Genomic DNA, 72,089 nt, shown 5'->3' with positions numbered 1-72,089 from the left:
TCATTACATTTTGACAGGAAAATGGTCCAATTCACATACTTATCAAGAGAACATCCCTGGTCATCCCTACTGCCTCTGATCTGGCGGACTCACTAAACACAAATGCTTCATTTGTAAGTGTGCCCCTGGCTATCCTTAAATTAAATAAAAACAAGAAAATTGTACCGTCTGGTTTGCGAAATATAAGGAAGTTGAAATGATTTTTACTTTTGATACTTATGTCAATTTGAGCAATTCCATTTACTTTTGATACTTAAGTATATTTAAAACCAAATACTTTTAGACTTACTCAAGTAGTATTTTACTGGGTGACTTTCACTCTTGAGTCATTTTCTATTAATCTTTACTTTTACTCAAGTATGACAAGTTCCTTTAATTGACGTTTGCGAGTACTTTTTCTTCATCTGGTTTCTAACTAACGCATTCACACGGAGTGGGCAGTTCGGATTTGTCAGTTCGAGCCCAAATATATCATACTTTGACGAAAACGATGACTTAAAGCAACATCATGGGTAAACTCTGGCCATCGTCTTTCTACTTAAAAAATTGGTTTTCTACTGGCGTGTGCATTTAAGTTTAATAAAACATTTCAGATGTTTTTATATTATTTACATCAGTTTCAGTTTTACAACCATGTTGTTGTCATGTTGTGTTGCTACCATGCTGTGTGGTCATGTGTCGTTCTGTCCATGAACAAGGCAGTTAACCCACTGTTCTTAGGTCGTCATTGAAAATAAGAATTTGTTCTTAACTGACTTGCCTAGTTATATAAAGGTAAAATAAATGTAGCGATGTGTGTTTTGTCCTATATTTATATTGTATTTTTTTTTAAACCCTAGACCCCATCCCTGCTGGAGGCCTTTTGCCTTTGGGTAGGTCGTCATTGTAAATAAGAATTTGTACTTAACTGACTTGCCTAGTTAAATAAAGTTTAGATTCAAATAAAATTAAAATAAATTCAGTTTTATACTGAACAAAAATATAAATGCAAAAATTTCAAAGATTTTGCTGAGTTACAGTCCATATAAGGAAATGTCATTAGGCCCTAATCTATGGATTTCACATGATTGGGCAGAGGCGCAGCGATGGGTGGGCCTGGGTGGGCAGAGGCGCAGTGATGGGTGGGCCTGGGTGGGCATAGGCTCACCCACTTGGAGCCAGGTCCCACATCTGTGGTATTGTGTTGTGACAAAACTGCAAATTTTATAGTGGCCTTTAATTGTCTCCAGCACAAGATGCTTCTTGATATGCCACACCTGTCAGGTGGATGGATTATCTTGACAAATAATAAAATGCTCACTAACAGGGATGTTGTCAAATTTGCAGTGGTGGAAAAAGTACCCAATTGAGTGAAAGTATAGATAACATAATAGAAAGTTAAGTAAAAGTGAAAGTCACCCAGTAAAACACTACTTGAGTAAAAGTCTAAAAGTATTTGGTTTTAAATATACTTAAGTATCAAAAGTAAATGTAATTGCTAAATTATACTTCAAAAGTAAAAGTATAAATCATTTCAAATTCCTTCCGATTAAGCAAATCAGACGGCACCATTTTCTTGTTTTAATAATGTATGGATAGCCAGGGTTTTTGTGTTTAGTGAGTCCGTCAGATCAGAGGCACTAGGGATGACCTCATGTTATCTTGATAGTACGTGAATTGCACCATTTTCCTGTCCTGCTAAGCATTCAAAATGTATCGAGTAATTTTGGGTGTCAGGGAAAATGTATGGAGTACATTGTTTTCTTTAGGAATGTAGTAAAGTAAAAATAAAAATAAATAGTAAAGTACAGACACCCCCATCCTATAGGATAGGATAGGTTAGGTTTAAAGTGACTGCCCCGAACAACCAACTAATCCCTTTGAAAACGGCCCATGTGGCATCGATATGAGTAAGAAACATTTATTCTAGTGTCAAAATTGAGTACAAAGTGTAAATATGATCATTTTGGTCACAAAATCAGTCTCGTCTAAAATGGAATTTGGAACCTGAGTGCGTCACAATTAGTAAATTAAGGTTGCGTTTGGTTACAATTATGTCAACAAATCGCTCCTTCACGTGCAAATCGCCCCCCCCCCCACTTCACGTCCCTGAATGGGACATGATCACGGCCATTTGAAACTGAAAAGCCCTATACGGATTGTTCATGCAGTGCATGATTCCAGAAGGACACATATCCAAGAACTATGGCATGCCCTGCCAAAGGAACCTAATCACATGGAATAGGTGTTTGGAGTTTGTTGGTCCCCAGTGGTGGTTAATATAGCAGTAGTTAGACCATAGACTGCTGGTTATGTATATTGATAATCATTATCACTAACATCACTAGCATAGCTGACATTAGCTAGCTAGCTACCTAACTAGTTCGCTACCTAGCTAGCTAGCTGACTGGTAGCCTACCTCAATAAAACTCGGATTTGGGTTGGAAACACGATAACATTTCAAAGGCAAATAGCTGGTAGGAAAACCTTTTGTCATGATTGTGCTACGGTGGTACTAGATAACTCATGTCTGGCTACAACAGTGTACTACTACCTAGCAGCAACAAACTCAACCCAACCCAGGGCCATAGCAAAACATGTCACAGTTGGTTGCATAGTGTAACGACGTCACCGGCCTGAATCTAATCCAATCTGGAACAAATCGGTCTACATCTGTAAAGCATAGAATTAGCTTCCAAACGAGGTTACGTTATTTCTCAAGCTATGTTTATAACTGAGGGATGATGACAATCATCAACCCTGTTTTTCTGTGAAACAAAGTGCACAGTTGGGTGCCAGATCGATCTCCTGGTCATGAACTGATCCCAGAGGAAGCAAAGGTGGGCATCATAACATGTCCGGCAATGTGATTGCAATGGTTTAGCAACCTCCGAAACTTCTTTAATTTACTGTTCACTTGCTATTTTCACAGCTTGTCGGGCCAGACCTCAAAATAAAAGTTTGCCAGTACCCTTAACTCCTATGAAAGTCTCCCTCGACTTCTATTAAAAGGACACGCAATCATGAGGCCTCTGATAGTGACCCGAGTTAATGCCCTGATTACACAGATGGCTTCATCAACAATGAAAGGTAATGTGTGTTAAAATAGTAGGCTAATTCCCCAGCCAAGCAGATACAAATGACTAGAGTCATTTTGGTTGGGAAGTGCATTAGCAAAAAGCTTTGTCCTTTCTTTAGAACAAAATGCAATTTACCACTTGGCTGCCTATTATATCACCTTGTCACAGGCCCTCCCAGTCAACACCACCTTTGTTAGATTGCCTGCTGCAGGGCCTCCCGAGTGGCGCAGTGGTCTAAGGCACTGCATCACAGTGCTAGAGGCGTCACTACAGATCTGGGTTCAATCCCGGGCTGTGTTGCAGCCGTCCGTGACTGGGAGACCTGGTGTGGCTGGTTTCTGGGTTAAGCAGGCAGTGTGTCAAAAAGCAGTGCGGCTTGTCAGGGTCGTGTTTCACCTCTCCTGAGTCCATACGGGAGTTGCAGCATTGGGACAAGGCTGTAACTACCAATTGGATTTCACAAGGATTGGGGAGAAAAAAGGTTTAAAAAATGTAATAATAAAAGATTGTTTGAGAGATGTCCAGTTTGCAGCCAAACGTGCATTATAGAGAAGACCAGCAAGGGGGCCCTCATCAGCATCATGCAGACATGCCCTCACTGTGAGGATTCCTATGAATGGAACAGTCAGCCGCATGTTGGCAAGTATCCAGCCAGCAACCTTCACCTGTCAGTGGCAACAGCTTTCACAGGTTCACCATTTGTTCAAATACAGAAGGTAACCGTCTTCATTACTTTGATACATTTGATAAACCAATCGTGGATTTTAAATTATGACCTGACATTATTAGTTGCTTATTTTCTACTTCTGAGATGCATATAATGTCCAGGGCATAACCTAGCCTCTTCATTACTTTGATACATTTGATAGCCCAATTGTGAAACCTAATATATGTAAACTGACATTACTTGATGCTTATGTTCTACTTCTTAGATGCATATAATGTCCAGGGCATAACCTAGCCTGGCGGATCCAGTCTGATCGCTGTGTTTAACATTCTATTTCACTTCACATTTTATGACATCTGAAGTTAAATAGAAAGGTGAATGCAGCGATCAGGTTGGTTCCATCAGGCCAATCATAACCACCATTGATAATGTAATCAGTGCTCTCTCTCTCTCTCTCTCTCTCTCTCTCTCTCTCTCTCTGTGTGTGTGTGTGTGTGTGTGTGTGTGTGTGTGTGTGTGTGTGTGTGTGTGTGTGTGTGTGTGTGTGTGTGTGTGTGTGTGTGTGTGTGTGTGTGTGTGTGTGTGTGTGTGTGTGTGTGTGTGTGTGTGAGAGAGAGAGAGAGTGACAGTGACATACAGAGAGAGAGTGTGTGAGAGAGAGACCAGTAGTATCTTTGATGAGGGGCCAGGAGCTGATTTACGCTTCTATGGCTTTGGCAAAGACCTTACAAACGATCGTTGAATAGGAGAACATAATTAGGTAGGTTTAGTCTGACCTGTTCAAACTTCAATATAGTACCTGTTTGTGTGTCAGATATTACCGTACCTATCCTAACTGCCAATGGTAATAGAACAGTGACTGTGTTCACAGAAACATGTATGGAGCCAGCACAGCCAAACTTGCAAGATGAAGTCCAGACTGACAGACAGGCTTGACACTGATGTCTCTGAATGGAGAGAGAGCTCTCACTCTGCATTAACATTTTACGAGACACAACTTTTATTATTGAATGGTATCAGTCCATGTGGGGAGGGAGAAACCCCGGTATACTGAATCAGGGAACTGCGGTTGTATATGGGACTCAACACAGGTACAGTTGAAGTCGGAAGTTTACATACACCTTAGCCAAATATATTTAAACTCAGTTTTTCACAATTCCTGACATTTAATCCTAGTAAACATTCCCCGTCTTAGGTCAGTTAGGATCACCACTTTATGTAAGAATGTGAAATGTCAGAATAATAGGAGAGAGAATGATTTATTTCAGCTTTTATTTCTTTCATCGCATTCCCAGTGGGTCAAAAGTTTACATACACTCAATTAGTATTTGATAGCATTGCCTTTAAATTGTTTAACGTTTCAGGTAGCCTTCCACAAGCTTCCCACAATAAGTTGTGTGAATTTTGGCCCATTCCTCCTGACAGAGCTGGTGTAACTGAGTCAGGTTTGTTGACCTCCTTGCTCACACACGCTTTTTCAGTTCTGCCCACAAATTTACTATAAGATTGAGGTCAGGACTTTGGGGTCATTGTCCATTTGGAAGACCCATTTTCAACCAAGTTTTAAATTCCTGACTGATGTCTTGAGATGTTGCTTCAATATATCCACATAATTTTCCATGCTCATGATTCCATCTATTTTGTGAAGTGCACCAGTCCCTCCTGCAGCAAAGCACCCCCACAACATGATGCTGCCACCCCCGTGCTTCATGGTTGGGATGGTTTTCTTTGGCTTGCAAGCCTCCCCCTTTTTCCTCCAAACATAACGACGGTCATTATGGCCAAACAGTTCTATTTTTGTTTCATCAGACCATTTCTCCAAAAAGTACGATCTTTGTCCCCGTGTGCAGTTGCAAACCGTAGTCTGGCTTTTTATGGCAGTTTTGGAGCAGTGGCTTCTTCCTTACTGAGCGGCCTTTCAGGTTATGTCGATATAGGACTTGTTTTACTGTGGATATAGATACTTTTGTACCTGTTTCCTCCAGCATCTTCACAAAGTCCATTGCTGTTGTTCTGGGATTGATTTGCACTTTTCGCACCAAAGTACTTCAGCTCTAGGAGACAGAACACGTCTCCTTCCTGAGCGGTATGACGGCTGCATGGTCCCATGGTGTTTATACTTGTGTACTATTGTTTGTACAGATGAACGTGGTACCTTTAGTTGTTTGGAAATTGCTCCCGAGGATGAACCAGACTTGTGGACGTCAACAATTAATTTTCTGAGGTCTTGGCTGATTTTTTTTAATTTCCCCGTGATGTCAAGCTAATTGACATCATTTGAGTTTGAAAGTAGGCCTTGAAATACATACACAGGTACACCTCCAATTGACTCAAATGATGTCAATTAGTCTATCAGAAGCTTCTAAAGCCATGACATCATATTCTGGAATTTTCCAAGCTGTTTAAAGGCACAGTCAACTTAGTGTATGTAAACTTCTGACCCACTGTAATTGTGATACAGTGAGTTATAAGTGAAATAATCTGTCTGTTAACAATTGTTGGAAAGATTACTTGTGCTATGTACAAAGTAGATGTCCTAACCGACTTGCCAAAACTATAGTTTGTTAACAATACATTTGTGGAGTGGTTGAAAAACGAGTTTTAATGACTCCAACCTAAGTTTATGTAAACTTCCGACTTCAACTGTAGGTATGACCACTCTGACATGTTTGCCCAGCCTGGTCTCAAAGACTAGACATAACTTAGTAAACGTAAATCCGGGACACTCAAATTAGTGTGATTTGGTATGGTTACATGAAACAGAAGATTACCTAATTTAAGGCAAAAACGAATGGAGGGAGGGTGGGTGGGTATATAAAGTGAACGCTAAGCAACCCAAAGGTTGCATGTTAGAATCTCGTCACGGACAACTTTAGCATTTTAGCTAACCCTTCCCCTAACTTTAATAACCTAACCCTCGCCTAGGTAATGTTAGCTGCCTAGCTAATGTTAGCCACCTAGCTAGAGTTAAGAACAACAAATTGGAATTCGTAACACGTGATACGTTTAGCAAAATCGTAACATATTGTACAAATTGTAATTAGTAACATATAATACTAAATGGATGTCGGACATCCACAAATTAATACATACCATACGAAATGTAACATATCATACTAAATGGGATATCTCAGATTTACGTACAGAATTACATAAAATATTTTGAGACCAAGTGTATTTGCCAAGGTAGCCCCGTTTACCACCAGGACAAATGCAGACAAGCACAGTACCTGTATCGGCTGGGAATGACAATGAAAGATGAACGGTGCACATTGTTATATTAGCAGAACACTGCGTCTATGGTATTATGTAAAGGGTTGTTTATTTTAGATGGACCTGTTAATACATTTAGTTATCATAACACTTAGTTTAGATATCTACAGTACCAGTCAATAGTTTGGACACACCTACTCATTCAAGGGTTTTTCATTATTTGTACTATATTCTACATAAGTTATTTTGAACACCGCATTCATCCTGCAGCCATTTCCTGCATTGTGGGAGGTTCTGTTATCCACCAATCATTAGGGTGTGTTTGACCTACGTGAAGGTGGCCTAAGACATGACAGAAACAGGAACTTTGTTGTGATTTATGTGCAGTGGTGGAAAAAGCACTCAAGCACTCAAGTGAAAGTCACCCAGTAAAATACTATGCAAGTAAAAGTTTTAAATAAACTTAAGTATCAAAAGTAAATGTAGTTGCTAAAATAGACTAAGTATCAAAATAAAAAAAATGAAACATTTACAATTCCTTATATTAAGCTAAACAGACTGCACACATTTTTTTGTTTAGTGAGCCAGATCAGAGGCAGTAGGGATGACCAGGGATGTTATCTTGTGTGTGAATTGGACCATTTTCTGTCCTGCTAAGCATTCAAAATATAACGAGTACTTTTGGTTGTCAGGGAAAATGTAGTAAAACACACCATTTTCTGTAGGAATGTAGTGAAGTAAAAATAAAAGTTGTCAAAAATATAAATAGTTAAGTGAAATACAGATACGGACAAAAACTACTTCAGTAGTACTTTAAAGTATTTTTACTTCAGTACTTTACACCACTATTTGTGTACAGCTTGTCTGATTTATGTGCAATTTAAGAGACCTAATGGGCCTAATCATAGAACTACATATAGAACCCCTATTCATTCAATAGCATCTCTCTGGGCCTAATCATAGAACTACATATAGAACCCCTATTCATTCAATAGCATCTCTCTGGGCCTAATCATAGAACTACATATAGAACCCCTATTCATTCAATAGCATCTCTCTGGGCCTAATCATAGAACTACATATAGAACCCCTATTCATTCAATAGCATCTCTCTGGGCCTAATCATAGAACTACATATAGAACCCCTATTCATTCAATTTCTCTGGGCCTAATTTAGAACTACATTCAACCCCTATTCATTCAATAACCAGGTGGGCTAATTGAGAACTACATATAGAACCCCTATTCATTCAATAGCATCTCTCTGGGCCTAATCATAGAACTACATATAGAACCCCTATTCATTCAACAGATCTCTCTGGGCCTAATCACAGAACTACATAGTAAACCCCTATTCATTCAATAGCATCTCTCTGGGCCTAATCAACACAGTAGAACCCCTAAAATAGCATCTCTCTGGGCCTAATCATAGAACTACATATAGAACCCCTATTCAAATAGCATCTCTCTGGGCCTAATCATAGAACTACATATAGAACCCCTATTCATTCAATAGCATCTCTCTGGGCCTAATCATGATAAATGATCATTCATCTCTCTGGGCAATCATAGTACAGGTAGAACCCCTATTCATTCAATAGCATCTCTCTGGGCCAATCAAGAACTACAAATAGAACCCCTATTCATTCAATAGCATCTCTCTGGGCCTAATCAGAACTACATAAAACCCCTATTCATTCTATAGCATCTCTCTGGGCAATCATAGAACTACATATAGAACCCCTATTCATTCAATAGCATCTCTCTGGGCCTAATCATAGAACTACATATAGAACCCCTATTCATTCAATAGCATCTCTCTGGGCCTAATCATAGAACTACATTAGAACCCCTATTCATTCAATAGCATCTCTCTGGGCCTAATCAAAACTACTATAGAACCCCTATTCATTCAATAGCATCTCTCTGGGCCTAATCATCATAGAACTACATCCCTATTCATTCAATAGCATCTCTCTGGGCCTAATCATGGAACTACATATAGAACCCCTATTCATTCAATAGCATCTCTCTGGGCCTAATTAGAACTACATATAGAACCCCTATTCATTCAATAGCATCTCTCTGGGCCTAATCATGAACTACATATATAACCCCTATTCATTCTATAGCATCTCTCTGGGCCTAATCATGAACTACATATAGAACCCCTATTCATTCAATAGCATCTCTCTGGGCCTAATCATAGAACTACATATAGAACCCCTATTCATTCAATAGCATCTCTCTGGGTAATCATGGAACTACATATATAACCCCTATTCATTCTATAGCATCTCTCTGGGCCATAGAACTACATATAGAACCCCTATTCATTCAATAGCATCTCTCTGGGCCTAATCATAAACTACATTAGAACCCCTATTCATTCAATAGCATCTCTCTGGGCCTAATCATAGAACTACATATAGAACCCCTATTCATTCAATAGCATCTCTCTGGGCCTAATCATAGAACTACATATAGAACCCCTATTCATTCAATAGCATCTCTCTGGGCCTAATCATAGAACTACATATAGAACGTTCACACACTCACAACATATTTCCAGCCTCCAAACAGTGGTGAATGGAAGGAGACATACACAAAACACAAAAGTGTAATGACATTTGGTTATTGTCATTAGGCCAGAATTTATGCGTCAACTGCTGTCTCTCTGTCACCACTTGTCTCTGCCTTGGAAAAATGTCAGTGTTCTCGCGGAACCACATCGTATTTTGAAGCGTAGGAAATTCCACCTGTTTTCAAGTCCATTTCCACATTTTTCATGCATCTGACATGCGGTAATGATAAAACGAGGTGTAATAGCCTACAGTTTTCGAGACCTTTTATTTTAAGAATGTGAAATGTCAGAATAATAGTAGAGAGAATGCTTTATTTCAGCTTTTATTTCTTTCAACACATTCCCAGTGGGTCAGAAGTTTACATCCACTCAATGAGTATTTGGTTGCATTGCCTTTAAATGGTTTAACTTGGGTCAAACATTTCGGGTCCTGACAGAGCTGGTGTAACAGTCAGGTTTGTTGACCTCCTTGCTCGCACACGCTTTTTCAGTTCTGCCCACAAATAACCAATTCGATTTTTGTCCCACCCCAAAAACATGACATAAACATAATTCATGATTTTTGTTCGTTTTGGAGTCAAAGTTCATAGTTTCAGTACAGTTTTTCAAACAGGTTGTTAATTATTTTATATCAGTTTACTAAATAGTCATGATTCGTTTTCCTTTCAGTTTTTGTTTTTGATTACTATATAGTAACCTTAACACACAGACAGAAACACACAGCGACAGAAAGGCACACACACGGATGGGCCCTGACTATGAGTGCCCTTGCCCTGGGCCTGAAAACACTTCCTGCTACCTCCTGCAGCCCTTCTGCTCCCAGAGATAGTGGTCTCATTGGTAGGGAGGCTGTATAAATGCTTTATGTGTGCTATAACAGAGTAATCATTGTCAAAGTGAAAAAGATTTGTCAACATGGTGATACCCAAAGCAATTTTCCAGTATATATGGATATTGGCCCATCCTGGGCCTATTTGTGGTTTCCTTTCTGGGAAACGATAGTACTCCTGTTGATCCCCCCTCCCCTCTCTTAGATTGCCTCAGCTCTGTTTTATCCTCCTCCATGTGGTTTGAAAACAATCAAAGAAAAGTGATGTGTCTTGTTCAGTCACTAAATAGCTGTCTCGTTTCCCCACCTGAGGTGGCTGCACATCACTGCCTGCCCCATTTATCAGGTCCACGCAGGGCCCTCAAACTTCCAGGAATAAAGGTGATAAATACCTCACCCACTTCTGCCTGTACAGAGGTAAAGGGCAAGGAGAGATGGAGGGAGAGAAGGAGAGTGGGAGGGAAAGAGAAATGGAGATAGAGAGAGACCCTGAAAGTGGAACTAAAATGTCCTTAAAGCACACCTGCCTCCCCAGCGCTCAGCCTCCCTCTTCCTCCCCCTTCTGATTAAATAGCATTTTCTCCATCCTTATCTGTCGCTGTTCTTGCATGAGCGAGCTATCTGCAGCCTGACTGACAGGCGCCTGGCTGCTTGCTCTGATAGGATTCCACTTTGGTTAGATAAATAGGAACTTAACTGAACTGAAACAATTTAAACAGTCTAAATGCAGAGATTAAAACTGGTCAAACAGTGACTGAGCACACGGCAGCATCATTTTCAGGGCAGTTGCAGCATTGCCCGAGAGAAACACAAACATAGATACACTCTGACAGAACCAACACCAGAATAGCCTGGGAGACCTTGGATGTTTTTGAGGCCCTAGTGACCCCTGATCCGGGTCCACTCCAGTTCATCCCCATGCCTGTCCATGTCCACCATCCCCATTCCCAAACACATAAAGGGAGAGGGGCAGGCAGGATGAACCGCAGGACAAGTTTCCGCTTGGACGCCCCACCACAGCCAGCTCTGCCCAGAGGCCTTCCCAGACAGGCCGCTCGAGTGAGCGACCTTACCCTGACTCTAACGCTGTGTGGCAGGGGGACCGAAAGACAGATGTTCTCTGCCACTGGCATGGTACTGGAGAGGAGATTTCAGCATGTGTGAGTGAGTGTGTGTGTACATGTGTGTGTTGCTTGGCTTTGTGCTTGAATGGCAGTGTGGTGAAGGGGGATGGTGGTGGTATAAGAAGGAGAAATAAATCAAGTCAAAGCAATTTGCGCCCAGGACGGCTGCAGTGTCATTAGAAATCCTGTCACGCAGCCTTACTGACAGATCACGCTGCTTACGCAGGTCGACAGTGGGCCAAAGAGGAATTTTAATTTCCCCTCCAACACCGCCATTCCTGCATTAAAGATGTCCTGGGCTAGATGGAGGGGGTTGTGGAGACAGTGTTATGTAGAGATATGCATCGGTATATCAAAGATTGATCTATTATATATAACGCTTACGTACAAAAAACAACAAACACTCACACTCTCCCATACAGATACAGGAATGCACATGCACACAAACAGTATCAAAACACAGGAGATGAGAGTGACCAAAACGTGTGTTCCATCAGTGCTCTGGTACTGTGTGTGCGTGCGTGCGCTCGTCCTGCATTGTGGAGAGGAGATTGTGGTAATGATCCTGGCTATTGCAGCACAATGCTGCATATTTCTCCTCCCAGCTGCCACTTTAATGAGCAGATAAAATGGGCGCCGCTGAATAATTAATACCTAGACCCATTAACGAGGCATTAGAATGCATTTTTACCTCTTATTGATTTTCCTTTTCTTCTTATTGAAAAGTAAAAACCGTTGACTTGGTCCGTGGTCCACTTTGGGTCTGGTGCTGGGCTGGAGAGGAGAGGGATGAAATATGGCTGGTCCTGTTTAAATGTCAGCTTTGTAATTACACATAGAGTGCCAGTGTGGCGATCTCAATGCCCCCTCTGATTTATGATCAGGACTAAACGACAACCCACCCGGCTCGGCACAGACACTCAGCTCAGGCTTAGTGGAGAGAACAGGCATGACATTACACATTAAGAGGCACAGCCCATGACTCATAACCATGGACAGTCACACAGCCAATCTGCACTAAGGCCTTGGACATTGTGAGACCCACATAATATCCTTGCAGTTTTCTCTGGAAGATAATAATACTCAATCACATGCACCAATCCTTCATGTATCCCTTACCCCAGGCCTGCCTGAGCACCTTACTGAAGAGACTGTCCTGCCCCTGGCCTTACTGGCTGTATGTCTGAGGAACAGAACAAGACTAAACAGGACTGGGGCTCCTGTATCATGCTCTGAGAGCAGGACCCATCAGTCAGATACCCCACACAGATAGCTGCACAGAAAATCAATTCATATCTGGATGGATGAGGACGAGAGGCCAGATCAATGTACAGATATTGATACACGCACCCATGCAAGGAGCTGCTACCTACATCTCCTCTACTCATTTTCCCTCAAATACAGATTGTGAATCTAGATTAACTGCTGAGTAAGGGAGGAACGGGTGTTGAGAGAGAGTTGTGGGAGATAGATGTTACCAACACAGAGTTTAGTATCAGTGCAAACGGGTCAATAAGGAATAGCTCCCTCCCATTTCTCCAGTCAGTGTGTGTGGCGTTACTCCAGCACCTGCTGACTCCCAGATTTACCAGCAGATTTGTCCTGTATCTGTTCATCAGCCGACAATGATCCTCACAGTGGGCGCCTCTTCTACACAGCAGCACACCCAGAGACACAGCCACACAGCAGTCTAGATTAACCACTAGAGAGAGAAACAAAATGACCATTTCTTTCACACACTAAAGGGATTCCACACCACAGCCATCTGCCCAGCAGGTTGGTCTGATAGAGACGCCTGTTTGTTTGTGAGGTTTTTTGATTGGACTGAAGAGGATACTGAGAGGACAGGAGCGTCTCTGACCAGGCTAGCTCACCTTGGGGCTGGGGACGACGGGACAGCCAGGTGTTTTATAGTATTTGTGGCTGTGATCATCCATCAGAGCGATCGATCACGCTCCCAGCAGCTTTTATTAATGATCTTGTCAGCCGCCCAGCTCCTGGGTGCCTGCGCTTGTCCAGAATGATAGATCATTAGCTAGTCTGCCTGCTATTTATTCTCCCATGACCTTGTCTTTCCCCATTGTTGAGTAGACCGAGTTATGAGTGCTGGAACATGATAATTCGATATTGATCCGTTTTGCTCCTCAAAAAGTTTGCAGCCCAGATCCTCTGTCCATTACAGATAAAAACTGCAAACCCACACAGACGCATTCGGGCACAGAGGCACTTGCAAACACACACCCTCTTGAATGCTCACATATGCAGAAACGAGAAGTATGGAACTGGAAACAATTAACCTCTAGAGTCGGATGATGAAGAAAACATAAAAAACAAGATAATACAATTGTATCATGTATATTTGTATATATTTTGTTGCAGTATGTATATTTTGTTACAGTATGTGTATTTCCTTTACAGTATGTATATTTTGTTCCAGTATGTGTATTTCATTTACAGTATGTATATTTTGTTACAGTATGTGTATTTCCTTTACAGTATGTATATTTTGTTACAGTATGTGTATTTCCTTTACAGTATGTATATTTTGTTACAGTATATGTATTTCCCTTACAGTATGTATATTTTGTTACAGTATGTGTATTTCCTTTACAGTATGTATATTTTGTTACATTATGTGTATTTCCTTTACAGTATGTATATTTTGTTACAGTATATGTATTTCCTTTACAGTATGTATATTTTGTTACAGTATATGTATTTCCTTTACAGTATGTATATTTTGTTACAGTATGTGTATTTCCTTTACAGTATGTATATTTTGTTACAGTATATGTATTTCCTTTACAGTATGTATATTTTGTTACAGTATGTGTATTTCCTTTACAGTATGTATATTTTGTTATAGTATATGTATTTCCTTGTCCTTTCAGGACACTTTATTCTTGTAATAAAGTATACTTCACAGCCAATCCCCATGAGAGCTGAGCCAGTTGTAACATTGTGTCAGTGGTGACGAAGAGTCGATTGCTCTCTGTCCCTTTAAAAGAGATCCCAAGTCAGCAGGAGTTGAATGAAAACCAAGCCTTGGGCAGAGCCACAGAGGTAGAACAGAATAAACATTAGCATGCAAACAGCAGCACTGTACTGCCTGAGTGAGCTGGCTTCCACAGCACATAGCCCAAGAAGACACTGGGGGGTGAGCGGGGGGGTGAGGGGTGTGTGCCCCCACCATGTCCCGTGGGTGGAAAGCGGCTGAGAGATAACATGAGGCCTGTCATCCTTCCATCCCTCACTCCACTACGTTTTATTAGCTCTGTCACATTAATCAATTAGCCACCGGCTTGGCATTCGGGCACTGCAATGTTCATTTGAACACAGCCTTTTGTTATTGTCAAAAGTGTGTACGTGTGCACGTTTGACTGTATATGTTTGCAGGCTGTTGTTTTCGCCTCCTCTCCCTCCCAGTACATACCATTTATGTATCATGTTTTTAATACATTTCATTCCCTGTATCTCGCAATTACTTCAAACAGTCAGACCTGTTTACTCTGCAGTAGGAGTGTTCAAAGAGGATCCAGCATGAACCTCTCTCTCTCTCTGAATCATTTATGATGGATCCCTTTCATGTGCCGAGTGACTTAGAAGACTCAAAAGAGAGAAGTTTGAAAAAAGAAACATGGAGAGAAAAATGAAGAAACACCTTGAGCTCAACAACTGAGTGGAAATACAAAAGCTCTCAATTAGCCAGGTATCCATACAAAGCAGCAGGGCATTCTCTTTGAAAGCCCACACCCTTTCAAATATTAAACCCCCCTCGCTCATTTCAATTCAGTGTTAGATTGCGATGACATTTGGCTTGCTCTAGTCTCCTCCCTCTCTTTCTTCTCGCCGTGTGTTAGGGGAGAGGCTGTCTGTCTTTCTGCATGCAGCTATAGCAGTATTCATCGCAGGCAGGCAGGCGTGCAGGAGACAAGATGAGCCCAGTGAAACGCGGCAGAGGCGGGCAGCGCTTGCCCTTCTCCCTGCCTCCTCTCCCTGGTGGCCCCTCTGGGCCCTGGGGCCCAATAAGCAGCCATCTGCAGACAACCTCGACCACCACGCTCCAGCGGCTACACAGCCAGTGGGGTGGGGGTGTGTGCATCTGTGTGTGTGTTTGGGAGAGAAGGGGGGAAAAGAGGAGGAAGTAGTCCAAGGGCACAAGCACTCCATCACGAGTCCTGGAAGTGACCTCCCACCACCTGAATGTTGGGCCCACCCTGAGTGACTGCCATGCCGGCCAGGACCAGCCACGGTGTGGGCGCTGCGAGCACAGAGCCTGTCCACTGGTGCCCCAGCAATCCTCCCAGCACATCCATCCTGCCCTGCCAGCCCACAGATCGATAGACCTGCTCTTTTAATCAGGTCTCTGGTGACTGTGGGTGGAGGAGGAAGAGGAGGGGGCTCATTCCTTCCACTCTCTCTTCCCACCTCTTTACCACTCTCTTGTTTTCCTCCCTTCCTGTCCATTTACTCCATACTTGTTTTATTCCTATTTCTCTCCTTCTCGTCCTCCCTCTCTCCATCCTGTACTGTAGGTGTGTGTTGTCTTCCTCTCTCTACTGTACCTCTCTCTCCATGCTGCACTGTAGGTGTGTGTCTATGTTAGCAGGTTGCCAGGTTTCAGGGAGCCAGTATCCCAGGTTGGCCCAGCAGCACCACTGGCTCCCAGCCTGATGCTGCCAGGCTCCAGCCCTGCCTGCCTGCTGCTTGACACACACACTGTAATTGTGCTGATTTATTGATATGGAGCTGCGCCATACCGTAACATCATTTATACAAGATCACTCCCAAAGATGCAAACACAAAGAGAAGCAATGTTGGGGCTCTGATACATCGGCTAACTACACAGGTCTCCCCCTGCCTCCGACACCTCCAACTGAATTTTACTCTGCTATTTTCAAGGGTGTGTACAGACTAACAAATTGTATATTAAATGATACACAAACTCTATATTCAAATTGAACAGGATGTTGCCTCTGGCTGCTCTTAACAAGCCAACACATCAATGGTAGGAGTACTATAGAGTCTGTCTTTCTCAGAATCCATGGAGTCATTATGTGTAGTTGTATTACTATAGACAAAAATATAAACGCAACATGCAACAATTTCAATGTTATTAAGTTACAGTTCATATAAGGAAATTAGTCAATTGAAATAAATAAATGATGCCCAAATCTATGGATTTCACATGACTGGGAATACAGATATGCATCTGTTGTTCACAGATACCTTAAAAAAGGTAGGGGCGTAGATCAGAAAACCAGTCAGTATCCGGTGTGACCACCATTTGCCCCATACAGCATGACCCATCACATTGTCCCACTCTTCAATGGCTGTGCAAAGTTGCTGGATAATGGCGGGAACTGGAACACGCTGTCGTATACATTGACCCAGAGCATCCCAAACATGCTCAATGGGTGATGTCTGGCGAGTATGCAGGCCATTGATGAACTGGGACATTTTCAGCTTCCAGGAATTGTGTACAGATCATTGTAACATGGGGCTGTGCATTATCATGCTGAAACATGAGGCGATGGCGGCAGATGAATGGCACAACAATGGGCCTCAGGATCTCGTCACGGTATCTCTGTGCATTGAAATTGACATAGATAAAATGCAATTGTGTTCATTGTCCGTTGCTTATGCCTACCCATACCATAACCCCACCGCCACCATGGGGCACTCTGTTCACAACGTTGACATCAGTAAACCACTCATCCACACAATACCATACACGCTGTCTACCATCTGCCGGGTACAGTCGAAACCAGGATTCATCCCTGAAGAGCACACTTCTCCAGCATGCCAGTGGCCATCGTAGATGAGCATTTGCCCACTGAAGTCGGTTACGACACCGAACTGCAGTTGTTCAAGACCCTGGTGAGGACGAAGAGCACGCAGATGAGCTTCCCTGAGACGGTTTCTGACAGTTTGCAGAAAATCTTTGGTTGTGCAAACCCACAGTTTCATCAGCTGTCTGGGTGGCTGGTCTCAGACGATCCCGCAGGTTTCGAAGCCGGGTGTGGAGGTCCTGAGCTGGAGTGGTTATGTGGTCTGCGGTGTGAGGCCAATTGGACGTGCTGCCAAATTCTCTAAAACGACCTTGGAGGCAGCTTATGGTAGAGAAATGAACATGAAGTACTCTGGCAACAGCTCTGGTGGACTTTCCTGCAGTGAGCATGCCAAATGCACGTGTCCTCAAAACTTGTGTTGTGTGACAAAACTGCACATTTTAGACTGGCCTTTTATTGTCCCCAGCACAAGGTGCACCTGTGTAATGATCATGCTGTTTAATCAGCTTCTTGATATGCCAGACCTGTCACATGGATGGATTACCTTGGCAAAGGAGAAATGCTCACTAACAGGGATGCAACCAAATTTACACACAAAATTTGAGACATTTTTGTGCATATGGAACATTTCTGAGATATTTTAGCTCATGAAACATGGAACCAACACTTTACGTGATGCGTTTATATCTTTTACTCAGTATAGAAATGTCACCGTTCTGCTAAGAGGGAATGCTCAAGTTATCCGTTCTTGACCCATGATGACGGTGGCAAACAATGAATGGCGTAGTCACTATCTCTCACAGTAGCCTGTAGGAGAGATGAAGGGAGAGGCGGATAATGGAGAAGAGAGGGAGGAGGTTGGAGGATTCCCAGCTGTGGGACACTTCTCTATCTAGACCCCTTCCTCTCTGCCTCTAGGCTCTCATCACACCTGTGTAACCACAGCTGCACACACCTACCTGCACACACACTCGATAAGTCACCCCTTACACAGTAGCTGAATATTAAGCAAGGCTGCAATCAATAAACCAAACACCAAAAACGGCCTTTCCATACATCATCCATTTTATTACATTAAAATAAACTTCATTGCCAATTCAAGGGTATCCAACTGGATTGTAATTATAAGCAATTTAAGAATGCACTGTACTCCCCTCTCTTCTTCTGTGTATAATGTCAAGGATCTCTTGCTGCTCTTATCATTTTCACGGTTTCTTAATGTACTTGTGTGTTGGCATAATTATTCATGCCATGATCCCCAGTCATGCTAATGATCGCAGCACTCAGTCTTTAAAGAAGGCACCACAGCCTTATCGTATTAAATCAGTTCTCTGTCATGGCAGCCAAACTAAATATATCTCCACAGCAGTTTAATCACGTGTAAGACAGCACTGTTGAGCTCAGTGCCTCCAGGCCCAGCAGTGAACAGTCCTACGGTAACTCTGAGCTGAGTGGGGTCAGTGGTGTAGTTAGTGGGATCCTCAATGAGGTCTCTTCATTCTTCCCCAGACCACTGTCTGGTGAGTCAGTCACTTGGAGCTCATCTCGATGGTTTACTGTAGTATGAGGAGGGTCTCTGCTCCTGCTGGAAGGAGGTGTCGTGGAGGAGGTGGGCCATGAAGGAGGTGCAGGCTTCTCTACTAGTTAGCTGGGGAAGAAGTGCTTGAGTAGGTCCTTCTTGTTGACCTTCCCCATCTGGTTCCTTGGCATCTCCTCCACAAGGACCAGGCCTGTAGGGATGGTGTATGGAGCCATGTGCTCTCTGAAACACAACACATGACAATTAACACACAGGACTGAAACACAACACATGACAATTAACACACAGGACTGAAACACAACACATGACAATTAACACACAGGACTGAAACACAACACATGACAATTAACACACAGGACTGAAACACAACACATGACAATTAACACACATGACTGAAACACAACACATGACAATTAACACACAGGACTGAAGCACCACACATGACAATTAACACACAGGACTGAAACACCACACATGACAATTAACACACAGGACTGAAACACCACACATGACAATTAACACACAGGACTGAAACGCCACACATGACAATTAACACACAGGACTGAAACACAACACATGACAATTAACACACAGGACTGAAACACATATAAAGGCATGCACATATTAACTCTTCTACTGCTTAACACACAGGCACGCACACACAGGCAGGCACACACAGGCACGCACACACAGGCACGCACACACAGGCACAAAGCCACGAGACACTACTTGAGTGTACACACAATAACAATTACAGTGGAACAAAGGCTGAGCCTCTGGTGTTGCAGTCAGTTTGAGAGATAAGAGAACGTCCTTCATACACACTAGAGCGTCTCTCTCCCACGGTAATATCCCCCAGACTGCTTCAAGACATTTCCTATTTGGTTAATACAAAACAATGTAATCAGCATGAAATAAAAACAAAATAGTCAAGGCAAAAACACAAGGCTGAGCTAATTAAATGTCTGCCATTTTGAATGCATGGTTGTTATGTTGAGCCGTGAAGCCTGAAGCGTTTTTATTATCTAATGGCTGTGTTGTGGCGATAGACAGAGAATAGTCAATCAATAAATCATACTTCTGTCCCTCGCAGCAGATGGGTCTGTCTCTCTCTCTCTCTGCATTACTCGCTATACATATGACTTCATGACTGTGTCACACAACTATATATGTGTGTGTGTCTGTCTAATGGGGCTTGTTCACACACCCATCTCTTGGAAGCTCTGCCTGTTGTGTATGTATGTGTGTGTCTGCACTAGCCAGTGAGGAACACAGCGATTGACAGAGATACAGGGTGACAGCTGAAGCCGGGGCACTGAGGAGTGAGCATCCATGCACTTTTTTGCCCCCCCCCCCCTCCCTCCTCTCCATCTCCTTCACCCTGGCTGGCCCTGCCTTGGCCCTGTTCTTGCCCGTCCGCAGGCAGCACCTGTGGGTGGGGGGGCAGGGTCATTGGCAGACAGGCAGCGCTGCTAATCCACCATGCAGGACCAGCAGGGCACAGCAGTAGGGCCTGCACACCCCCACACCATATGGAGCCCACAGCACACACACACGAGCACACACACTCGAGCACACACACACGAGCACACACACACACGGGGTGGGCAGAGAGTGATAGAGAGAAAGACAAAGACAGATGGAGGGAGAGAGACAGAGAGGGAGACAAAAATAAAGAATATAGACAGCGAGTGAAAGAGGGAGGGGGGGCACAAGGAGAGAGAGAGATAGAGAGATGCCCTGAGCCACTCCACAGAAAAGGACATGTGTCTTCTGCCAATGTTGGGGGGCAAAATAAACCACAGTGACATTTAGAGAAAAAAGAAGCCAAGACCGAAACAGCAACGGCTTGCCTGCCAGACAGACAGTCCTCCATCAAAATCCCTCATTTCCTCATCCTCACTCTCTCTCTATTCTCTCCTCAGCTCTCTTCATCAGTCCACATCTGCCCTTGGCCCCTTCAGTTAAATGAGAGTGGTCTCTCTCTCTCTCTCTCTCTCTCTCTGTCTCTCCAGTAGTTAGATTGCTATTGATTTTGAGGCTTCAGCAGCAGTTACTATAAACAGGTCTGGATGACTCCCCGGGGGACTGAGCAGTGAAGTCTTCCTCTAATTCAATAAATGCGGTGGACGCAATTCTATTTTCAAAAACACACAATTTAAGGTTTGTCGCATGTTCCCAAAGAGTAAAGCCACAGAACCCTGAACACCAAATGTTTGATGGAATGGAGCAGCATGACAAAGCACAGCTAGCTAGCAGACATACCAATAAATGGAATATCTATTAGAATTTGGTCTGGCACACGTCTGTAATACAGTGGATCTACAATTTATAAGCACCTTTATGGATGTGGTACAATGAATGGTTTTGAAATAAATACTTCTACAGTTATTGGGAGTTATAGTGTTTATAAATGGTTTTAATAACGCTGCTTTATGGTGCTATAAAACTAGTGTGACATTAATGTCCTTCGTGTTGCCTGTTACCTGGCCCAGGTCTTCAGCTCTGACAGGGTCATGCTCCGCCCCCTCTTCAGCTGCACCACCGCTGTCACCTTCTGTCCCCAGGTGGCGTCCCGAGCACCAATCACAGCCACATCTGAGAGGTCAAGGGTCACCACACATCAGCATAACACCCAGAAATAAGATACATCCTGAAAGCTAGTGTAATATTTCAACGAGTAAAATTATGAATGTTGTTTAAACCCAACCAGTCTAATGGTGCCAACCATGGGAACACAAAAGCCTGAGTCTTCAGGCCAGGCGCCGGTGTAAGTCACTGCAGTGGAAAAGCACCATAAAGGAGCCAATAGAGGGTGTGTTTACCTGTGATATCAGGGTGGGCTAGCAGGTGTCGCTCCACCTCCAGAGCACTGATCTTATAGCCTCCACTCTTTATGATGTCCACTGAGGTGCGGCCCATGATCCAGTACACTCCATTCTTATAGACCGCTGTGTCCCCTGCAGGACACCATACAAGCACAGGGAGACTGGGCTTCAACGTAGGAGAAACACAGCAAAACAAAAACAAAAATTGCCTAACAGTCCTCGTCTATCATAGGTGTGCACATCTACCATGCACGGAAAAACACACACTCCATCATTCAACCCCTACTCCCACCGGGTTGTCACATGACTTGGCATATTGTATGTAACACAGGCTTGTGTGTGGAGGAGGGAGAGAGGGTGGGTGGCATAGTGAAGCAGGCCTGCTCAGTGTTTCAGAGAGTCACAGTACCACAACACAGGCTTGCTTCATTAGTGTGTCAGAGACTCAGAGGAACCACAGTAAACAGACCACAGTCCACAGACCATAGCAGAACAGCTGAGACGGAGAGCTCCATCAATCAGCAGGTGAATGGCAATATACTGGATGCTGCACACATAGGCTGCTGATGCATTCAACCTGCTTTGCCTCTATCTCTTGGGCAAATAGCTGAGAGGAGAGAGAGCGAGAGAGAGAGAGAGAGAGAGAGAGAAGCTCAGCTGGAGTTCCCCTTAATTACCTCCCCCATGCCCACCACTGATTAGCAGCACAACGCCAAGACTTAGGTGTGCCGGGCCGTCTCTGTGGCACTGTAAAAACAGCAGCATATATAATATAGGAAAACACAAACATCCGTGGACCATATCTGGGAACTGGCTGACATCCAGGCCACCTGACACCTCATCACTAGGTAACACTTTCTCTCAGTGGAAACGCCACACCTACCAGCCAGGGTTCAGAGAGAGGCTGAGGAGAGGAACACTGACTGACTGGCATACTGTGACCTCAGACAGAAGAGCCATGATAGACACCTACTGGTGTGACCACGGGGGAGTACTGGAGGGGTGTGTGGGTGTGCCTGTTTGGGAGTGGTGTGTGGAAGGGGGAGTTTATGTGTGTTTTAGATGGTTATTGAGTGTGATACACTGGTTGGGTGTGATAAGGGCTGTATTGACCAATTGGTGTAAGGTGATAAGGGGCTGTTATTGAGTGTGATACGGGGCTGGTTATTGGGTGTGATAAGGGGCTGCTATTGAGTATGATAAGGGACTGGTTATTGGGTGTGATAAGGTGCTGTTATTGAGTGTGATAAGGGGCTGGTTATTGAGTGTGAGGGATCAGCTGGGGCTGGGGGGTGATGAGGAGGGGAAGTGGGTCATTGTGGAGGATGAGTGTGGGACTGAGATGTGGCGAGGGGGAGGTGTGGAGAGAAGGCGAGAGTTCTGGTGGATCATTACAGAGTTCCCAGCTGAGGCAGAGAGAGGGAAATGAAGGCTGTGTGAGAGGTGTCGGGGTGTATTAGGGTGTGTGAGAGGTGTAGGGGTGTATTGGGGTGTGATACATGTGGCTGGTTATTGGGTGTGTAAGGGGCTGTATTGGGGTGTGAGAGGTATGATTGGGGTGTGTGAAGGGACTGTATTGGGGTGTGTGGAGGTGTAGTGATTGAGGGTTGTGAGGTGGGTGTGTGAGAGGTGTGGGCTGTATTGTGTGATAGGTGTGTGGGTGTATTGGGGGTGTGAGAGGTGGGATTAGGGTGTATTGCTGGGGCTGTGGGGTGATGAGAGGGAAGTGGGTCATTGTGTGAGGATGGGTGTATTAGGACTGAGATGTGGGGTGTAAGGGTGGGGGGTGTATTGGGGTGTGTGAGAGGTGTGAGGGTGTCTGGGGTGTGTGAGAGGTGTGGGGAGTATTGGGGTGTGTGAGGAGTGTGGGTGTATTAGGGTGTGAGGCAGAGGTGTGGGGGTGTATTTAAGGTGTGTGGGTGTATTGGGGTGTGTGAGAGGTGTCGGGGGGTGTATTGGGGTGTGTGAGAGGTGTGTATTATGGTGTGTATTGTGGGTGTGAGAGGTGTGACATGTGTATTGGGGTGTATTGGGGTGTGTGAGAGGTGTAGGGCTGTATTGGGGTGTGTGAGAGGTGTAGAGGCTGTATTGGGGTGTGTGAGGTGTGTGGGCTGTATTGGGGTGTGTGAGTGTAGGTGTGTGGGTGTATTGAGGGTGTGTGAGAGGTATGGGTGTGTGAAAGGTGTAGGGCTGTATTGGGGTGTGTGAGAGGTGTGTGGGTGTATTGGGGTGTGTGAGAGGTGTGGGGTGTATTGAGGTGTGGTGTATTGGGGTGTGTGAGAGGTGTGGGGGGGGGTGTATGAGAGGTGTGGGGGTGTATTGGGGTGTATGAGAGGTGTGGGGGTGTATTGGGGTGTGTGAGGTGTGTGGGTGTATGAGAGGTGTGGGGGTGTATTGGGGTGTGTGAGAGGTGTGGGGGGAGTGTGTATTGGGGTGTGTGATTGGGTGTGGGGTGTATTGGGGTGTGTGAGAGGTGTGGGGGGAGTGGGTGTATTGGGTGTGTGAGGTGTGTGGGTGTATTATGGTGTGTGAGAGGTGTGTGGGGGTGTGAGAGGTGTAGGTGTATTGGGGTGTATTGGTGTGTGGGGGTGTATTGGGGTGCGTGAGAGGTGTGGGGGGAGTATTGAGGGTGTATTGGGGTGTGTGAGGTGTGTGGGTGTATTATGGGGTGTGTGAGAGGTGTGTGGGTGTGTGAGAGGGGTGTGTGAGAGTGTGTATGTGAAAGGTGTGGGGGGTGTATTGGGGTGTGTGAGAGGTGTGGGGGTGTATTGGGGTGCGTGAGAGGTGTGGGGGGTATTGAGGGGTGTGTATTGGGGTGTGAGAGGTGGGGGGTGTATTGGGGTGTATGAGAGGTGTGGGGGTGTGGGTGTATGAGAGGTGTGGGGTGTATTGGGGTGTGTGAGAGGTGTGGGGGTGTATTGTGAGAGGTGTGGGGGTGTATTGGGGTGTGGGTGTATTGGGGTGTAGGTGTGGGGGTGTATTGGGGTGTGTGAGAGGTGGTGTATGGGGGTGTGTGAGAGGTGTGGGGGAGTATTGGGGTGTGTGAGGTGTGTGGGTGTATTAGGGTGTGTGAGAGGTGTGTGAGAGGTGTGGGGGTGTATTTAGGTGTGTGAGGTGTGTGGGTGTATTGGGGTGTGTGAGAGGTGTGGGGAGTATTGGGGGTGTATTGGGGTGTGTGAGGTGTGTGGGTGTATTAGGGTGTGTGAGAGGTGTGTGGGTGTGTGAGAGGTGTGGGGTGTATTGGGGTGTATTGGGGTGTGTGAGAGGTGTGTGGGTGTATTGGGGTGTGTGAGAGGTGTGGGGGAGTATTGGGGGTGTATTGGGGTGTGTGAGGTGTGTGGGTGTATTAGGGTGTGTGAGAGGTGTGTGGGTGTGTGAGAGGTGTGGGGTGTATTGGGGTGTTGTGGGGTGTGTGAGGTGTGTGGGTGTATTGGGGTGTGTGAGTGTATTAGGGTGTGTGAGAGGTGTGTGGGTGTGTGAGAGGGTGTGGGGGTGTGTGAGAGGTATGGGGGTGTATGTGAAAGGTGTGGGGGTGTATTGGGGTGTGTGAGAGGTGTAGGGGTGTATTGGGGTGTATGAGAGGTGTGGGGGTGTATTGGGGTGTGTGAGGTGTGTGGGTGTATTGGGGTGTGTGAGAGGTGTGTGGGTGTATTGGGGTGTATGAGAGGTGTGGGGGTGTATTGGGGTGTATGAGAGGTGTGGGGGTGTATTGGGGTGTATGAGAGGTGTGGGGAGTATTGGGGTGTGTGGGTGTATTGGGGTGTGTGAGAAGTGTGTGGGCGTATTGGGGTGTGTGAGAGGTGTGGGGGTGTATGTGAGAGGTGTGGGGGTGTATTGGGGTGTGTGAGAGGTGTGGGGGTGTATTGGGGTGTATTGGGGTGTGTGAGAGGTGTGGGGGTGTATTGGGGTGTGTGAGAGGTGTGGGGGTGTGTGAGAGGTATGGGGGTGTATGTGAAAGGTGTGGGGTTGTATTGGGGTGTGTGAGAGGTGTGGGGGTGTGTGAGGTGTGTGGGTGTATGAGAGGTGTGGGGGTGTATTGGGGTGTGTGAGAGGTGTAGGGGTGTATTGGGGTGTGTGAGAGGTGTTGGGCTGTATTGGGGTGTGTGAGAGGTGTAGGGCTGTATTGGGGTGTGTGAGAGGTGTAGGGCTGTATTGGGGTGTGTGAGAGGTGTAGGGCTGTATTGGGGTGTGTGAGAGGTGTAGGGGTGTATTGAGGGTTGTGAGAGGTGTGGGTGTGTGAGAGGTGTAGGGCTGTATTGGGGTGTGTGAGAGGTGTTGGTGTATTGGGGGGTGTGAGAGGTGTGGGTGTGTATTAGGGTGTATTGGGGTGTGTGAGAGGTGTGGGGGTGTATTGGGGTGTGTGAGGTGTATTGGGGTGTGTGAGAGGTGTGGGGGTGTATGTGAGAGGTGTGGGGTGTATTGGGGGGTGTATTGGGGTGTGTGAGAGGTGTGGGGGAGTATTGGGGTGTGTGAGGTGTGTGGGTGTATTAGGGTGTGTGAGAGGTGTGTGGGTGTGTGAGAGGTGTGGGGTGTATTTAGGTGTGTGGGTGTATTGGGTGTGTGAGAGGTGTGGGGGTGTATTGGGGTGTGTGAGAGGTGTGGGGAGTATTGGGGGTGTATTGGGGTGTGTGAGGTGTGTGGGTGTATTAGGGGGTGTGAGAGGTGTGGGGGTGTATTTGGGTGTGTGAGGGTGTGGGGGTGTGTGAGAGGTATGGGGTGTAGGTGAGAGGTGTGGGGGTGTATTGGGGTGTATGAGAGGTGTGTGGGTGTATTGGGGTGTGTGAGAGGTGTGGGGGTGTATTGGGGTGTGTGAGAGGTGTGGGGGAGTATTGGGGTGTGTGAGGTGTGTGGGTGCGTGAGAGGTGTGGGGGTGTATTGGGGTGTGTGAGAGGTGTGGGGGTGTATTGGGGTGCGTGAGAGGTGTGGGGGGAGTATTGAGGGTGTATTGGGGTGTGTGAGGTGTGGGGTGTGGGGGTGTATTGGGGTGTGTGAGTGTATTAGGGTGTGTGTGAGGTGTGGGATGTTTTGGGGTGTATTGGGGTGCGTGAGAGGTGTGGGGGAGTATTGAGGGTGTATTGGGGTGTGTGAGGTGTGTGGGTGTATTAGGGTGTGTGAGAGGTGTGGGGGTGTATTTGGGTGTGCGAGGGGTGGGGGGTGTGAGAGGTATGGGGGTGTATGTGAGAGGTGTGGGGGTGTATTGGGGTGTATGAGAGGTGTGTGGGTGTATTGGGGTGTGTGAGAGGTGTGGGGAGTATTGGGGTGTATTGGGGTGTGTGAGGTGTGTGGGTGTATTAGGGTGTGTGAGAGGTGTGGGGTGTATTGGGGTGTGTGAGAGGTGTGGGGTGTATTGGGGTGCGTGAGAGGTGTGGGGGTGTATTGGGGTGTGTGAGGTGTGTGGGTGTATTGGGGTGTGTGAGAGGTGTGGGGGTGTGTGAGAGGTATGGGGTGTATGTGAGAGGTGTGGGGGTGTATTGGGGTGTATGAGTGTATTAGGGTGTGTGAGAGGTGTGGGGGTGTGAGAGGTGTGGGGGTGTGTGAGAGGTATGGGGGTGTATGTGAAAGGTGTGGGGGTGTATTGGGGTGTGTGAGAGGTGTAGGGGTGTATTGGGGTGTATGAGAGGTGTGGGGGTGTATTGGGGTGTGTGAGGTGTGTGGGTGTATTGGGGTGTGTGAGAGGTGTGGGGGTGTATGAGAGGTGTGGGTGTATTGGGGTGTATGAGAGGTGTGGGGGTGTATTGGGGTGTGTGAGGTGTGTGGGTGTATTGGGGTGTGTGAGAGGTGTGGGTGTGTGAGAGTATGGGGGTGTATGTGAGAGGTGTGGGGGTGTATTGGGGTGTATGAGAGGTGTGTGGGTGTATTGGGGTGTGTGAGAGGTGTGGGGGTTTATTGGGGTGTGTGAGAGGTGTGGGGAGTATTGGGGTGTGTGAGGTGTGTGGGTGTATTAGGGTGTGTGAGAGGTGTGTGGGTGCGTGAGAGGTGTGGGGGAGTATTGAGGGTGTATTGGGGTGTGGAGGTGTGTGGGTGTGGGGGTGTATTGGGGTGTGGAGTGTATTAGGGTGTGTGAGAGGTGTGGGGGGTGTGAGAGGTGTGGGGGTGTGTGAGAGGTATGGGGGTGTATGTGAAAAGGTGTGGGGGTGTATTGGGGTGTGTGAGAGGTGTAGGGGTGTATTGGGGTGTATGAGAGGTGTGGGGGTGTATTGAGGTGTGTGGGTGTATTGGGGTGTGAGAGGTGTGGGGGTGTATTGGGGTGTATGTGAGAGGTGTGGGGTGTATTGGGGTGTATGAGGTGTGGGGGTGTATTGGGGTGTGAGGTGTGTGGGTGTATGAGGGTGTGGGGGTGTATTGGGGTGTATGAGAGGTGTGGGGAGTATTGGGGGTGTATTGGGGTGTGTGGGTGTATTGGGGTGTATTGGGGTGTGTGAGAAGTGTGGGGTGTATTGGGGTGTGTGAGAGGTGTGGGGAGGAGGGTGTATTGGGGTGTGTGAGGTGTGTGGGTGTATTATGGTGTGTGAGAGGTGTGTGGGTGTGTGAGAGGTGTGGGGTGTATTGGGGTGTATTGGGGTGTGTGAGAGGTGTGGGGGTGTATTGGGGTGCGTGAGAGGTGTGGGGAGTATTGAGGGTGTATTGGGGTGTGTGTGGGTGTATTGGGGTGTGTGAGTGTATTAGGGTGTGTGAGAGGTGTGTGGGTGTGTGAGAGGTGTGGGGGTGTGTGAGAGGTATGGGGGTGTATGTGAAAGGTGTGGGGGTGTATTGGGGTGTGTGAGAGGTGTAGGGGTGTATTGGGGTGTATGAGAGGTGTGGGGGTGTATTGAGGTGTGTGGGTGTGTTGGGGTGTGTGAGAGGTGTGGGGTGTATTGGGGTGTATGAGAGGTGTGGGGGTGTATTGGGGTGTATGAGAGGTGTGGGGGTGTATTGGGGTGTGTGAGGTGTGTGGGTGTATGAGAGGTGTGGGGGTGTATTGGGGTGTATGAGAGGTGTGGGGGGTGTGTATTGGGGTGTGTGGGTGTATTGGGGTGTATTGGGGTGTGTGAGAAGTGTGTGGGTGTATTGGGGTGTGTGAGAGGTGTGGGGGTGTATGTGAGAGGTGTGGGTGTGTGTGAGAGGTGTGGGGGAGTATTGGGGGTGTGTGTGGTGTGTGGGTGTATTAGGGTGTGTGAGAGGTGTGTGAGAGTGTGGGGGTATTTAGTATTGGGGTGTGTGAGAGGTGTGGGGAGTATTGGGGTGTATTGGGGTGTGAGGTGTGTGGGTGTATTAGGGTGTGTGAGAGGTGTGTGGGTGTGTGAGAGGTGTGGGGTGTATTGGGGTGTATTGGGGTGTGTGAGAGGTGTGTGGGTGTATTGGGGTGTGTGAGAGGTGTGGGGGAGTAGGGGGTGTATTGGGGTGTGTGAGGTGTGTGGGTGTATTAGGGTGTGTGAGAGGTGTGTGGGTGTGTGAGAGGTGTGGGGTGTATTGGGGTGTATTGGGGTGTGTGAGGTGTGTGGGTGTATTGGGGTGTGTGAGTGTATTAGGGTGTGTGAGAGGTGTGTGGGTGTGTGAGAGGTGTGGGGGTGTGTGAGAGGTATGGGGGTGTATGTGAAAGGTGTGGGGGTGTATTGGGGTGTGTGAGAGGTGTAGGGGTGTATTGGGGTGTATGAGAGGTGTGGGGGTGTATTGGGGTGTGTGAGGTGTGTGGGTGTATTGGGGTGTGTGATGTGGGGGTGTGTGTATGAGGGTGTGTGGGTGTATTGGGGTGTATGAGAGTGTGGGGGTGTATTGGGGTGTATGAGAGGTGTGTGGGTGTATTGGGGTGTATGAGAGGTGTGGGGAGTGGGGTGGGGGTGTATTGGGGTGTGTGAGAAGTGTGTGGGCGTATTGGGGTGTGTGAGGGTGTGGGGGTGGGGTGTGGGGGTGTATTGGGGTGTGTGAGAGGTGTGGGGGTGTATTGGGGTGTATTGGGGTGTGTGAGGGTGTGGGGGTGTATTGGGGTGTGTGAGAGGTGTGGGGGTGTGTGAGGGGTATGTGTGTGAAAGGTGTGGGGTTGTATTGGGGTGTGTGAGAGGTGTGGGGGTGTGTGAGGTGTGTGGGTGTATGAGAGGTGGGGGTGTATTGGGGTGTGTGAGGGTGTAGGGGTGTATTGAGGTGTGTGAGAGGTGTTGGGCTGTATTGGGGTGTGTGAGAGGTGTAGGGCTGTATTGGGGTGTGTGAGAGGTGTGGGCTGTATTGGGGTGTGTGAGAGGTGTAGGGCTGTATTGGGGTGTGTGAGAGGTGTAGGGGTGTATTGAGGGTTGTGAGAGGTGTGGGTGTGGTAGGGCTGTATTGGGGTGTGTGAGAGGTGTTGGTGTATTGGGGGTGTGAGAGGTGTGGGTGTGTATTAGGGTGTATTGGGGTGTGTGAGAGGTGTGGGGGTGTATTGGGGTGTGTGAGTGTATTGGGGTGTGTGAGAGGTGTGGGGTGTATGTGAGAGGTGTGGGGGTGTATTGGGGTGTATTGGGGTGTATTGGGGTGTATTGGGGTGTGTGAGAGGTGTGGGGGAGTATTGGGTGTGTGAGGTGTGTGGGTGTATTAGGGTGTGTGAGAGGTGTGTGGGTGTGTGAGAGGTGTGGGGTGTATTTAGGGTGTGGGTGTATTGGGGTGTGTGAGAGGTGTGGGGGTGTATTGGGGTGTGTGAGAGGTGTGGGGAGTATTGGGGGTGTATTGGGGTGTGTGAGGTGTGGGGTGTATTAGGGTGTGTGAGAGGTGTGGGGGTGTATTTGGGTGTGTGAGGGTGTGGGGGTGTGTGAGAGGTATGGGGGTGTAGGTGAGAGGTGTGGGGGTGTATTGGGGTGTATGAGAGGTGTGTGGGTGTATTGGGGTGTGTGAGAGGTGTGGGGGTGTATTGGGGTGTGTGAGAGGTGTGGGGGGAGTATTGGGGTGTGAGGTGTGTGGGTGCGTGAGAGGTGTGGGGGTGTATTGGGTGTGTGAGAGGTGTGGGGTGTATTGGGGTGCGTGAGAGGTGTGGGGGAGGAGGGTGTATTGGGGTGTGTGAGGTGTGTGGGTGTGGGGGTGTATTGGGGTGTGTGAGTGTATTAGGGTGTGTGAGAGGTGTGGGATGTTTTGGGGTGTATTGGGGTGCGTGAGAGGTGTGGGGGAGTATTGAGGGTGTATTGGGGTGTGTGAGGTGTGTGGGTGTATTAGGGTGTGTGAGAGGTGTGGGGGTGTATTTGGGTGTGCGAGGGGTGTGGGGGTGTATGTGAGAGGTGTGGGGGTGTATTGGGGTGTATGAGAGGTGTGTGGGTGTATTGGGGTGTGTGAGAGGTGTGGGGGAGTATTGGGGGTGTATTGGGGTGTGTGAGGTGTGTGGGTGTATTAGGGTGTGTGAGAGGTGTGGGGTGTATTGGGGTGTGTGAGAGGTGTGGGGTGTATTGGGGTGCGTGTATTGGGGTGTGTGAGGTGTGTGGGTGTATTGGGGTGTGTGAGAGGTGTGGGGGTGTGTGAGAGGTATGGGGGTGTATGTGAGAGGTGTGTATTGGGGTGTATGAGTGTATTAGGGTGTGTGAGAGGTGTGGGGTGTGTGAGAGGTGTGGGGGTGTGTGAGAGGTATGGGGGTGTATGTGAAAAGGTGTGGGGGGTGTATTGGGGTGTGTGAGAGGTGTAGGGGTGTATTGGGGTGTATGAGAGGTGTGGGGGTGTATTGGGGTGTGTGAGGGTGTGGGTGTATTGGGGTGTGTGAGAGGTGTGGGGGTGTATGAGAGGTGTATTGGGGTGTATGAGAGGTGTGGGGGTGTATTGGGGTGTGTGAGGTGTGTGGGTGTATTGGGGTGTGAGAGGTGTGGGGGTGTGTGAGAGGTATGGGGTGTATGTGAGAGGTGTGGGGGTGTATTGGGGTGTATGAGAGGTGTGTGGGTGTATTGGGGTGTGTGAGAGGTGTGGGGGTTTATTGGGGTGTGTGAGAGGTGTGGGGGAGTATTGGGGTGTGTGAGGTGTGTGGGTGTATTAGGGTGTGTGAGAGGTGTGTGTGCGTGAGAGGTGTGGGGAGTATTGAGGGTGTATTGGGGTGTGTGAGGTGTGTGGGTGTGGGGGTGTATTGGGGTGTGTGAGTGTATTAGGGTGTGTGAGAGGTGTGGGGGTGTGTGAGAGGTGTGGGGTGTGAGAGGTATGGGGTGTATGTGAGGTGTGGGGTGTATTGGGGTGTGTGAGAGGTGTAGGGGTGTATTGGGGTGTATGAGAGGTGGTATTGGGGTGTGTGAGGTGTGTGGGTGTATTGGGGTGTGTGAGAGGTGTGGGGGTGTATTGGGGTGTATGAGAGGTGTGGGGGTGTATTGTGTATGAGGGTGTGGGGGTGTATTGGGGTGTATGAGAGGTGTGGGGGTGTATTGGGGTGTGTGAGGTGTGTGGGTGTATGAGTGGGTGTGGGGATGTATGTGAGAGGTGTGGGGGTGTATTGGGGTGTATTGGGGAGATGAGAGGTGTGGGGAGTATTGGGGGTGTATTGGGGTGTGTGGGTGTATTGGGGGTGTGTGGGAGGTGTGGGGGTGTATTGGGGTGTGTGAGAAGTGTGTGGGTGTATTGGGGTGTGTGAGAGGTGTGGGGGTGTATGTGAGAGGTGTGGGGGTGTATTGGAGTGTGTGGGAGGTGTGGGGGTTTATTGGGGTGTGTGAGAAGTGTGTCGATGTATTGGGGTGTGTGAGAGGTGTGGGGGTGTATTGGTGTGGGAAGTGTGGCGGTGTATTGGGGTGTGTGACATGTGTAGGGGTGTATTGGGGTGTGTGAGAGGTGTAGGGCTGTATTGGGGTGTGTGAGAGGTGTAGGGCTGTATTGGGGTGTGTGAGAGGTGTAGGGCTGTATTGGGGTGTGTGAGAGGTGTAGGGGTGTATTGAGGGTTGTGAGAGGTGTGGGTGTGTGAGAGGTGTAGGGCTGTATTGGGGTGTGTGAGAGGTGTGTGGGTGTATTGGGGGGTGTGAGAGGTGTGGGTGTGTATTAGGGTGTATTGGGGTGTGTGAGAGGTGTGGGGTGTATTGGGATGTGTGAGAGGTGTGGGGGTGTATTGGGGTGTGTGAGGTGTATTGGGGTGTGTGAGAGGTGTGGGGGTGTATGTGAGAGGTGTGGGGGTGTATTGGGGTGTATTGGGGTGTGTGAGAGGTGTGGGGGAGTATTGGGGTGTGTGAGGTGTGTGGGTGTATTAGGGTGTGTGAGAGGTGTGTGGGTGTGTGAGAGGTGTGGGGTGTATTTAGGTGTGTGGGTGTATTGGGGTGTGTGAGAGGTGTGGGGGTGTATTGGGGTGTGTGAGAGGTGTGGGGGAGTATTGGGGGTGTATTGGGGTGTGTGAGGTGTGTGGGTGTATTAGGGGGTGTGAGAGGTGTGGGGGGGTGTATTTGGGTGTGTGAGGGGTGTGGGGGTGTGTGAGAGGTATGGGGGTGTAGGTGAGAGGTGTGGGGGTGTATTGGGGTGTATGAGAGGTGTGTGGGTGTATTGGGGTGTGTGAGAGGTGTGGGGGTGTATTGGGGTGTGTGAGAGGTGTGGGGGAGTATTGGGGTGTGTGAGGTGTGTGGGTGCGTGAGAGGTGTGGGGTGTATTGGGGTGTGTGAGAGGTGTGGGGTGTATTGGGGGTGCGTGAGAGGTGTGGGGGAGTATTGAGGGTGTATTGGGGTGTGTGAGGTGTGTGGGTGTGGGGGTGTATTGGGGTGTGTGAGTGTATTAGGGTGTGTGAGAGGTGTGGGATGTTTTGGGGTGTATTGGGGTGCGTGAGAGGTGTGGGGGAGTATTGAGGGTGTATTGGGGTGTGAGGTGTGTGGGTGTATTAGGGTGTGTGAGAGGTGTGGAGGTGTATTTGGGTGTGCGAGGGGTGTGGGGGTGTGTGAGAGGTATGGGGGTGTATGTGAGAGGTGTGGGGGTGTATTGGGGTGTATGAGAGGTGTGTGGGTGTATTGGGGTGTGTGAGAGGTGTGGGGAGTATTGGGGGTGTATTGGGGTGTGTGAGGTGTGTGGGTGTATTAGGGTGTGTGAGAGGTGTGGGGTGTATTGGGGTGTGTGAGAGGTGTGGGGGTGTATTGGGGTGCGTGAGAGGTGTGGGGGTGTATTGGGGTGTGTGAGGTGTGTGGGTGTATTGGGGTGTGTGAGAGGTGTGGGGGTGTGTGAGAGGTATGGGGGTGTATGTGAGAGGTGTGGGGGTGTATTGGGGTGTATGAGTGTATTAGGGTGTGTGAGAGGTGTGGGGGTGTGTGAGAGGTGTGGGGGTGTGTGAGAGGTATGGGGGTGTATGTGAAAGGTGTGGGGGTGTATTGGGGTGTGTGAGAGGTGTAGGGGTGTATTGGGGTGTATGAGAGGTGTGGGGGTGTATTGGGGTGTGTGAGGTGTGTGGGTGTATTGGGGTGTGTGAGAGGTGTGGGGGTGTATTGGGGTGTATGAGAGGTGTGGGGTGTATTGGGGTGTATGAGAGGTGTGGGGGTGTATTGGGGTGTGTGAGGTGTGTGGGTGTATTGGGGTGTGTGAGAGGTGTGGGGGTGTGTGAGAGGTATGGGGGTGTATGTGAGAGGTGTGGGGGTGTATTGGGGTGTATGAGAGGTGTGTGGGTGTATTGGGGTGTGTGAGAGGTGTGGGGGTTTATTGGGGTGTGTGAGAGGTGTGGGGGAGTATTGGGGTGTGTGAGGTGTGTGGGTGTATTAGGGTGTGTGAGAGGTGTGTGGGTGCGTGAGAGGTGTGGGGGAGTATTGAGGGTGTATTGGGGTGTGTGAGGTGTGTGGGTGTATTGGGGTGTGTGAGTGTATTAGGGTGTGTGAGAGGTGTGGGGTGTGTGAGAGGTGTGGGGGGTGTGTGAGGTATGGGGGTGTATGTGAAAGGTGTGGGGGTGTATTGGGGTGTGTGAGAGAGGTGTAGGGTGTGTATTGGGGTGTATGAGAGGTGTGGGGTGTATTGGGGTGTGTGAGGTGTGTGGGTGTATTGGGGTGTGTGAGAGGTGTGGGGGTGTATTGGGGTGTATGAGAGGTGTGGGGGTGTATTGGGGTGTATGAGAGGTGTGGGGGTGTATTGGGGTGTGTGAGGTGTGTGGGTGTATGAGAGGTGTGGGGATGTATGTGAGAGGTGTGGGGGTGTATTGGGGTGTATTGGGGAGTATGAGAGGTGTGGGGGAGTATTGGGGGTGTATTGGGGTGTGTGGGTGTATTGGGGTGTGTGGGAGGTGTGGGGGTGTATTGGGGTGTGTGAGAAGTGTGTGGGTGTATTGGGGTGTGTGAGAGGTGTGGGGGTGTATGTGAGAGGTGTGGGGGTGTATTGGAGTGTGTGGGAGGTGTGGGGGTTTATTGGGGTGTGTGAGAAGTGTGTCGATGTATTGGGGTGTGTGAGAGGTGTGGGGGTGTATTGGGGTGTGTGGGAAGTGTGGGGGTGTATTGGGGTGTGTGAGAGGTGTGGGGGTGTATTGGGGTGTGTGGGTGTATTGGGGTGTGTGAGAGTTGTGGGGGTGTATTGGGGTGTATGAGAGGTGTGGGGAGTGTGAGGTGTGTGGGTGTATTGGGGTGTATGAGAGGTGTATTGGGGTGTGTGAGGTGTGTGGGTGTATTGGGGTGTGTGAGAGGTGTGAGGGTGTATATGAGAGGTGTGGGTGTGTATTGGGGTGTATTGGGGTGTGTGGGTGTGTATTGGGGTGTGTGAGAGGTGTGGGGGTGTATTGGGGTGTATGAGAGGTGTATTGGGGTGTGTGAGGTATGTGGGTGTATTGGGGTGTGTGAGAGGTGTGGGGCTATATGTGAGAGGTGTGGGTGTGTATTGGGGTGTGTGAGGGGTGTGGGGGTGTATTGGGATGTGTGAGAGGTGTGGGGGTGTATGTGAGAGGTGTGTGGGTGTATTGGGGGTGTTTTGGGGTTTGTGTGGTGTTGGGGTGTATTATGGTGTGTGAGAGGTGTGTGGGTGTGTGAGAGGTGTGGGGGTGTATTGGGGTGTGTGAGAGGTGTGTGAGAGATGTGGGGAGTATTGGGGGTGTATTGGGGTGTGTGTGGTGTGGGGGTGTATTAGGGTGTGTGAGAGGTGTGTGGGTGTGTGAGAGGTGTGGGGGAGTATTGGGGGTGTATTGGGTTGTGTGTGGTGTGGGGGTGTATTAGGGTGTGTGAGAGGTGTGTGGGTGTGTGAGAGATGTGGGGGTGTATTGGGGTGTGTGAGAGGTGTGGGGATGTATGTGAGAGGTGTGGGGGTGTATTGGGGTGTGTGAGAGGTGTATGTGAGAGGTGTATTGGGGTGTGTGAGAGGTGTGGGGGTGTATGTGAGAGGTGTAGGGGTGTATTGGGGTGTGTGAGAGGTATATGTGAGAGGTGTGGGGTGTATTGGGTGTGTGAGAGGTCTGGGGGTGTATGTAAGAGGTGTATTGGGCAGTGTGAGAGGTGTGTGGGTTTATTGGGATATGTGAGAGGTGTAGCTGTGTATGTGAGAGATGTGGGGTGTAGTGGGGTGAATGTGAGAGGTGTGGGAGTGTATTGGGGTATGTGAGAGGTGTGGGGGTGTATTGGGGTATGTGAGATGTGTAGCGGTGTATTGGGGTATGTGAGAGGTGTAGGTGTTTTGGTGGGGGGGGGGTTAAGCAGGTGCTGGAGAACAGGGCCTGGTCCAGGGCTGGTGGGTGGTGACTGGTAGAGGAGTGCAGTGGAAGAGGCAGCTGTTGACACATCCACAAGGTCACCCAGCCTCTCTCTGTCTCAAGGTCACCCCTCATTCATTAGAAATACAGCATCAGGAGAAGAGAACTACGACATTACCTTCTATTCAGTCTCACTTCTACCAGACCTCTACATTCTATAACTGATGTCAGTGTACATTATCATATGCATAGTACACACTTGCCATCGTATATGGTATCAAGGTAAGGAAATACTAGATAAAGACTTAAGCATAAATCAAAACCAGTTTAGTTACAGTCTCATCTCCTCTCTATCACTCGCGCACTTAATCATCTCAACCTCCCAAAATACATTCATCTATCCTCTCAACTCTTCTCTACATCCCTCTATCCCATCCTGCCTCTTTCAGTACTGCGACTCCTCCATCCCCTCCTCTCCATCTCCCCTTTCTCTCTCTCTCCTCTTGCTCTCTCTCCCCCCTCCCCCCTCCTTCATACAGTGTCTCTTCCTCTCCCATTGCCTGCCCTCCTCTCTCTCTCTCTCTCTCTCTCTCTCTCTCTCCTCCCTGCCTCTGTCGAGCACAGCATCAATAGAGGGCCCATCTGTTCCCATACATCACGCACTTCATTTCAGTTTATTAGCCGGGATAAATCATAAATATTTCATTATACATCACGGGCGGCTGTCGCAGGGACGCCGCAATTTATCACCGCTGCCCTCTCTCCCGGCTCCGCGCCGGAGCAATAAGCTTTCCAGTCTATTAAACAAGATTGATACAGTGTGTAAATTTAGATATTGGGAATTTCTTCACAGACCACTGCTCTGCACTGATAGACCGGGGCAACGGGGGAGGAGAGGAGGATTGGGGGAGGAGGTGGGGAGCAGAGGAACTGGATGGGTGTTAACATCAGTAATAGTGTATTTACAGTTTCCCCTTCCTTCCCTTCGGTTTTAAGGAAGAAAACCCCAAAAGCCAGGAATAATTGAGTCACAGGCGTGTAGCCCCGTTCTCATGTAAATAGAAAGTAGAATGAGAACATGTTTTACATTACTACAGATAAGTGGGATGCCATGGGGTTGGAGGGGAATATATGCAAAGCTTTTCACTTCACCCTTCTTTACGGCTCCATGATGTCTGAGGGGAAAGGGGACTACACAACACAGCAGACAGACACATTACTAACATTCAGTACAGTCAAACACTCTTCAGCTGACTTTGACACACTTGGTGCTCACTTGACGATGGCTGTTGTGACCTTATATCTTTGAGGAACGGGAAAATAAGGAGAGAGAAACAGCGCCTGTTTGGAATTAGGGACCAGTGGGAATAGTGATTGGAGAAGACACTGATAAAAATGGAGAGGGCGGCTTTTGGACACACTGAAGAATACTTGTGATTTGACATCCCAGTCTCAGTCTCTGTACTGTTGTGGAGGACAAGTGGAGGAGGAGTGGAGATATGGACGATTAAAACGATAATCGATAAGAAGCCTACTTGCGCCGGGCTTTCATCTCCTTCGTAGGCATGGGAAAAAAACGATGGATGGCACGGAAGAAATGAAAAAACGTGGAATAGAATAGAAGATGGTGGCGCAGAGAAAGTCTCCTGGTCTGCAGTGACGTGTCTCCTCTCCTTTCTCCTCTCAGCACCTTGCCAGTGTCTGTCTCCCCTGCCTGCCACCATGATCTCAAGCCAGGCTGGAAGTCAGACAGGGAAAAGGCAGGGAAGTGACAGTCAGCACTGCCCAAAGCCAAAACAAAAAACGCAGAGGCACAAACATACACTAACACTTGTCTTTGAGTGCTCTGGGCACACTCAGTGGTAAGGTTACACTGTGGGAGGTTTTGGTGAGGGGGGGACTCTAGAAAGGGCAGAGTGAGACAAATGACAAAGGCCACGCTCAGCGTCACACACACTTCCTGTCAACTCCAGGCGCCGCTGCTCTAGGTGTTAAAAGAGAGAGACACATGGAACACGTGGTACATTTTCTGTGCCAGTTGCAAGTTTAAAGACATCAAGTTGGTCCTGTATCAGTCAGTCAGCATTTTCACCTCACACAAGACGCCATCAACTAACTAAGTAACGCAGTGATGAAGATAAGCCAGTAGCCATGTTCTCAGTGAGAACATCCAGCATCACAGCAAGAGGAGAAGGCCTTATCGGAGCTGGATGAATGGGGGGTCTGCTACTCTGTTTACAGCCATCTCTCTTTAAGAACAACAGTCAACACAAAGCAGGGAGACATTAATATTAATGCCAACATTAAAACCCAGGCGGCTAAATGGAACAGCTAATGAGGATGAATAACAGACAACCGCCGACAAAAATCACCAGCTCTGATGTTATTTATCATCCTTAACTTTTGTCACAGCTCCTTTTTTTTGCGTAATTAATATCATACAAGAAAGCGGCTTGGCACTCGGATGAGTGATCTCATTTGTATAGTACAATGCAATTAAAGGGAGAGAATTGCTTTATGTTAATGTTCCTGACTACGTTGCTCGCGGTTGATTGTCGTCTTGGCGAGATAGCGAGCAAACTTTTACGATTGATAACCTCTCCCGGGAGATCTGGCGTGTACTTACTCTAACTACTTGACTACAGTTTGCATGGAACTGTTCACCATGTTTGACACACAGAGCTGGTGCAGAAGCTCCCTAGAATCTAAAAAGTTGCCATTTATGCCAAGACATAGCAGAGATCAACATGGCAGCACACTGCCTACACTGTAGCGGTAATGCTGGTTTGCCAATCAATGTACTGTAGGCATTATCCTGCCTTATCAGTGAGTCTAAAAATACTTACAGCCTGTTCCGTCCATCCTACCTATATCTCCATCCTCCCCTCTCATCTCATGGCCAACTCTAGCAGAACAGCACAGAGGTCCCTCCCCCTCCATCCCCTTCCATCTGCCATCAGCCACAGCATGTCTACAGTTGACAGCCAGCTCAGAAAATATTCACTATTTATCTATCAGTCTTTCCACTAAAAAGAGAAAATCAATGCCAAGACAAAAGTAGAGTAGGTCAATAAATCTAATGTGGGCTGTCTTTGTTTCTTCTTGGGGCACACAGAATGTTAATAGCATTTCAATGTAGAACTGGTGGTTTACCACATATCCTGCTCCACATGTCAACACCTTGATTGGAACACTTCATTGGAATGGAAGTGTAGCCTTACCATAGGGGAAATGGAACAGGGGAGGCTGGGTGGTAGAGCCGTGAGGGGAATGTGACATTGGCGGGGCGCCGCGTTGTGACCGGAGGTGAAATGTGACATTGGGGAGGGTGGGAGGGGAGGGAAGAGGGAGGAAGGGAGAGGGAGGTAAAGAACACTGCTGGGAGCAATGGAGGAATGCTTAAATCACTAGTGATGGCTGCCTGCCTGGAAAATAAGGCTGCCGACTGTCCTGCAGACACTAGTTTCACCTCAGCTGAGAGGTTAAGACTGACAAAACTTTAAAACCTAACACGCACTGAGCACACACACACAAATGTAACAAATATTTGCAGATTGAATGCAAAATCCGGCCACAGTACAAACTAAACACAAAATCAACGGCCCACAGACTAGTGATCGGGGGTAAAAGAAAATGACACGAGAGTATTGCAATACTATTTTGGATTATATTATATAAGTATCATAAAACAAATCAAATATACAGTATCTACAGTGCAGTTTGATACATTACAGCCTTATTTAAAAATGGATTAAATCGTTTACAGCCTTATTTAAAAATGGATTAAATCGCATCAATCTACACACAATACCCCATAATGACAAAGCAAAAACTGTTATTTTTAGATATTTTAAAAATATATATTTTTAAAACCATTTACATAAGTATTCAGACACTTCACTCAGTACTTTGATGAAGCACCTTTGGCAGCGATTACAACCTTGGGTCTTCTTGGGTATGACGCTACAAGCTTGGCACACCTCTATTTGGGGACTTTCTCCCATTCTTCACTACAGGTACTCTGAAGCTCTGTGCAGAGAGGTTCTGCTCTCCTCTCTGCCCTGAGATGAGCTCCACTCCACTCCTCTCACTCTAGTTAGCATTCTCCCCACTCCCTTCAGTGGCCTGCACACCCACATCCAAGCCTGCCTGTTATTACGAGCACAGCAAGGCTAATGTGCAGTCCCCAAACAGTGCTTACCTGAGAACTGCCAACTTTTAGGACCCCTCCATTATTCATAGGTATGTGCACGCAGCATTTGGAAAATTGCTAATGCTTTCCCTCCCAGTCATCTTTATTTATTGATAGGTATAATTATTTATTGTTTTTCAGCGTATAATCCATTCCCGGGGAAAAAATGTCAGCTGTCCTGCTGATCCCCACTTCTCCCAGTCGTTCCCTCTTTCTTCCTCTACCTCTCCCCCTTTCCATTTCTATCTCCGCAGCGCTATGGCTAATAAAATTAATGGTCTTGTTTACGAGGGACAGTCTTAAGGTCTGCACTGGCACAATGGAAAAACCTTATTCGTTAGAGCCTAACCACACAGGCAGGCAGCCTGCACACAAACACCAGAGGCAGAAGAAATCTGACCACAGTCAATATTTTATGGAGGGAGTCGAAGATAACGATCCATCTACAACGCTGGTTATGAATTCATGATGGCGTTAGGCCTTGGCAGCATTCCTCACACCGTCTGGGTGCTTGTGTGTCACCATGGTTGTCCCGAGGTTGAAATGATGTTAAGATCCCTATAGAGGGATGTGGAGGCAGGTTTCAGTTACTATGTCCAGAGACTGGCTCATCATTAGTGCTGTATACTTGGGAGGCCATTGGCATGGTAGAACCCAGTCAAACAGTCAGTAACTCTAAACCAGTGTGAATGATCTGCTCAATAGGTGGCCTGGAGCCCCTGGCCAGTTAAGGAGACTGACACACACTCTGTCCCCCTCCCTGGTAGGTAATCTAGCAGACACAGACAGCTGAAAGGGAGCTACTGAGGAGTATGTTGAAAAGCAGGGCAGATTGGAGAGAGGAGAGGCCGAGCGAGTGAGTTGACACAAAGAGAATTGAGGAAAATCAATGGGAACAAACATGGTGCGGAGATGGGCGCAAAGTGAGCGCTCAACAGGGTGACAGCTTATCCATAGAGGTGCCAGTCAGGCTGCTGCAGGGCCACACTTACCCAATTAAAGAGACCGCCAGGCAAACAGAAACCATGTTGAGCTCTTGGCTCTCCCTGTTCTTTTCTCTTCATCTCCCTCATCCTCTCTCCTTACCCCTCTCTCTCTCTGAGGGAGACTGTGTGTATGGTAAAGGGTGAGCACACGGGGTAAAATCCAGAGTGGCACAGCGGTCTAAGGCACTGCATCTCCGTGCTAGAGGCATCACTACAGACTAGAGGTCGACCGATTCTGATTTTTCACCGCCGATGCCGATTATTGGAGGACCAAAAAGGCTGATACCGATTAATCGGCCGATATTTATTTGTAATAATGACAATTACAACAATACTGAATGAACACTTATTTTAACTTAATATAATACATCAATAAAATCAATTTAGCCTCAAGTAAATAATGAAACGTGGTTTAAATAATGCAAAAACAAAGTGTTGGAGAAGAAAGTAAAAGTGCAATATGTGCTATGTAAGAAAGCTAACGTTTCAGTTCCTTGCTCAGAACATGAGAACATATGAAAGCTGGTGGTTCCTTTTAACATGAGTCGTCAATATTCACAGTTAAGAAGTTTTAGGTTGTAGTTATTATCGGAATTATAGGACTATTTCGCTTATACCATTTGTATTTCATTAACCTTTGACTTTTGGATGTTCTTATAGGCACTTTAGTATTGCCAGTGTAACAGTATAGCTTCCGTCCCTCTCCTCGCTCCTCCCTGGGCTCGAATCAGCAACACAACGACAACAGTCACCCTCGAAGCAGTGTTACCCATGCAGAGCAAGGGGAACAACTACTAGAAGGCTCAGAGCGAGTGACGTTTGAAACGCTATTAGCATGCGCTAACTAGCTAGCCATTTCACTTTGGTTACACCAGCCTCATCTCGGGAGTTGATAGGCTTGAAGTCATAAACAGCTCAATGCTTGACGCACAACGAAGAGCTGCTGGCAAAACGCATGAAAGTGCTGTTTGAATGAATGTTTACGCGCCTGCTTCTGCCTACCACCGCTCAGTCAGATACTTAGATACTTGTATGCTCAGTCACATTATATGCAACGCAGGACACACTAGATAATATCTAGCAATATCATCAACCATGTGTAGTTAACTAGTGATTATGATTGATTGTTTTTTAATAAGATAAGTTTAATGCTAGCTAGCAACTTACCTGGGCTTACTGCATTTGCGTAACAAAAGTCTCCTTGTGGAGTGCAACGAGAGAGAGGCAGGTCGTCATTGCGTTGGACTAGTTGTAAGGTTGTAAACTGTAAGGTTGCAAGATTGGATCCCCCGAGCTGACAATGTGAAAATCTGTCGTTCTGCCCCTGAACAAGGCAGTTAACCCACCGTTCCTATGTGTTCTTAACTGACTTAAATAAAGGTATTTATAAAGGTAAAAAAAAATATTAAAAAATCTGCAAATCTGCGCCCGATTTCCGATTGTTAATAAAACTTGAAATCGGCCCTAATTAATCAGCCATTCCGATTAATCGGTCGACCTCTACTACAGACACCCTGGTTCAAATCCAGGCTGTATCACAACCGGCCGTGATTGGGAGTCCCATAGGGCGGCGCACATTTGGTCCAGCATCGTCTGGGTTTGGCCGGTGTAGGCCGTCATTGTAAATAAGAATTTGTTCTTAACTGACTTGCCTAGTCAAATAAAAAAAATAAAAAATCCAATAGGAAGATGAGAGGGTTAAAAATGGAGATGGTGAGAGACAGACAGCTAGTTCAGGTGAGGGTAAAGAAAGAGAGAGAGGGAGGAGTGTTAGATGGAGACGTGAGCAGGCGGAGAGGGGGAGAGTGTAAGAGGGGGAGCAGGTGTGAGGGTGAAAAGGGTATGAGTGTGAGAGGAAGTCGGTGGAAGTGAGGGAGAGTTTAAGTACAGTGCCTTGCGAAAGTATTCGGCCCCCTTGAACTTTGCGACCTTATGCCACATTTCAGGCTTCAAACATAAAGATATAAAACTGTATTTCTTTGTGAAGAATCAACAACAAGTGGGACACAATCATGAAGTGGAACGACATTTATTGGATATTTCAAACTTTTTTAACAAATCAAAAACTGAAAAATTGGGCGTGCAAAATTATTCAGCCCCTTTACATTCAGTGCAGCAAACTCTCTCCAGAAGTTCAGTGAGGCTCTCTGAATGATCCAATGTTGACCTAAATGACTAATGATGATAAATACAATCCACCTGTGTGTAATCAAGTCTCCGTATAAATGCACCTGCACTGTGATAGTCTCAGAGGTCCGTTAAAAGCGCAGAGAGCATCATGAAGAACAAGGAACACACCAGGCAGGTCCGAGATACTGTTGTGAAGAAGTTTAAAGCCGGATTTGGATACAAAAAGATTTCCCAAGCATTAAACATCCCAAGGAGCACTGTGCAAACGATAATATTGAAATGGAAGGAGTATCAGACCACTGCAAATCTACCAAGACCTGGCCATCCCTCTAAACTTTCAGCTCATACAAGGAGAAGACTGATCAGAGATGCAGCCAAGAGGCCCATGATCACTCTGGATGAACTGCAGAGATCTACAGCTGAGGTGGGAGACTCTGTCCATAGGACAACAATCAGTCGTATATTGCACAAATCTGGCCTTTATGGAAGAGTGGCAAGAAGAAAGCCATTTCTTAAAAGATATCCATAAAAAGTGTCGTTTAAAGTTTGCCACAAGCCACCTGGGAGACACACCAAACATGTGGAAGAAGGTGCTCTGGTCAGATGAAACCAAAATTGAACTTTTTGGCAACAATGCAAAACGTTATGTTTGGCGTAAAAGCAACACAGCTCATCACCCTGAACACCTATCCCCACTGTCAAACATGGTGGTGGCAGCATCATGGTTTGGGCCTGCTTTTCTTCAGCAGGGACAGGGAAGATGGTTCAAATTGATGGGAAGATGGATGGAGCCAAATACAGGACCATTCTGGAAGAAAACCTGAAGGAAAGACCTGAGACTGGGACTGAGATTTGTCTTCCAACAAGACAATGATCCAAAACATAAAGCAAAATCTACAATGGAATGGTTCAAAAATAAACATATCCAGGTGTTAGAATGGCCAAGTCAAAGTCCAGACCTGAATCCAATCGAGAATCTGTGGAAAGAACTGAAAACTGCTGTTCACAAATGCTCTCCATCCAACCTCACTGAGCTCGAGCTGTTTTGCAAGGAGGAATGGGAAAAAAATTCAGTCTCTCGATGTGCAAAACTGATAGAGACATACCCCAAGTGACTTACAGCTGTAATCGCAGCAAAAGGTGGCGCTACAAAGTATTAACTTAAGGGGGCTGAATAATTTTGCACGCCCAATTTTTCAGTTTTTGATTTGTTCATAAAAGTTTGAAATATCCAATAAATGTCATTCCACTTCATGATTGTGTCCCACTTCTTGTTGATTCTTCACAAAAAAATACAGTTTTACATCTTTATGTTTGAAGCCTGAAATGTGGCAAAAGGTCGCAAAGTTCAAGGGGGCCGAATACTTTCGCAAGGCACTGTAGTACTCGTCTTGAAACTCACACCTTTTCACCCTGCCTACCAACAGAGCCAAGATCACACACAGTGACAAACAAAGAACCAGGCACTGGACAGGAAATAGCACTGTGAAAACTGACACTGTGTCATGAGTTGATCATTACAGTAAGGCCCTCCGCGCACATTCTCCAGCCTCTCTATTCAACTATACGAACTGGCCACAAGCCTTCAGATGAGGTGACAACATATCTGACACTCCTAACACCTCCAGTGGGGGGTGGGCAGCAGAATATAGTGAATAGGCCTGGGCATATAAGGTATGTCAAAGTAAAGGTAAAGTAGTGCTGTAGTGAGCAGAGGAGGCTGCTGGGACAAGCTACAGGAGGACAGGCTCATTGTAATGGCTGGAATGGAATAAATGAAACGGTACCAAACAATTCCAACATATGTTTGACTCCGTTCCATGAATTCCAGTCCAGCCATTACAATGAGCCTGTCCTCCTATTGCTTGTCCCACCAACCTCAGCTGGTAGTGAGGATATAGCTGCTTTTGGAGCTGGTGGATGCAGGGTCGCCATGGCAAGCAGGCTGCCTGAGGTGATGGTGAGTGTGACTGTGTGTATGTGCATTTGTATGTAGGATGGAACAGGCAGGCAGGCGGGTGGGCAAGCAGGCAGGGTGCTTGGCAGTAGCAGTGGCTGGCTATGGGACTGACTGGCTGGCTGGTTTGTCTGCTGGGAGCTGATTGTGCTGGCTCTCATTATCCGGCCAGTGGGCCTAATGGAGTGTGACAGCAGCGTGCGGCGCACTGGAACTCTGTCCTTCCAGCCCTAAAAGCCAATTAAACCCACTCCACCCTGCCAGCTCTCCCTGACTCTCTCCCTCTCTGCCCCTGCAGCCCCCTCTCCTTCCTTCCTGCCAGCTCTCCCTGACTCTCTCCCTCTCTGCCCCTGCAGCCCCCTCTCCTTCCTTCCTGCCAGCTCTCCCTGACTCTCTCCCTCTCTGCCCCTGCAGCCCCCTCTCCTTCCTTCCTGCCAGCTCTCCCTGCAGCCCCCTCTCCTTCCTTCCTGCCAGCTCTCCCTGACTCTCTCCCTCTCTGCCCCTGCAGCCCCCTCTCCTTCCTTCCTGCCAGCTCTCCCTGACTCTCTACCTCTCTGCCCCTGCAGCCCCCTCTCCTTCCTTCCAGCCAGCTCTCCCCGACTCTCTCCCTCTCTGCCCCTGCAGCCCCCTCTCCTTCCTTCCTGCCAGCTCTCCCTGACTCTTTCCCTCTCTGCCCCTGCAGCCCCCTCTCCTTCCTTCCTGCCAGCTCTCCCTGACTCTCTCCCTCTCTGCCCCTGCAGCCCCCTCTCCTTCCTCCCTGCCAGCTCTCCCTGATTCTCTCCCTCTCTCCCCCTGCAGCCCCCTCTCCATCTGTACATCCTCCACTCTTTCTTGCCCACTTCTCTCCATCCTTTATCCCTGCCCATCTCTCTCTCTCTCTCTCTCTGAGCAGCTCCTCTCTCCATGTAGCCCTCTACTAAAGCGGGACTCCTTGGGGGAATGCACTGGGCCAGAGAGGGCCTAGTCGGCCTCTGCACCACTGACGGCTCTGCTCTTCCTCTCCCCAACCCACAGAGGAGTCACAACCACTTAGAGAGAAGAAATGCCTCCCAGCACCAAAAACACACATCCTCCATTTATCACAAGCCAGTCACTGAAGGGGAGCGAGACGCCTTCTTCCTAAATGTTTAAAAACAGCTCCTGGAGAAAGAGAGGTCATGACAAACATAGTTCTGACAACGTGCCTCATCCAGTGTTCTGGGTGTAATTGTCGAAGTAGAGAGAACATGGTGAACCCCAGCCACCACAGACCTGGTGGTCATGTGAAACATTCACTAGTCTCAAGTTATGAGCCTGTTTAGCTGCATACCAGTCAATAAATCATGAGATGACGGTGTGTTCCTGACAGACAGTGTACTGTACCCGTTTTGAACCAGCCGTCCTCAGTGAAAGACTCCCTGGTGGCCTCTGGTTTGTTCCAGTACTCTGTGAAGACCTGGTCTCCTCGCACCATCAGCTCCCCCTCCTTCCCCTCCAACCCTGGTCGCACCTAAAGACAGACACACACACTACAGTGGGTGGCTAAGACAGACAGGGTCCTGGACATGCTAACTGTATATGTTTTTTAACAACATGAATACACTCTTTAGAAAGATATTTTTCCACAGAATCTGGGAGTCCTACTGTATCTCTGGATGTGAGTGTTTCGGACTGCTGAATACCTGAGTTTCTCTGCTGTTGCCCTCGGCGATGGTGGTGCTGGTTGCGTTCGTCATGACAATACGAACCTCCACTCCTGGAAGAGGGACACCGACTGCACCTACACACACACACACACACACACACACACACACACACACACACACACACACACACACACACACACACACACACACACACACACACACACACACACACACACACACACACACACACACACACACACACACACACAGGTAAATACTCACATCATGTATACAAAATGGAACTAATTACACTATCACAATTAATGCTAATGGTTGTAAATAAAACCATTTTCACCCCCAAAATATTTGCATCAACAAATAAAAATAAAAATATAGTGATTTAATGACAATCCTTCTCCTACATGTGACCACCAACACATATGAATGCACACAGATTCCCCTCTCCTGAGGCATTTTCTCCTTCTGTCTGTGTGACCTATAGAGAGATAAGCTCTAATGACTGCCACCGCCAAAAGAGAAGGAAACCTTTGTGAAGCCTGCTCTCTGTGTGACACTGTGGGCCATGTCATTTCACAGGCCACTGCTCTCCCAATAAAGAACAGTGCAGACAGGCCATAATTACAAAATAACTCCCTGCTTCAAATTTATCTAATCAACTTTAGCCCTGATTGGCAATGCCAATCAAACACACTCCATTTCCACTTCATCAGCAGAGCGAGAAACACAGAGATACAAACTTTCCTCCCATTGTTTCAAAACCAGACCAGCCTAGTTTATCTCTGTCTTCTCTCAAAAGTCACTTCCTGTCCTATCCCTCCTGTCCCCTTCATTTTAGTTTTTTTTGTGTGAGAGGATGACGTCCATCTCGGTCCCTGTCTTTTAGTTTTTCTCCCAGGGTTGTTTCCCAGTGTGCTGGGTAATCGTCAGCGTGTCCTCATTCCTCCTCACCCTCCAAACACAGCAGAAAGCTGCCAACGACGGGGGTGATAAAAAGAGCTTTCTCTCCTCAATCACAAAACTAACCAAAATCCATTTATACTTGAGCCCGAGCAATCTCTCTCTCTCTTCCCCTCTCCGTCTCCCTCGCTTTTTCTCTCCATTCAGGAGGGTGGCCAGACATATTTTGGAGCCATGTAACATTCAGGTCACCGTTACTTTACTGAGAATTGAGATTGACTGCCACTTCAAAGGCTACAGGCAGAACAGAAAGACTGGAGGGGAATTACAAAAAGGGGAAGAGGGCTAAACGAGTGACTAGAAACTCTAAATAGAAGACAGGAATATTACAGAGCCGTGTTCTACCCACATTCCACACAGGGTACAATTACTAACCATGCAGGGGAATGAGGACAGCACTGAGAGGGACATAAGGTCGTTGAGTGACAGCTGGAAACGACTAATGAAATGATACGCCCAACAGCAGCCCTCAAAAATAATCAATTCAAACAATAACAACAACAACATTCCAGTGGTATTAGGAATAAGATAACATCTTATTATGCAGACGTCCTCATTACTGCCCTTTTCTTCACGCCTATTAAAGCAGAGTTGAATTAATATAGCTTTACAGATATACAGTAGGTGTGTGTGTGTGTGTGTGTGTGTGTGTGTGTGTGTGTGTGTGTGTGTGTGTGTGTGTGTGTGTGTGTGTGTGTGTGTGTGTGTGTGTGTGTGTGTGTGTGTGTGTGTGTGTGTACGTGTGTGTGTGTGTGTGTGTGTGTGTGTGTGTGTGTATGTGTGTGTGTAGTGGAATGTAGCCGGCCCTGTGGCGACAGCCCTGTCAGAAACACAATGGCTCCCCTGACTGCACAGAGGCCCATTAACAAGGCTCCATCAGTGGGCCCATCTGAACCTCTAATTACGACTGCAGCATCAGCCATGCCAGCCAGCCACACACACAACCTGCCAGCTAGAGTTTTCAAATGAGACCAGCCAGGCAGAGAGTAGGAGGAAAAGGAGAGGATGGAGGAAGGGAGAGGAGCAGAGAGCTGTGTGCGGTGCAGCTCCACGCCTGCCTTCCCCATGCATAATTCAGCAGCCTTCCTTCACACTGTGCTCTCTCTGGACTGCCCTGGGGAGCTGACAGCCCTGCGCCCCCTGGTGCCCTGCTGGAGCACTGCTGCTCAAACCCCCCAACAACCTCCCCACAACCTCCCCTAAACACAAAGCACAGGGAAGGGAGAAAGTGAGATGGAGAGGGGAGAGAGAGGGGGAAAGGGGAGAGGAGAGAAGGGGGAGGGTGAAAGGGTGTGAAGTGAAAGGGTGGAGGTTGAGATGCTCAAAGTCATTCTGCTGAAAGGGGACATGTGTCTCCTGCCAGGGCTGGTGTTAGAGGGGGGAAACAAAAGAAGGGGGGGGGGAACAGGATGAAAGAAAAAAATACAAATGAGATGGAGATGAATAGCTTAAGAGAGAGATAGCTTTAGGGTATAGCCTGCTCCTCAGTGTGAAGCCAAACATGAATCAAATTACAACCACCAACACGATACAAATATGACCATTATTTGTGTATTATTACACAACTGTGTGTATACTCACTCATAAAATAACAATACATGTCTTCAATAGATTGTCATAAATAAATTCATAATAAAACACTGTTTGATTGGTTAACAGTTGACAGTTGTTTTGAAGGGGCGGCGTGCGGTGGAGGAAGAGTGTTCTTTTCTGAGAGCTCTGTGGTTGTTATTGATTTGTTTAACCTACTTTAAAAAGGAGACGGCATCACATGCGCTCTTCCACAAGCGTCTCATAGACTGCTGCTGGAAAGACGTCGATACGACCGCAGCGTCTCAGAGCTGGTCTTAATAACCACCTCCCAGGATTAAATAGAACCTGCCTCTTTATTTCAAACAGGCGCTCACAACAACAGAGACCGCATTAGCTGGGCTACAGACAGTCAAAATTAGCCTGCCTTGTCATACCGCTGCTTTGAAGATCCTCCACTCAAAAGACTAGAAGGGGAACGGAAAGACTGAAGAAAGGAACACAGCCCTCCAGTCACCGGAGGATGGAACCAGAAACAACAACAACAGCAGCATAGAGCTTTGATACTAAACCACCTGGAATAAGAACATAGGTAAACCAGACAGAAATAGTCTGATCCACACCATGTTCCTCAGACAACTGAGACAACTGTCAGACAGGACAAAAAGACAGCGCTCCAACAGAGCCTAACAACTGTCTGCATGTTGTAATATGAATTAAAGACAGTCTCACTGTCATACAGTTTCTGGATGTGTGTGAGGTTATGACATCACTGTACAAAGGAAAATGGTGGTGGTCAATGGTGTGTGTGTGTGTGTGTACCTGGGATGCGAGGACCCTTCAGGGGGTTGGACAGGGCCATGCCTATCTCTGTCATGCCGTAGCGCTCCAACAGGGTGTGTCCTGTGATCTCCTCCCAGCGTAGCAGGGTGGGCTGGGGCAGGGCGGACGAGCCAGACACCATCAGCCTGGGGACAGAGGGGCCAGTCTGGGTCACACTCAGTAAAGCCCCAGGCTCTGATGAAGCCATCTCTTTTCAATGCCCTTAGCATTGACTGGAGTAGCTTCAGGTAGTTTGCATAGGGTTGCAAAGGGAGGGTATATTACTGTAAACTTTTTAAGTTTACTGGTCAACTACCAGAATGTTGGTGACTTTCAAGTTTTTGGGTGAATTTTACAAGATGACATCTAGTGGCCTTTTGGAGTACTTCAGATCATTACAGGTGTCTAATGATCTCTGGCCCTCTGTGTGGCCTTATCATAGGTCAAATAAACAAATAAGATGATTTTCAACAACAACAAACATTTGACAAAGCTGTAAAACTTTATCCCAGGATTCCCCAACTGGCAGCCTATTTTTAAAAATGAAAAAGCGATTACCCTTAAACGCTTTGAAAACAGCCAAGTGGCATTGATGAGTCAGAAACATATATTCCAGTGTCAAGATTGACTACAAAGTGTAAATAGGATCATTTTGGTCATAAAGTCAGTCTCATCCAAAACAGAGATTTGCGAGATGATGGGATAAAATGGTATGTGACGGAATGAAGGCTACTATACCAGTTTTCCTTAGGTTTATTTTAATCTTGCCCAAATGCCCACAGCATGCAAGTAATCATTCATTCGGAGAGCAGCTGTACGCGACCCAATCATAATACCCATGGCCAATTTGGTTTGACGTTCCCTATGGGGCTAGTGAAGGACCATCAGTAAATTACACAATGTACATTGGACAATATTTTAAAATGACAGAACCTCAAACCAACTTTAAATTGTAGAAATTCATATACAATATTGAAAGCATTTAATGTGCAACATGATAATTTTGTCCTACTCACATTGTGTAATTTATTTTAAGGTCCCTAACTAGCCCGACAGATAGGCTATCCAATGTCAAACCTACTTTGCCACGGTCGCACACCAGCCGGCTGAAGCTAATTGGAGAAAGAAATTGTCTAGTACAAGCTAACCTATGTGACTTCAAGACCTGGTTTGACTGTTTCAAGTTATCTAGAAAGGTGAGCGACTGCAACTGTGTACTGTTTTGAATGTGAATGTACAAACACTTGTCACCTGCAAACACACAAAGACAACTCCATTAAACCACACCCCTTGACACCTCCATTAAACCGCACCCCTTGACATCTCCATTAAACCGCACCCCTTGACACCTCCATTAAACCGCACCCCTTGAGATCTCCATTAGACCGCACCCCTTGAGATCTCCATTAGACCGCACCCCTTGACACCTCCATTAAACCGCACCCCTTGACACCTCCATTAAACCACACCCCTTGACACCTCCATTAAACCACACCCCTTGACACCTCCATTAAACCACACCCCTTGACACCTCCATTAAACCGCACCCCTTGACACCTCCATTAAACCGCACCCCTTGACACCTCCATTAAACCGCACCCCTTGACACCTCCATTAAACCGCACCCCTTGACACCTCCATTAAACCACACCCCTTGACACCTCCATTAAACCACACCCCTTGACACCTCCATTAAACCACACCCCTTGACACCTCCATTAAACCACACCCCTTGACACACCTCCATTAAACCACACCCCTTGACACCTCCATTAAACCACACCCCTTGACACCTCCATTAAACTACACCCCTTGACACCTCCATTAAACCACACCCCTTGACACCTCCATTAAACCACACCCCTTGACACCTCCATTAAACCACACCCCTTGACCACTCCATTAAACCACACCCCTTGACAACTCCATTAAACCACACCCCTTGACACCTCCATTAAACCACACCCCTTGACACCTCCATTAAACCACACCCCTTGACAGCTCCATTAAACCACACCCCTTGACACCTCCATTAAACCACACCCCTTGACAGCTCCATTAAACCACACCCCTTGACACCTCCATTAAACCACACCCAACCCTTGTTTGGCTTGTTTCAGTCAGTGCCGCTGCATTTCTTATCGAAAATCAAGGCCAAATCAGAGGGGATTTCAGCAGCAATATTTATTTATTTACTATGTCAATATGTCTTTGTTGTAAATGTTTTGGCGCCAAACTGGTGGCAATTGTGAAAAAAGTAAATCGTTTCAAGAGTTGCAGAGTTCATTAAAAACAATGCCATTGTTGATTAGATGCTTTTTTCTTTAATTAGGCCATTTTCTCTTGAACCAAATGGTCTATCTGCTAGAAGCATAAAAACATGTATACTTTATATGAACATTTCAATAAATAAAAAATGTTATTCAATTATACATTATCAAAGTTACCTTAAATGTTCTGTTAATTACCAAAATCACAGAAGATTCAGGTCACTTTGGTAAATGACCGGTAGCTTTACAACTTTAGGTTGAGGTAACATAAGTGCTGGGCTTTATATAGAGTTTATAACTCTATTCCATCTACCACTGCTTTCTTCACTCTCTCTCTTGAACATAAGCCCTGGTACATTTGGAGAAAGCGTCTGTCACATCTCACTACAAAGCCCCGTCTCTCTTTAAAACCCATCCCTTTGATCTGACACATATCCCTTCTCCTTCAAACTATCGCTTCCCTCTCTGACGGAATGAGAAACCACTGTCCAGATTCATGAGAACCCATTCGCTCTGAAGATGTCTTGTAAGTATGCAATTTCATCACAATAGATAAGCAATGAGCTTGTTAAAGATATTAGTCCACTTATATGAATATTATGATACTGCTACTGATGGCGATCTACTCCTTTCCTGTGGTATTGACACTAGTACAAGTAGACTACAAGGTTCTTGTTACCTGATTCTCTCCTTGCAGGCAGCCCTGACAAAGTCCTGGACGCGTGGCTGGGTGAAGTGCTGCTCATAGTGCTGGATCAGCTTGGAGTAGATGGTTGGAACAGCCATGAACACAGTCACCATAGGAGCCTTGGAGCTGAGCAGGACCTCCCATACCTGAGGGGGAGGGAGGGAGTCATAAAAAGTCTCTTACATTGTGCGTAGATGGATTAGCCACCCCATATTAATGCCAACAAAACCATCACATCCAGATCACAATATGTAAAGCAGATGGATAGGGTGCCATGGTATTGTGTGTACATTATTTACAGTGAATGAAGAGCGAGGCGAGGGCCTGGCTGAAGATGAAAACTGTCAACAGGCGAGTTTATTACAAAAACGTTGACAGGATCGGCAAAGGTCAGTCTAACAGCTTCTTAGAGAGGAATTCAACAGGAATGTTATTGAGGTCAGTCGTAACGCTGGGTCACGTTTGCCTTTTAAAAATACCCTTTACATGTATTTTTTTCATATTTTTGTTCCAAGAGCATTTGTGAAGAAGCCCAGGGGCAGTCGCCCTCCTCCTCTTTCTCAGTCGTACACAGAGACAGATGCACATAAACAGAGAATAACTGATACATGGCTACACATTTATACATAAGCATCTCGCATACACTCACGCAAGGACAAAGCTACTTACACAGTATGCACACATACAAACACATACACACAGATATTATGAGTCCCTCATACACACCCCCGGCACGCCTGGCTGCACCCCCAACACACAGTGGGAGGACAGTGTGAATTAATTGAAGGTGAACGACAGATTCTCCTTGGCTCTGTCCCCCTTGGGAGGCATGTGCACGTCTCTCCCTCCTAGAACCTCCTCCCTCATTCTTCCTCCCTCTCTCACACACTCTCACTCTCTCCATTTCATAATTTCCTGCTTCACTGCCCCTACTCTTATCAGTCTTCCTCTGTCTGTCCCTCACTCCATCACCCCCCCACACAGATTCCCTCCTCATCTGCCACCAATTTCTCAACTTCCCCTCCTCCCTGTCCTCTTAACTCACCCTATTCTACTTCCTACTCCCTTAAGCTTTCTCCCCCTTCTCAACTTACCTGCTTCGTCGCTCCTCTTCCCTTCATCAAGCTCTAAATATTGCAATATCAAAATAGATGAAGGTTTAAAAATTATGTATTAAATAAACAGGCAGAAGTGTGGACTATCCCACAGAGACCCATCTATTCACACAAACTCACAAAACTTTATCTATCTGCTCAGCCACACACATCCACAACCACGCGCACACACGGACAGACTAGATAGCGGGGTTCAGAGGGGAATATTATTTCCTGTGTCTGTTCTGGGCATTCTGGGCCGTGTCGATCAAGCGCAGTGGAGCGCTTCCCCCAGCAGCCACTCAGGAGGGGGGAAAAGCCAATTTATGTCCGTCAAAGAGCTGCCCTCCACCTGGGGGAGTGTATATTGGAGACCCTCGGCTGCAGCCTGCATCCCAAACAGCCCTTAACCCAGCAGCACCCAGCTACTCTCTACTAGCCCTGTAGTCAATACCTTTTCTCCACCACCACCACATAATGTTGCAGTCAGTTCAGTTGTGTGAGGATGGATCATGAACTCTCCGCCATTAACCTCAAGTCCTCTGCTCTCCTGGCCTCTGGTCCATGATTCCAGTCCTGGTATGTTCTGTTATCTCTCCTACTGTACTCATGGCTGGAGCCCACTGACATTACAACCAGTAGATAGTGCTAGCACTGACGTCATCCATGTATTCCTATGGAAATCTCCCGATGGCGCACGAAGCCAGAAGTATTTGAAGCCCGCCATATTGCTGAATGAGGCTGAATGGCACCCCCCCAAAAATCGCTAAGAATCATGGTTAAAGTGACCATAACTAGCAAAGGATCATGGTCGATGTAATGCTTTTAATCCTGCCTGAGAGAGTCAACCTTAATGTCTATGGCATTTATTTAAAAAAAATGTTTTACCTTTATTTAACTAGGCAAGTCAGTTAAGAACAAATTCTTATTTTCAATGATGGCCTAGGAACATTGAGTTAACAGATTTGACAGATTTTTACCTTGTCAGCTCAGGGATTTGATCTTGCAACCTTTTGGTTACTAGTCCAACGCTCTAACCACTAGGCTACCTGCCGCGAGCCTCCTCATAGCCTGTCGGACCATAATTGGTCTGTGTCAGCCCGTGGTGTTGCCAACTGTCCTAAAAGTCGCTAATTAATATTTTCACCTCATTTGCATAATTGGCCAGGTGCATGTAATTGTGATGGACGCTGTAGGAGAGAGGAATAACGTCGTGGGAGAGACAAAAAGTGAGTAAAAAACACCCTAAATATGTTTAGAACTACAAATGAACTTTCTTCTGTCGATTCTTGTTTTTTTTAATGTCACAATTCCAACCCTCCTCGTTTATCCGGGCTTGGGACCGGCAAAAGTGATCCAAAAGAGACACTCTGGCGGAACTACTAGTTTTTTTATTAAATTTTTTATTTAATTACATTTTTTTTATTTCTGTTTTTTTGTTTAGTTTTCTTAATTTGGTTTGGTTTTTAACCTTATGGTCCGCTTAGGAGCCTACAACAAGTCACAGTAAAACATTAACATTTTTAACCATAACATTTTTTACATTTTTTTGTATAAAATCTACATTAACCATCTAAATGGACCAAAAAGAGACAATAGAAAAAACTGTCAATGGCAATGTGAGAAAATTAGGTTAACTAATCTGGCCCTAATTCAGGTTAATTGTTTTTTTTTCCAGACCCCCCTCCATACACACACAGGCTGTGCTGGCTCACAGAAAGAGTGGGCCATCGTCATTTTCGTCAGGGCTTTCTATGGCAGGTTCAGCAACTGAGGGAGCTGACTTAAATGAGTAAGCAGCTGATGTGCCAAAAAGCTGCAAAACATTATCAGGCAGCTGGTGCTCATAGAAGCCTCACCAAACAGCTTCAATCCATATCGAATGTACAGGATGGAGTTAAGGGTCTGCAAGGACATCCGATTTCTAAGTTTGCTTTCTACCACATTCATCTGGCTGAATACTCTCTCGACTTCAGCATTCGAGTGTGGCAATGACAACACAGACACAGCAGCCATGGCAAGTTCTTGAAACGGGTCAATATCAGCTGCATCCCTGAACTTCCAAATCTCACTCCAGAAGCCCAGTGTGTTTTTGTCTCATTCCATTTACTAAGATGGATGGCACGCTATTGCTGGACAATCTTGTCTATCTCTGTAGGGGAGTAGCCAAGGAGCTTGGCTATTTTTTTCTATTTCTCCAGGGCTATTATTGTGCTTTAGAGTTTCCTCCACATTGAAAACTGACATGTACTGCAATGCTTTGATATTGTCCGGCAGTCTCACCCTCAACTCATTAGTGATGGGGATGGTGAAGGCTACTTGCCGCTTTTGGACATTGTTTCATCCTCAGGCGAGGTGGAGCTCAGCTGCCTCAGACTCAAAAAGGTAACCAAGGTACGGTTTGGGACTGATGTATCCATCTATTGGCCCTTTGAGAACATCAACATTTGCCAGTGGATTCAGCACCCTGCTGCTCACAGACTTGATCAGGCTAACCAAGCTGTCAAGTTGCTTAAGAGGAGCTACTTGCTCTCCCCCAAAAGCCTTGATGGCCAACTGTACCTCACCCAGCACTGACATCAAAAAAGTCATATACAATATGTTTTGAGGATCACTGTACATGGAGTATAAAACCTCAGCCATGTTGCAGTGTTCACTGAACTTGGTGACTGCGAAATGCAGCCTAAGCTCCTCCCACTGGTCCAAAATGCGTGAAACCGCGGGTTCAATGGAGAGCCAACATGTGGCACACACCTTGGTTATCTGTAAAGGTTTCCCCCCACAGTTGATGGTCTCATATATGGCCTTGTAGGCCTCCCTGCGCTTTGGAGACACTGAAAACCAGTTATAAGTCTCTTGTACCAAGTACCCCACACTACGGGGGATGGCGTCATTGGAAGCATGACTTACAGCAAGCTGCAGAGAGTGGTACACAGCGAATAAGAACCAGATATTTGAGGCCATACTCCTTTAGCACTTTATGGACCCCATTGTTAATCCCCATCATAACAGAGACATTGTCAGTCCCTATCCCCAGGAGTTTCTCTTTTTTAAGACAACACTTCTAGAGGAAAGCACGGGCATAGATTTAGGCCACAACAGCACGTGCTATAGATCCTCCCTCCAACTCAACAAGCCCCAGAAATGTTGATACAATTGTCTGCTTGGTGTCACTAAAGTACCTTTTCACAACCCCCAGGTACTTAGAAACACTTACATCTGTGGACTCATCGAGGAGGAGGCTGAAACGCTGGTCACCCACATCCGCGACCAACTTTTTCAGAAAGTATGGAGCTAGAACACCATTTCTGTGCACTTTGAAGTGGGTAGCAGCAGTAGAGTCTGAGAAAGCAGGGGTGAACATCTCCTGCTCTGACTGCTGCGCAAGAACTGGGCCGCCTGTGGGTGCTTTGGGACAGGGGTGGGCCCCACGGCAGCACCCGCTGCTCATTGAGAAGAGTAAGAACGATACATGCTTTCACCTGAGTCTCCTAAAATCTCTAATAACACCACAAAAAGTTGCTAGATATGTCGATAGTCGGTTTTTTGATAATGTGTCGCTAGAAGGGTCTGAATACTCGCTAAATATACCGACAAAGTCGCTAAGATGGCAACACTGTCAGCACGTGATCCTATGTGATGACAAATGTAGTAGTCTGAATATAAAAATATCTTGATTTGTTGCGAATTTGCGAAAAATTATTCCCCGTAGGGGCGATCATAATTTACATAGGCTTTTTAAGGCAGACCAGGGCTTTTGGTACCGACCAGCAGAGCTCGACATTTCACGCTCCAGACCGGACACTGGGGGCCTGCTGGAGCCACACACCCACTCCTCTGCTTGATCAACCGAGCAGAGCAGTCCTTCCTTCCTCTGGGGTCAGAGACAGTCATGCACAGGGACTTCCAACCATTCCTCCATCCACTCACACAGACACACCAGGGTTTCCGTTAGGAACATGTTGCGCCGGACAACGTGACCGGGAAGATTTGAATTTACTGGCCATTTGAGAAATTTACCGGACCCATATGAATTGGTTGTGTAACCAATTAGGGTGTCTACCCACTGTGCTCAGAAATAAATAAATCACATTTAGATCATGGTAATTCATCTGAACAGAACATGCAATTCCTGTAATGAAGAAGCCAATAAAATATTTGCCAAAATGCAATTAGTGGGAAAACACCATTCTAAACAGTTCACCTGATGAGAGCTGTTCCATATGTGACAGGAATGAAAATCTCAGTTAGAAACTTAGAGGGGGAAATCTAAAGATGCAACAACGAGGATGGGTTGTTAATATGACTGGGATTGTGCTTTTGGCTTCTGCATGGACACGAAAATAAAGATGATATGAACACCAGTAGAACAGGAAGGAAATGGCAAATACATTTGCCAAAATGAGGCTATATAGGCCTATTTACAGTCTATACAGAAATAAATCAAATCATTCAAAATACTTCACCAGAAAACATGACTTCGCCACAGAAGCGTCGAGGATCATCAGCTTCCTCAATTTTTTTTGCTGTTGATTGTTTCAAATCATAAGCTTTTATAGGCCTCTGCCTATTTGGGAAGCCTGCAATTTGGGCAGTGCACATGGCAATAGGCCTAGTTGATGAGTTGTGGCTGTCGGTGAAAAGCAACTAAAATATGTGTGAAGATAATGTGTCTTGAGTATGATTTAAAATGTTGAGACAAGAAGGGAGAAGTGTGTGGCGAAGACATGGGCGAGATCCTTTTAACACGTACATTTGGATAGCCACGCTTGCTTCGCCCTCATGTTGGTGCTAGCAAGCAGGCTAGGTAATGCTAGGTATCAACAGCCAAACCAATAGTGGCTGGAAACTATAGAGAGCTTCGATTGATCAATAGCGACACGATTTCTCTGAGTATTAGTATAAAGTTCAACTTTCCCCAACTGTGGTTCTGGCCCTGTTCACACCCCAGGCTCGCATCGCCCAACGGTCCCCAAGCCCACTTCGCTTCCTCAATTGAAAATGAGTGGACTTCCGTTGTTTCATCGCCCCCAACGTGATAGAAGTACCTGGCCTGCTGCGGGGAAATGTAGGAAAGTGCCCATTTGGGATTGTCTGATTGTCTTAACTCACCAGGTAACCACTATTAAGTTGAGCTTCAAAGTAATTTTTTCTTCACACAGTAAGTTAATTAAGTCCGTTTTTTTATATACCCATTGCTAATGATAATATATTAAAGCCAGGGACGCAACTGTCACTGGAGACGGGTCATGTCCCCCCTACATTCTGAAATTGCATTTTTGCCCCCCCCCCCCATTAAAAATCGTACAATGTGATTTTCTGGATTTTTTTTTCTCATTTTGTCTGTCATAGTTGAAGTGCACCTATGATGAAAATGACAGGCCTCTCTCATATTTTTTCTGACTAAATACTTTTTTGCCCCACTGTATGTAGTTTGAAGAGAGCAGAGTTGGAGAGACTTGAGCTATTTTCATAGCATACCTTTTAGAGGAGGGAAGATTTTCAGACGGACAAATATATGTGATTAATATTTACATCTACGCAGTGTAGTAAACTATACCCTAATCATATAACTATTTAGGAAGTACATTTTCTTGGACAGATAACTGCCCCGTGATTCTCTGCCCATTTTCATTTGTTTAACTACATGATTCCATATGTGTTATTTCATAGTTTTGATGTCTTCGCTATTATTCTACAATGTAGAAAAGTGTACAAATAAAAACCCTTGAATGAGTAGGTGTGTCCAAACTTTTGACTGGTACAGTATATATATATATATATATATATATATATATATATATATATATATATACACACACTGCTCAAAAAAATAAAAGGGAAAACTTAAACAACACAATGAAACTCCAAGTCAATCACACTTCTGTGAAATCAAACTGTCCACTTAGGAAGCAACACTGATTGACAATACATTTCACATGCTGTTGCGCAAATGGAATAGACAACAGGTGGAAATTATAGGCAATTAGCAAGACACCCCCAATAAAGAAGTGGTTCTGCAGGTGGTGACCACAGACCACTTCTCAGTTCCTATGCTTCCTGACTGATGTTTTGGTCCCTTTTGAATGCTGGCGGTGCTTTCACTCTAGTGGTAGCATGAGACAGAGTCTACAACCCACACAAGTGGCTCAGGTAGTGCAGCTCATCCAGGATGGCACATCAATGCGAGCTGTGGCAAGGTTTGCCGTTTCTGTCAGCGTAGTGTCCAGAGCATGGAGACGCTACCAGGAGACAGTTCAGTCCATCAGGAGACGTGGAGGAGGCCGTAGGAGGGCAACAACCCAGCAGCAGGACCGCTACCTCCGCCTTTGTGCAAGGAGAAGCAGGAGGAGCACTATCAGAGCCCTGCAAAATGACCTCCAGCAGGCCACAAATGTGCATGTGTCTGCTGAAACGGTCAGAAACAGACTCCATGAGGTTGGTATGAGGGCCCGACGTCTACAGGTGGGGGTTGTGCTGACAACCCAACACTGTGCAGGACGTTTGGCATTTGCCAGAGAACACCAAGATTGGCAGATTCGCCACTGGCGCCCTGTGCTCTTCACAGATTAAAGCACACTGAGCACATGTGACAGACGTGACAGAGTCTGGAGACGCCGTGGAGAACATTCTGCTGCCTGAAACATCCTCCAGCATGACCGGTTTGGCGGTGGGTCAGTCATGGTGTGGGGTGGCATTTCTTTGGGGGGCCGCACAGCCCTCCATGTGCTCACCAGAGGTAGCCTGACTGCCATTAGGTACCGAGATGAGATCCTCAGACCCCTTGTGAGACCATATGCTGGTGCGGTTGGCCCTGGGTTCCTCCTAATGAAAGACAATGCTAGACCTCATGTGGCTGGAGTGTGTCAGCAGTTCCTGCAAGAGGAAGGCATTGATGCTATGGACTGGCCCGCCCGCTCCCCAGACCTGAATCCAATTGAGCACATCTGGGACATCATGTCTCGCTCCATCCACCAACGGCACGTTGCACCACAGACTGTCCAGGAGTTGGCGGATGCTTTAGTCCAGGTCTGGGAGGAGATCCCTCAGAAGACCATCCTCCACCTCATCAGGAGCATGCCCAGGCGTTGTAGGGAGGTCATACAGGCACGTGGAGGCCACACACACTACTGACCCTCATTTTGACTTGTTTTAAGGACATTACATCAAAGTTGGATCAGCCTGTAGTGTGGTTTTCCACTTTAATTTTGAGTGTGACTCCAAATACACATTTCCATTGATAATTTGTGTGTGATTTTGTTGTCAGCACATTCAACTATGTAAAGAAAAAAGTATTTAATAAGAATATTTCATTCATTCAGATCTAGGATGTGTTATTTATTTAGTTATATATAGTGTTCCCTTTAATTTTTACACATACATACACTACCACACTACCATTCAAAAGTTTGGGGTCACTTAATAATGTCCTTGTTTTTGAAAGAAAAGCACATTTTCTGTCCATTAAAATAACATCAAATTGATCAGAAATACAGTGTAGACATTGTTAATTATGGAATTTCTACATAGGCGTACAGAGGCCATTATCAACAACCATCACTCCTGTGTTTCAATGGCACATTGTGTTAACTCATCCAAGATTATAATTTTAAAAGGCTAATTGATCATTAGAAAACCCTTTTGCAATATGTTAACCCAGCTGAAAACTGTTGTGCTGATTAAAGAAGCAATACAACTGGCCTTCTTTAGACGTGTTGAGTATCTGGAGCATCAGCATTTGTGGGTTCGATTACAGGCTCATTAGAGTGTCTAGTTTGAGAAACAGAAGCCTCACAAGTCCTCAACTGGCAGCTTCATTAAATAGTACCCGCAAAACACCCGTCTCAACGTCAACAGTGAAGAGGCGACTCCAGGATGCCTGCCTTCTAGGCAGAGTTGCAAAGAAAAGCCATATCTCAGACTGGCCAATAAAAATAAAAAATTAAGATGGGCAAAAGAACACAGACTCTGGACAGAGGAAGATTGGAAAAAAATGTTATGGACAGACGAATGTAAGTTTGAGGTGTTTGGATCACAAAGAAGAACATTCGTGAAAAGATGCTGGAGGAGTGCTTGGCGCCATCTGTCAAGCATGGTGGAGGCACTGTGATAGTCTGGGGGTGCTTTGGTGGTGGTAAAGTGGGAGATTTGTACAGGGTAAAAGGGATTTTCCTCTTACAACAGGACAATGACGCAAAGCACAGCTCCAAACTATGCAATAACTATTTAGGGAAGAAGCAGTCAGCTGGTATTCTGTCTATAATGGAGTGGTCAGCACAGTCACTGGATCTCAAACCTATTGAGCTGTTGTGGGAGCAGCTTGACCGTATGAAGTGGCCATCAAGCCAATCCAACTTGTGGTAGGTGCTTCAGGAAGCATGGGGTGAAATCTCTTCAGATTCATTCAACAAATTAGAATGCCAAAGGTCTGCAAAGCTGTAATTGCTGCAAATGGAGGATTCTTTGATGAAAGCAAAGTTTGAAGGACACAATTATTGTTTCAATAAAAACTTTTGAAGGGTAACACTCACACTTCCGGTCAAACGTTTTAGAACACCTACTCATTCAAGGGTTTTTCATTATTTTTACTATTTTCTACATTGTAGAATAATAGTGAAGACATCAAAACTATGAAATAACACATATGGAATCATGTAGTAACCAAAAAAGTGTGAAACAAATCAAAATAGATTTTATATTTGAGATTCTTTAAATAGCCACCCTTTGCCTTGATGACAGCTTTTCACACTCTTGGCATTCTCTCAACCAGCTTCCAACAGTCTTGAAGGAGTTCCCACATATGCTGGCTGCTTTTCCTTCACTCTGCTCATCCCAAACCATCTCAATTTGGTTGAGGTCAGGGGATTGTGAAGGCCAGGTCATCTGATGCAGCACTCCATCACTCTCCTTCTTGGTAAAATAGCCCTTACACAGCCTGGAGGTGTGTTGCGTCATTGCCCTGTTGAAAAACAAATGATAGTCCCACTAAGCCCAAACCAGATGGGATGGTGTATCGCTGCAGAATGCTGTGGTAGCCATGCTGGTTAAGTGCCCCTTGAATTCTAAATAAATCACAGACAGTGTCACCAACAAATCACCCCCACATCATAACACCTCGCTTTACGGTGGGAAACACATGCGGAAATCATCCGTTCACCCGCGTCTCACAAAGACATTTCCACCGGTCTAATGTTCATTGCTCGTGTTTTTTGGCCCAAGCAATTCTCTTATTATTAGTGGTGTCCTTTAGTAGTGGGTTCTTTGCAGCAATTCGACCATGAAGGTTTGATTCACAGTCTCCTCTGAACAGTTGCTGTTGAGATATGTCTGTTACTTGAACTCTGTGAAGCATTTATTTGTCCGATTTCTGAGGCTGGTAACACTAATGAACTTATCCTCAACAGGAGAGGTAACTCTGGGTCTTCCATTCATGTGGAGGTTGAAGGTTTTTGCGACTGCACTTGAAGAAACTTTCAAAGTACCTTGAAATGTTCCGTATTGACTGACCTTCATGTCTTAAAGTAATGATGGACTGTCGTTTCTCTTTGCTTATTTGAGCTGTTCTTGCCATAATATGGACTTGGTCTTTTACAAATAGGGCTGTATACCCCCCACCTTGTCACAACACAACTGATTGACTCAAACGCATTAAGAGGGAAAGAAATTAACAGGTACACCTAACAGGCACACCTGTTAAGGAGTATTGTTATTGACCAAATACTTAGTTTCCACCATAATTTGCAAATAAATTCATAAAAAATCCTACAATATGATTTTCTGGATTTTTTCCCCTCATTTTATCTGTCATAGTTGAAGTGTACCTATGATGAAAATTACAGACCTCTCTCATCTTTTTAAGTGGGAGAATTTGCACAATTGGTGGCTGACTAAATACTTTTTTGCCCCACTGTAGATACTTTTGTACCTGTTTCCTCCAGCATCTTCACAAGGTCCTTTGCTGTTGTTCTGGGATTGATGTGCACTTTTCACACCAAAGCACGTTGATCTCTAGGAGACAGAATGCATCTCCTTCCTGAGTGGTATGACGGCTGCGTGGTCCCATGGTATTTATACTTGCGTACTATTGTTTGTACAGATGAACGTGGTACCTTCAGGCATTTGGAAATTGCTACCAAAGATGAACCAGACTTGTGGAGGTCTACAATTATTTTTCTGAGGTCTTGGGAGATTTCTTTGATTTTCTCATGATGTCAAGCAAAGAGGCACTGAGTTTGAAGGTAGGCCTTGAAATACATCCACAGGTACACCTCCAATTGACTCAAATTATGTCAATTAGCCTATCAGAAGCTTCTAAAGCCATGACATAATTTTGTATGTAAACTTCTGACCCACTGGAATTGTGATACAGTGAATTATAATTGAAATAATCTGTCTGTATGCACAAAGTTGATGTCCTAACTGACTTGCTAAAACTATAGTTTGCTAACAAGACATTTGTGGAGTAGATGAAAAAAGAGTTTTAATGACTCCAACCTAAGTGTATGTAAATGTCCGACTTCAACTATTTATATATTATTGTAATGGCTGGAATGGAATAAATGTGGTTCCCACATGTTTGACACCATTCCATTTTAATGAGCGCATCCTTCAATAGCTCCTCCCACCAGCTCCAATAAAAAAAAATTTTTTTTAAATTAAAAAAAATAAAAATAAAATATATATATATATATATATATATATATATATATATATATATATTCGGGATGGAAAAATGTTTTCAGAGTAAACTTAAACAACTAAAACCAGATATAAAGAATGTAGAAAAGACAGACCTATATATTTTTAAATAAGATCATCTTTGAGAACTAACAATCAACAAAATAAAAGCTAGACAGTCAGGGAGAATCAAAACTGTTATGCAATGATGCATTCAGGAGTGTTTTTTTCATGGCATGGGGCCCCCATTGATTTTGTTATAATGTTTGAGTCACTCAGATAGCATTAGCCATGGTGAAATGTGTAGAATTGCAGGAAATTAGCTTTAAAACCTCAAATGTTCTCTCAGCCCAAAGGTAAGATGTGTAGAATTGCTGGAAATGTGCTTTAATTCTCAGCCTCATGGCAAAATGTGTAGAATATCCGGAAATTAGCTTTAAACAGATACATTTTGTCACATTTTGTCACTGCGGCCTACAAGAGGGCCTCTAAAATTTCCGGATAGCGACCACACCCACCAGCTATGCCCCATTATGATCCAGAAAAAGCCCTGCACACACAAACACACACTACCTCAGTCAGTCAGCACTCAATGTCCATGTCTAGCCTCCCTTCTCTGTCTCCTGGTCTGTCTGTACTGGTTATCCTTCATCTAGTTCCAACCACAGGTATGTCCATTAGAGGCAATAATGCATGTATTTTTCACAATTATCATACACTACATGACCAAAGTCTGTGGACACCTGCTTGTCGAACATCTCATTCCAAAATCATGGGCATTAATATGGAGTTGGGTTCCCCTTTGCTGCTATAACAGCCTCCACTCTTCTGGGAAGACCATTAGCGAGGTCAGGCACTGATATTGGCCGATTAGGCTTGGCTCGCAATCAGCATTCCAATTCATCCCAAAGGTGTTCGATGGGGTTAAGATCAGGGCTCTGTGCAGGCCAGTCAAGTTCTTCCATACCGATCTCGAGAAACCATTTCTGTATGGACCTTGGGCGCATTGTCATGCTGAAACAGGAAAGGGCCTTCCCCAAACTGTTGCCACAAAGTTGGAAGCACAGAACCGTCTGGAATGTCATCAAACTTTACATTTGGCACGATGCATTGGGCAGGAAGTGTTCTCCTGGTATCCGCCAAACCCAGATTCGTCTGTCGGACTGCCAGATTGTGAAGTGTGATTCATCACTCCAGAGAATACGCTTCCACTGCTCAAGAGTCCAATGGCGGCGAGCTTTACACCTTTCCAGCCGAATCTTCGCATTGCGCATGGTGATCTTAGGCTTGTGTACGTACAGCTGCTCGACCATGGAAACCCATTTCATGAAAGTCCATACTAACATTTATTGTGCTGATGTTGCTTCCAGGGGCAGTGTGGAACTCTGTAGTGCGTGTTGCAACAAAGGACAGACAATTTTTACACGCAACAGTACATGTTTCAGCGGTCCTATTCTGTGAGTTTGTGTGGCCTACCACTTTGTGGCTGAGCCGTTGTTGCTCTTAGATGTTTCCACTTCACAATAACAGCACTTACAGTTGACTGGGACAGCTCTAGCAGGGCAGAAATTTGACGAACTGACTTGTTGGAAAGGTGGCATCCTATGATGGTGCCAGGTTGAAAGACACTGAGCTCTTTAGTAAGGCCAATCCACTGCCAATGTTTGTCTATGGAGATTGCATGGCTGTGTGCCCGATTTTATACACTTTTCAGCAACGGGTGCGGGTGAAATAGCCAAATCCACTCATTTGAAGGGGTGTCGACAAGGTTTGTAAATATAGTGTACTCTCAGTAAAATGTCAAACCGGTGTATTAGACAGTCACTCAGAAAAAGCCTGGAGCTACATTAATATATTACAGTATATTGATTTGTATCTCATCATGACTTCAAGAAAATGAAATAAAAATCTACAAGGCGTCCTTAGGGATGAGAGCAAAGCGTATGTTGTCTATTTTGTACACAAGGTCAGGTGAGGTACAAAGAAAGTGAAATGCTCTGATACTACAGTAAACCTCCTCTTTATTGGTTGTCCTTTACAGACCTTACCTGTCAATCATACCTTTGACTCCCATTAAGTTCTCCTAGACCTTAAAACCCCTCTGACACCGCCCCCCTTACCTACTCCACCACCACCCCTCCAAACAAGCACTATCATCCTTCAATGTCACCTCATCGATTGATCTGGCTCTAAAGCCTGTGCTGTGAGTTGGCGTGGTCAGATACAAAGCCACACAGGGCAATCCATCACCCAGCCCCAAACGCTTAGTGTGACAGTCTGGGGGGGGAGCACTGCCTGCCTGCCTGCCTGGCTGCCTCTACTCCTGACCCCCAGTGGCCCGGCGGGATGAGGCAGAGGGGGCATCATGGACCTGTCCATGTCAGCTCAGCTCTGTTATTGACACTACCGGCCCAGTGCTTTCAGCACAGCAACCCTGCTACAATTAGCGCCAATTGCTGACAACTAGCCGATAAGGTTGAACAGCAGCCCCCGTCTACTCCCCACCAGCCTCCCACCCCGGTGTGTCTCCATTGTACAGGTCTGTGGATTGGATCCCCGCAAGTCCCTTACAGAGCACTACTTACTACTAACACACACAAGGCAGACTGCAGTAGAATACCTGACAGCACACAGACAGGACATGAGGTGGGAGTCAACTGAAACAACATGTTAGAAGTAGTAGTACCAGTAGTAGTGTACTATAGTTGCAATGTACCTTCTGAGGCTGGAAGGTAGGCAGCATGACGGTGGTAGCACCCACCCAGAGAGGGCAGAGCAGCTTGTTGACGATGCCGTGGACGTGGTGCAGGGGCAATGTGTGAAGGATGACATCATCTCTGGACCAGCCCCACTCTGACACCAGACCCTGAACCTGGGAGAGAGGGAGACATGAGAGATCCACTGAGCTATTAGGTCATACAATGTTTTCCTTCCAGTTCTTTGGACATTTCCTTTCTATATAATGATGGGTAGCTCACTCAAAAGCTTTCATGGTGGTCCTGCCTGAAGGTTTCTTTCACTCCTTATCAAACATAATTATGGATGTAACCACCGTGCAAGAAGAGAGTAAACCCCTGTCTTTAGTCAGCAGGGCCAGATAGCTGGAAGGAGCAGAGGGAATGGATAGTGTCCCTAAGCGCTCAACCTTCCAGGAACCATCTCTTCCGTGTTCCCTCACCGAGCTCCCTCCCTGGGCTTGTCATTTCCAAATGAAGCTCCTTAATTGAGGGTGATCTAATTTTCCACTCTATTGGACATGCAGGTCAATTTTGGTTGAAAATGTACCAAAATAAATCCTCCACAGCCTGAAGTGCCCCATGTAATGAAATAATTTGGCCGATTATTCAGAAAGCTCATGTGGAACAAAAGCAAAACGACACTGTGTCCGTCGTATGTGTAACCCCCGACAACCCACCCTTACGTACTACCAAAGGGCTACAGAAAAATGTCTCAGCAGAAACCCTATTAATACTTCAAGAGAAAAAGACTTCTCTGAAGTTCGCAGTACCGACACCAGGAAATAAAACATTTAAAAAATACTAACATTAACTACGTTTCCATCCAATTGGCGACAGGTGTTCATGCGAAAATATAAAAAAATACTAAAATACAAAAACAATATGAGTTGTGTTTCCATCTAATTGACCTGTTGCAGATAACAGGCTGTGCGTGATGACGAAGTACATATAAACATGTTTTTTTTTGCGGTTAAATTTCCATGTACCAAATAAAAATAAAGTTAAATGGGTTACCATTGCATTTTCAACTCTACTGACAGTTGTCTCAAAACATTTTGCGTTATGGCCTACAAGATGAGATTATGGAAAAAATAGCGATATTTATTTTGATTTGTCAAACGGCAGACAAGCTCCGGTGATCATGTCAGAAGAATAAGACCCTCGATATTTAGCATTGAAAGCAGCATCAAGCTCATCACCTTGCACTTTCACCACCATGTGAAATTAATCATAACTTATTTCACCTGAAGCTTTATAAACTGCATGGTTTCCCAACGAGTTGTAGTGGGATGACCACACAACATGTCCTCACGTGACTCTAAGTTTACTTTGATATGATGATTATTATATCAATATTTAATCAGCGTTTCCACCTACATTTGTTGCATTATTCATTTTACCGACACCTTGTCTAGCGTATTATGTTTCCATCAGGACTGTCATGACATTATTTTATCCGATACGTACTTTACTCTAAATTGTTATTTTATTTAACTAAGCAAGTCAGTTAAGAACAAATTCTTATTTACAATGACGGCCTACGCTGGGCCAAATGTGCGCCGCCCTATGGGACTCCCAATCACGGCTGGTTGTAATACAGCCTGGATTCGAACCAGGGTGTCTGTAGTGACGCCTCAAGCACTGAGATGCAGTGCCTTAGACTGCTGCACCACTCAGGAGCCCTGAAAAGGTTGGATCGAAACCTGGTTAGTATCAGTAATGAAAAAAAAGCTGAAGTTTAACTTTCAAAATTCAGTCCAACCTTCAGACTGATCAAATATTCAACATGCCTCAGTACATCATTATGATAAAAAGCAGTGTACAGAATAACAATAGTATTCATCTTATGCTCACAATTCATGCATATAACAACTGAATAATCAATTTACCATGGCCTGAATGTTGCTGTGAGTGTGGAGAACCCCTTTGGGCCTGCCTGTGGTGCCGCTGGTGTAGATGATCATGGCAGGACGCTGGGCCCAGTCTGTGATGCCAGGCTCAGGTTGGTTCTCTGGGGCTTCCAGCAGGGAGCTGAGGCTGGAGGTGGGGGGCAGCTGCAGGTAGGGCAGTCCCAGTCTGTGGGCGAGGGGCTCCATGGTGTCTGCGTACGGCTGCCCAGCCACCAGCAGGGAGCTCTGGGAGTCAGAGATGATGTACTCCAGCTCAGACGGAGGGTGCTCCCTGTAGAGAGGCACGGCCGTGCCGCCACACATCCAGGATGCCCACTGGGCTACCGTGTACGAGGCATCGTTGGCGCACAGGAAGGAGATGCGCTTCCCCTGCAGGTCCCCAGAGGGACAGTCCAGAGCTGCCTTGATACGCCCAGCCAGGCCCCTACTACTGCCGTACAAGTCCCTGTAGCTGTGGCTCCCACTGTCGTCCACTATGGCCAGCTTGTCCCTGTACACTTGGGCTCTGGAAAACACAGGGGCACTGTCCCCTGCTGCAGCCTGCCTTGCTCTTGTGGAGGTGTATGCTCTCCTCAGGACCTGTCTCAGCAGCCATCTCCCTGGCCCTGCCTCACACTGCAAGCAGCCAGAGGCCAAAGCAGAGCGCCACAGAGGGACTGAGTGACGTACTGCCCCTGGCAACATGATGGGACACTATGCTGCTCAAAGCTACCAATGTAATCCTCATAAAAAGTCCATCCTCATGATGTCAAGCCACACAATGGTCACATTGGAATACCTGTTCATTTTGAGAGATTCATAATTAACATAGGCTAAGTGAAATTGTTTTCATAAGAATAGACGCCATCCCTGCTATAGTGATAAGACTGTATTTCTGACAGGCTTGCAGTTAGCCTTTATCCACAGTGACACCTCTATGAATACTGTGCAGGCTAGACTGCTGGCAAATATCTTGCTATGCCAAGCTGTTTATTTTGAAAGGACAAATCCTTCAGGGACAGGCAGTGGCACAGAATAATAATCCATTTGTGGTGTGAGCACACTGTTGGTTTTTGCTTTAATCACTTTGGTATACAGTTTAGCTTTTACAGATACAGTGACGTAACTCTGACTTGAACTTTGGACATGGGAGTAATGGTGCAGCTAACTGGCTAGCTAACGTAACACCACTCAATGAATATGCTCATAAATAGCAGCTAGCTTAGCTAGCTAGAACATGCTGGTGAAGACTGTGATTTTAGCGAGAAAACCCGACTGTGTTTTACATTCTAACATGCGATGTTAGTGTGTTTAAACGACATCCATTTTCTCAAAGAGTGCAATGTTGGCTAACCTGGTAATTCAAACCTACTGCTAATGTAAATATTCACCTTACCCAAACATCGGTTATTCTTGTGACGGTGCGTCACAATAAAACTCCGAATGGAAACTGGAGCTAGATTTTAGGGTTCTGGTTGTGAAACACGGACCAAAGCAATCTGAGACTGAAAATCCAGGTTTTGTTAAATTTGCAGGATATATAAACAATAGTACAAACAAGTCCTTTTCATTCTGCAATGCTTGACTACTTTAAAACACAGATGTATCTGTGCTTTATTATGATGTTAGGCTACACTGTCCAGGAAAAGGTGTGGAGTTGGAGGAGATGCTACTCCACTTTAACACAAAAGAGCCAATAACCTTGTTGTACATTTAATTGAGTTATGTTTATGCAATTTGGTCATTCTATTTTTTTTGGGGGGGGGGGGGATTTGTTTTCCTGGATCAAGAGTGGTGAGGAATCAAGTGGTAGAAGACTTCACTTACCTCTTAAAATAACCTCTATGACTATTGGTAACCCATTCATTAATGTAAACTATGTAAAATCTCAATGTTTGGAGTTTGCAAACTTGAATCTCTTTCCACCTCCTCTTGCCTCAACCTGGTGGCATCTGTTGTTGAGAATCTCACTAAGACTTCTGTTGTGAACACGTGTCAATTCAAACTGAGACATTGGCCATGAGGGAGATGGAAGAGGAGAGAAAGTGGGATATGCACCACACAGAGTTGTTTTGGCATTAGATCACTCTATGCCAGTTCTCCAGTGTGCCAACTAGCTTGGCATCATCTCACAGAGCCGGGCACATTCAGCCACCAGCTGGCAGTCGCGGGCCTCAGATAAGAATTGTTCAGACATGGCACTCATTCAAAAAGTTTTCACTTCCCTGAACCCCTACATTGCAAACGAGGATGGCATGTTCCTATGAAACTGGAGGCTTTGTCTCAGAAAAACTCCCCTCCAGTTTCAGAAGTAGTATCGTCAAAGGGAGAGCCATTCCATTCACAGAGGAAACGCCAG

General features: G+C 46.3%; 1 protein-coding gene and 1 long non-coding RNA gene across 4 annotated transcripts; one reads left to right on the top strand and one right to left on the bottom strand.

The window, feature by feature from the left end:
- Window positions 1-18,311: 18,311 nt before the first annotated feature.
- On the bottom strand, window positions 18,312-71,253 carry LOC118393776 (malonate--CoA ligase ACSF3, mitochondrial). 2 transcript variants are annotated; one of them, XM_035786828.1, is made up of 10 exons: window positions 71,127-71,253; window positions 69,731-70,529; window positions 67,820-67,975; window positions 53,324-53,478; window positions 50,375-50,520; window positions 47,081-47,178; window positions 46,782-46,908; window positions 21,634-21,768; window positions 21,295-21,406; window positions 18,312-19,030 (listed from the first exon to the last, which is right to left on the bottom strand). In XM_035786828.1, exons 2-10 carry the CDS (start codon window positions 70,433-70,435, stop codon window positions 18,913-18,915), a joined length of 1,752 nt encoding a protein of 583 aa, XP_035642721.1. In that variant the 5' UTR covers window positions 70,436-70,529; window positions 71,127-71,253; the 3' UTR covers window positions 18,312-18,912. The 2 variants fall into 2 exon arrangements, with proteins under 2 accessions (XP_035642721.1, XP_035642722.1); XM_035786829.1 differs by having other exon boundaries at window positions 71,122-71,143.
- LOC127912057 (uncharacterized) lies at window positions 24,364-33,540 on the top strand. Of its 2 annotated transcripts, none has more exons than XR_008080310.1 (4): window positions 24,364-24,420; window positions 26,688-26,725; window positions 30,642-30,809; window positions 33,416-33,540. It is a non-coding gene; the product is annotated as an uncharacterized LOC127912057 (long non-coding RNA). The 2 variants fall into 2 exon arrangements; XR_008080312.1 differs by lacking the exon at window positions 24,364-24,420 and adding an exon at window positions 26,395-26,556.
- Window positions 71,254-72,089: the final 836 nt, after the last annotated feature.

The sequence above is a fragment of the Oncorhynchus keta genome, chromosome 2 (assembly GCF_023373465.1).
Source record: "Oncorhynchus keta strain PuntledgeMale-10-30-2019 chromosome 2, Oket_V2, whole genome shotgun sequence".
In the NCBI taxonomy this organism is placed as follows: domain Eukaryota; kingdom Metazoa; phylum Chordata; class Actinopteri; order Salmoniformes; family Salmonidae; genus Oncorhynchus; species Oncorhynchus keta.
This window is presented reverse-complemented; position numbering and strand designations above follow the sequence as displayed.

Bases quoted from the DNA above. Each gene is read 5' to 3' on its own strand.
- LOC118393776 (XM_035786828.1), bottom strand. From the start codon at position 70,435: ATGTTGCCAGGGGCAGTACGTCACTCAGTCCCTCTGTGGCGCTCTGCT. The intron at 46,909-47,080 runs GTATTCAGCAGT...GTCTGTCTTTAG, and splicing joins GCAACAGCAGAGAAACTCAG to GTGCGACCAGGGTTGGAGGG. The intron at 21,407-21,633 runs GTAAACACACCC...TTGACCTCTCAG, and splicing joins AGCCCACCCTGATATCACAG to ATGTGGCTGTGATTGGTGCT.